The sequence below is a fragment of the Camellia sinensis genome, chromosome 13 (assembly GCF_055761805.1).
Source record: "Camellia sinensis isolate YWXY chromosome 13, ASM5576180v1, whole genome shotgun sequence".
Lineage (NCBI taxonomy): Eukaryota > Viridiplantae > Streptophyta > Magnoliopsida > Ericales > Theaceae > Camellia > Camellia sinensis.
In genome coordinates, this window is record NC_138973.1 from 76406929 (window position 1) to 76479017 (window position 72089).

At 35.0% G+C, this 72089-nt stretch overlaps 4 protein-coding genes and 1 pseudogene across 17 annotated transcripts; 2 read left to right on the forward strand and 3 right to left on the reverse strand.

The window, feature by feature from the left end:
- Positions 1-7193: 7193 nt before the first annotated feature.
- LOC114317630 (chorismate mutase 1, chloroplastic-like) lies at positions 7194-9501 on the forward strand (annotated as a pseudogene).
- A 1843-nt stretch (positions 9502-11344) lies between these two features.
- On the forward strand, positions 11345-11983 carry LOC114317634 (late embryogenesis abundant protein At1g64065). The gene has a single exon (XM_028264400.2). The coding sequence runs from the start codon at positions 11345-11347 to the stop codon at positions 11981-11983; it is 639 nt and encodes a 212-aa protein (XP_028120201.1).
- Positions 11984-16328: 4345 nt separating this feature from the next.
- On the reverse strand, positions 16329-21640 carry LOC114317851 (protein DGS1, mitochondrial-like). Of its 11 annotated transcripts, none has more exons than XR_014349066.1 (11): positions 21296-21640; positions 20975-21074; positions 19924-19989; positions 19158-19295; positions 18779-18940; positions 18614-18678; positions 18415-18500; positions 18239-18334; positions 16833-17117; positions 16687-16745; positions 16329-16506 (listed from the first exon to the last, which is right to left on the reverse strand). XR_014349066.1 is itself a non-coding variant. In XM_082902560.1 (11 exons), exons 4-6 carry the CDS (start codon positions 19525-19527, stop codon positions 18872-18874), a joined length of 234 nt encoding a protein of 77 aa, XP_082758686.1. In that variant the 5' UTR covers positions 19528-19583; positions 19924-19986; positions 20975-21074; positions 21296-21637; the 3' UTR covers positions 16329-16506; positions 16687-16745; positions 16833-17117; positions 18239-18334; positions 18415-18500; positions 18779-18871. The 11 variants fall into 11 exon arrangements, 7 of the variants coding, with proteins under 7 accessions (XP_082758686.1, XP_082758685.1, XP_082758684.1 ...); XR_014349064.1 differs by having other exon boundaries at positions 19924-19986; positions 21296-21637; XM_082902560.1 differs by lacking the exon at positions 18614-18678 and adding an exon at positions 19501-19583 and having other exon boundaries at positions 19924-19986; positions 21296-21637.
- A 5443-nt stretch (positions 21641-27083) lies between these two features.
- LOC145806226 (uncharacterized) lies at positions 27084-37363 on the reverse strand. Of its 4 annotated transcripts, none has more exons than XM_082902553.1 (9): positions 36979-37363; positions 34235-34324; positions 29466-29489; positions 29307-29384; positions 29128-29217; positions 28133-28311; positions 27945-28026; positions 27756-27845; positions 27084-27209 (listed from the first exon to the last, which is right to left on the reverse strand). In XM_082902553.1, exons 1-6 carry the CDS (start codon positions 37087-37089, stop codon positions 28192-28194), a joined length of 513 nt encoding a protein of 170 aa, XP_082758679.1. In that variant the 5' UTR covers positions 37090-37363; the 3' UTR covers positions 27084-27209; positions 27756-27845; positions 27945-28026; positions 28133-28191. The 4 variants fall into 4 exon arrangements, with proteins under 4 accessions (XP_082758679.1, XP_082758680.1, XP_082758681.1 ...); XM_082902554.1 differs by lacking the exon at positions 27084-27209 and adding an exon at positions 29611-29654 and having other exon boundaries at positions 27554-27845; positions 34235-34305; XM_082902555.1 differs by lacking the exon at positions 27084-27209 and adding an exon at positions 29611-29654 and having other exon boundaries at positions 27554-27845; positions 36979-37027.
- Positions 37364-55204: 17841 nt separating this feature from the next.
- On the reverse strand, positions 55205-57306 carry LOC114317872 (putative membrane-associated kinase regulator 2). Its single transcript, XM_028264663.2, has 2 exons — positions 55891-57306; positions 55205-55704 (listed from the first exon to the last, which is right to left on the reverse strand). Exons 1-2 carry the CDS (start codon positions 57122-57124, stop codon positions 55640-55642), a joined length of 1299 nt encoding a protein of 432 aa, XP_028120464.2. The 5' UTR covers positions 57125-57306; the 3' UTR covers positions 55205-55639.
- Between the last annotated feature and the right edge of the window lie 14783 nt (positions 57307-72089).

Genomic DNA, 72089 nt, shown 5'->3' on the forward strand with positions numbered 1-72089 from the left:
CAGGTGAAGGCAGGACCCCTGTAGCAGCTAACACTAAAGAAAAGATAAGGAAGTCTTATTAGGGGTAAGGAACAGTAAAGCCATTTGAGTAAAGATTTCTCACAGATAGAAGTACATGAAAAACTTCAGAAAAAAAGATTACCAAAGGGAGAATCATCATGCAAAGCCGGAGCAACTGAAGGGCTCCTAACATCAACAAAGTCACTTGGTCGTACAAGGAGCACCTGATCGATCTCAATGTCTAATAAGGCCTGAACAGTAGCAGTCATCCCTGAAGAAGGAAGGAAGACCGGAGGATGAGAATCACCATAAGTGCCAGAGCGAGTCTTAGAGATTTCTAGCAAATCCACCTCCATACCATTCCCAAAGGCGCACCTCATCTCTATATTGCTTCTAGAAGCATGGCATGCGGCCTCAATTTCTATGGCATCAATCCCTTCAACAATCTCAACATCAGAACGGTGAGCCCGATAACCTCGTCACCAAGATAGCACTCCTCCTCAGTTACGATAGGACGGTGACGACACATGCATGGGATAAGGTCACAAAAATGATCAAAGGACTCATCCTCATCATCATCATCATCATCTATAACTGCTATATGAGGGGTGGGCATCTTCATAAGTCTTGCAGACAAAGGGAGGGTGTCGTCCAAGTCTGAGTCCGGCCTAGTGGAGGCAACATGGCCAGTAGCCACGGTACTAAGAACGTCAACAACCGCAAGGTCCTATACAACAAGGGAAAATAAAAAGTGTTCATTTAAGAAGGTATAGTCGCAAGAAGGAAAGTAACTTCAAATCAAAAAAAAATTCGGGTACCCGATGGAGCCTTTTGGAAAGGCGAGGAGTGGAAAGACTGGCATCGGAAGCCCTCTTGTGAGCCATCTTCTTAAGGCGGGTCGTCCGAGGACCAGAGGCCTTATTCAAAGGAACTGGCTTTGGAGAACCAATTGCCAAGCTAGAAGTAGACGCCCAAGCAAGAGGGTTAGTTAGAGCAAATGAAATGAAGAAACTCTCGTACATGTGATCAGATTTCCGGCTCTCAGGCAGCTGAAGAGAAGAGTCCTTCTTATAAATCGACGGAGGCAAACATATGGTCGGTCTGCTCTGGACAAATTCAATAAATGCATCGATATTCTTCCGCCAATATCGCCTAAAAGAAGGGGTGAAACCGCCTACTCGACTCAAGCCTAGCATCGTCAAAGAGCCGGATATAGGAAACATGGTGTGTATGAGTCCGCGAGTAAAGTGCCTGTAGCTCTCCGAGAAAGATAATGAATGAGGTGCTGGCACCGGGGCACAGTGGTCAAACCCGAATTGGCATGCCACTCTGTCAGGTCTGTAGATAGCGCTATCAACGCCCTCCTCATGCCATACCGGTAATGAACTTGAACGAATCATTATCAGCATATTAACAAGGCATGTAGAGATACCCTTCGGCAAAGGAAATGACACTAGGCGGGAGGAACCATGATAGATAAGCGGTGTTGCCACACCCACCAGTGGGCATACATAAGGGCGTGCCACAAAGCGTCGGGGCTCATCTACCAAAGTATTCAAGGATAAGGTGGAAATGGTACGTGACCAGCGTGTGATCAACGGCTGGCAAGACTTTGCTTTCTCAAAAGTGCGAGACCCGTCAGTAACGAGCACGGGGATACCATCTTTATCCACTATCTCCCGAAGAACCTCTGCCTCAAATACAGTCGGAATAGGGGAAAACTTTGGGAACCTCTCAAAAAAAAAACAAAACAAGAACTGGCTGTGGATGAAGGAGACAGGATCATATCGACCCACGGAACGAACCATGTCTCGATGTAGTAGATCCAGCCGGTAATAAAGATTCCCAAGAAATAGCGGAGCCAAAGGAATCTGATCCCCTCTAAAGAGCCTAACTACTAAGGGGAAGACAAAATGATTGAGAGAATCTGGAGGTGTGCTCGGAAGAATGAAAAATGAAAGAAAGCAAGCTAGAAATCCCAAAAAATAGAGCCTAGAGTCATACATCGGACCGACCTCATACTCCCGAGAATTAGGGTCAACATCTCTAGCAAAGGGCTGAAGATCTCTAAAGAAGTGGCCGATCCATGTGGTATAGGAGGCATGGTCCGTCTTCACTCGATTAGTCCTCCTCACTGAACCATCAAATACAGAACTCCACCGACCACAAGCTTGAAGATTTAGCTTTAGAGATTAGATCAAAGAATCATCCTCGGAAGGTGTCCACTCAAGGTCGAAGGCATCAGGGCCGGTCACTTCCAGATGCAGCAACATGAACACATCCTCTAGAGTGGGCCCCATCTCATGTTGGCCAAGTATGAAAGTGTGTGTCTCAGTGTTCCACCGAAGAGCCATGGCTTCAAGGCTAGCATTGTTGCAACAGATGGATAGAGATCGAGATATTTTCACCGGGATTAATAGCCGGGCCGCTGACAGAGGGTCCTGTCCAAGAGGACGTCATCGACCCACTCCTGCCAACCAAAAGAAGGGTTTGAGAAGGCCTTGAACTGGGGATAGCAGTATGGAAAGTCCCCTCGCTCAACCCTAAAGCGTGCCACCAAAGAAGAAGAAATGAGGGCCTCATGTTTGGAGTCAGTGTCCTCAAAGAGACATAATGGAGCCCCCTTCGGAGATGGAAGAGAAGTGGTGGAGGTAGCCGCTCGCCAGAACGCGTCCTTTCGACCAAAATAAGGAGATTTCCTCCACTCGGACGCCAGAGGTACATCTCTCTCTTTCATGAGAGGCGGTTCTGATGACCCTGGGATAACAGATTTCTTTCGAGAAGACATATAGCTGAAATAACAAGTATAAATAACAAGGAGTTGACCGTATTAAAATTCAAAATGTTGGAATTGAAGCAACACATTCAAATGAAATTTCGGCATCAACTGTTCGTTTCTCAGAGAATCCATGAATTCAACAAATTCTACGAGGAATTTTTGCATCAAGAATTCAGGCTCGATGTCTACTATTCTAAGGGTTGCAACAATCAGTCATCTGATAATAAGATTTACATGCAACATGATGGGTTTATTAACAAATTCAACCTTGGACGTCATCAGCAATTCATTTTCTCAAGTATTCACAAGATCAACAAACAACAATATGTAGCTCTATTCTATGCTACGGCTTTTAATTCCCGCAAGGAAAGTGTTCATAAGGTTCAAAATGTCAAGAGTATTATTCGTCAAATATATATGGTTTGAGTATGGCATTATCTTCCTCAAAACCACAATGATTAATTGCTCGACAATAGAATTTATATTCAGCAATATGGGTTCAAAATTCACTCAACATGTTCAAGCTCAACAAATTGCAGTACCAATGCGTGTATCATCGACCTATAGATTTCAAGTTTCTATGTGCAATGTCATAGGCTGTTTTGTGATGAAATTCAAGCGGGTCATTGTTCTCAAAATTACTGTGTTTCATATTAAAGATCCAATTTATACGGGGCTCAAAATTTGGATAAAGTGAAGTTCAATAGCAAATTTCAGGCCCAAGATCTGAAGTATTTTACAGTTCTCATCAGAGCAAGATTCAATGGATTGCCATGCGAATTACAAGAATGTTCCTCCCAAGTCAATATTAATTGCTCAATTCAAGTGGCAAGTATTCTATTACAAGTGCAAAATTCAGCAATAATGGTTCAATTTATATAAGCAATAACCCAGAATTCCTTTAGCAAATATCAGTTCAGAAAAAAACTACTTAAATAAATCCAGAATCAGGGAGTCATTTTCTGAGGATAGCAAATTCAAGCTCTACAGTGCAATTTTAAGTCAGAAATATCAAGGCTCAGTGTATCAAAGTCTTTCAGCTAAAAAATTTGGAATTAGAAATTCTGAAAAAAAGCTTATTTTACAAAAAGCTTACATCAAGATTAAAATATATATTTATATATATACTTACCCACAAATCTGAGGGAGCAGGTTTAAGGCAGCAATGACCAAGAAAGAGATGAAGAATAATGCAAACTGAGGCTCAACGATGCTAAGCAAGACCACACACGTCGCGTTGAGTGGGCAAACGTGTATGGTCGGTGTTGGATGATCGAGTCCGGAAGTAGCGGTGGTGCCGCAGAGGAGTTGGTGACCACACACGACGCGTTGAATGGGCGACGTATGTGGTTGGCACTGGAACAACTGGGCAGACCAACATCACGTTGAATCGGTGATGTAGTCAGCGTTGGTTGGTCACAACAGGAACCAGCGGCGGTGAATTTCAATGGGTGTGCAAGCAGAACTGAGACCTGGATGGTCTGAACCCTAAAAGAATGTCATCGAGACCGCGCTAGGCAAGACCACACATGACGCGTTGAGTGGGTGACGTGTGTGAGCGGCGTTGGACAATCCAAAGTCGGCGGAGTTAGCAACCACGCACGTCACGTTGAATGGGCAACGGCGTGGTCAACACTGGATAGTTAAGGGCGAAAACAACGGGGGTGTCGTAGGGGAGTCGGTGTCGGCATTGGTCAGCAAGAATGGAGCTCTGGTGTGTCTGGGTCTTTGAGGAGCTGCTCGTTACACTGAAGAGAAGCACCGAAGGTGAGTGGCAGCTTGGGCCGCAGCGCCTACGGCTGTCGGAGCTGTGACAAGTTGATGGCTGGGTCTTCGGTGGCGTTGCTTGAAGCCGCGACAGAGGTTTGTGCAAACAGCTGTAGCTCTGGTTTGTCTAAGAAGAAGATTGGTCTCTCGATCTAGAGAGAGAGTAGGCTGAGAAATGGGTTTGGCGGCTGAGCAAAAGTTTGTGAGGTTTAGGGTTTTGGGCCCTTTCCTTAAATAGAAAAAAAAAAAGGGTATTATTCTTTGAATATTCATATTCCCTCAGATATTCTATGTACATGTACATACACGTAATAAGTGTGCTGGCTTGCCAAACAAGAAAAAAATGTGTGTGTTTAAGCCTCATCTTTTCATATTTGTTTAAGAACAAAAATGGGTGCTTTATTATTCTTTGGTTAGAATAAAAATATATATATATATATTCTCAGATGTTATAAAAATATATATCAGTGGGACGGGAAAAAAAAAAGTAAAAAAAAAGTAAAAAAAAAAAATTTTTTATTTTATCCGTAAATTACAGTGCATCATCAACTTTATCCATAGGCTCTGTTAAGACAACATATTTTTTTTGGGGCGTGATGCGAAGCAAGGCCGAAGAAATGACAATATGCGTGTCTGAGAAATTTAAAATTTCTCATACACGCAAGGGGCAAATGTAAGAGGAGCTAATTTGAGTCCGCTAAATTAATTAGGCCCAATAGCCCAAGGTTGGTGGGCCCGAATTTATCGCAAGTCCAAGAATGGTGGGCCCAGATTAATCACCATCAAACGGGCCAAATCGCTCTAAGCCTCGAAAGGGTTCGAATCCACGAACTTAGAGACTTACTCGGACTCGGACTCAGACTTGAAAGGGTTTGTATCCACGAACCTAGAGATCCAAAGCACTTGGCTTCAAACGGATTCAGACGCAATCTAGAAGCCGCTCCATTAATGAGTCCCAAAACACTTGCGGGCTCAGAGCTTTCTGGGATCTACGTACCAGAATCATGGATGTAATGGAGTTCGAACAAAGGACCCGATCCCGAGGATGGTGAGTGGAGATAAATTCACTCTTCGGTTAAACTAGCCTATACCCGGGTCGAGGTGGCACAACCCCGGGGGATCCATGATACTCGGCAATATTTAGTGGCGGGGGGTCCTCTAGGACTACCTTGGCTCATTAGGATGATTGGGGATCATTCGTTAGGTGTGACTAAGAAGAAGGGTTCGCCGAGAGGTTGATCTCCTCTTCGAGGTTTTCCTCATCCTCGGAGGGGTCACCTCATCGGACAAGGTGGTTAGAGAGAATATTCCCCATGTGCCTTGCACATAGGCTCCATCCTACATCATGAGGTGCCTATAAGTAGCACCCACCCATAGCTTTACAAGGGACGGATTTTGGAGAGTTAACTCTTGGGAAAGAACTAACTTCCCTTCTCCATTATAAACCTTGAGAGTGAAATTGGGAGATCTATGGGAGAGCCTTGCCTTTATTCTCTCTCTAGCTACTTTGCCTTCTTCTTCTCCCAATCTCTTATCTTCATCATCTCCTTTCTTTTGTATTCTTAGTTGAGACTATTGAAGAATCTAAGTTTCTCATTATCTTCTAGAGAATTCGAAGTTTTTTCTTCAAGGGTCTTCGAAGATCTTCGAATTTTCCAACACTACTAGAAAATTGGCTTTTTGCGACTAATGTTTTTGTGACTAATTATTTGACCGTCGCAAAAACTAATATTTCCAATAGCACCCTCCTTTTATTACACATATGCCCTAATAGAGACTGATTTCCCCTGGACTCTCATTTCCCTCAAATCTGATTTCGCTCGATCGTGTGTAAGAGAATCTGATTTCCCTCTCTCGATTTCCCTCTATAGATCACCATGGTCGTCTGAAGAAGAGATCTCCAATGATATGAACTCTCTCTCTCTCTCTCTCTCTCTCTCTCTCTCTCTCTCTCTCTCTCTCTCTCTCGTCTCAGTGAGTTTCTTCAAATCATTCATGCGTATTTCAACTTCTTCGCCTCTCTTCGATCACTTGTTTCTTATCATCTGAACTCACTGTAGTCACAATCGTAGATCACCTTTCGACGAAGCTTTGGTTTGAATCAACCATTCCTCATCTGTTATAGGTACAAGCTGAACCATTCAATTCTTAATTGTGTATTTTCTGTGCTACAAAAATGATGAACTTGCTCTGAACTTGCTTGATTTCAGTTCTGAATTCGAATTATTATTATTATTTTTTGTCATGTTAGATTGCAGCATATGTTACATCAGCTAATCTGGATTTGAAAGTCAGAGCAAGGAGATATAAATAATTATGTATTTTTGACGAAGCTTTTATAGATTCGGACCTTATAGCGTTCAATAAATAATTGTGTATTTTATGTCATTAATTGTGTATTTGATTTCAGTTCTGTACTGCGAAAATGATGAATGTGTATTTTCTATATCCAAATTTCTGTCATCTCTTATGTAATTTGCTTGACAATAGATTCGGACCTTTTAGCGTTCGATAAATAACAAAATTGAATAGATTATATAGCTGTTCAATCCAATCCTTTATTGTTTATGTAGCTGTTATATTCAGTGAGTCAATCTTTTTTTATGTTCGATGAGATGCTCATGATTGAATAGATTAGTGTTTTTGATCTTTTCATTTGCATTGTTCTATGGCACTTGGAGGCCATTGTTCATCTATGAATGTTTTACTTGGAAACCTGCAACAAGAATGGTTTCAAGAAATAAATATGCTAAACTACTGATGTATTGTTCTGTGGCACTTGGAGGCCATTGTTTATCTGTATATATGATATGATTTTACTTTCAATTGTTAATGCTCTGCTTATTGGTGAAATCCATATGCTGGAGCAGATGTGTATCGCTTGGTTATCATCCTTCTGAACAGTGGCTGCTCAAAATCATTCTCTCTTTTTATTTTTTTGGACTTTGCTGTTTAGTAGTTGATGTACTCAATCTGTTGGAAACATTTTAATGTTCATATTACTCTAGAGGGTATAAGACATTCTTTAATTCGACAAGAGGGCAGCATCATATTTAGCCTCCTGGAGAGAGCACAATATTGTTTCAATGTTGACACATATGACCCTAACGCTTTTTTCATGGATGGGTTCCACCGCTCGGTTGATTTCATGGTCAAAGAAACTAAAAAGCTTCATGCTCAGGTATGTTATGCCTTAATTTATGAAAGGAGGAAAATAGAATGATTTTATTGCTAGTTTCTGATTTATTTTTTAGTGCATATCAGGTTGGAAGATACAAGAGTCCCGATGAGCATCCTTTCTTCCCAGATGACTTACCAAATCCAATGCTGCCACCTCTGTAGTACCCTCAGATAAGACAATAGATACAATGGTTTTAGTTAATTTACTCTGAGCCAGAATTATCATTGGCATAGCTTGTAACATAATGCGTAACATGCAAATTTATGAAGTTTGGATTGGAACATGGCAAACTTGGAGGGTGCTTGTTCATGACTTCTTGAGCTCAATTTAATTTGATGAAGTCAACCACATAGATTTGCTACATGCATGAAACTTTATCAAATCCAAGTGTAGAATATAATCTTGATGTTAATTTAGTAAAATCTTGGGATCAACTATTACAATTGTTAAACTCTCTCTTTCTCACTATGCACTTGTTTGTGCTTGCAAATTTTTATGCCAACCATTGCTGACAGAGCCCCTTGTTTTATGTATTCAAATAGGTTCTTCATCCCATCGCTGATGCAATCAATATCAACAATAAAATATGGGATATGTATTTTAGGGATCTTCTTACAAGACTAGTCAGGGAAGGAGATGATGGTAGCTACAGTTCAGCTGCAGTCTGTGACACAATTTGCTTGCAGGTATACATTTTTAACATATAACTAATCTCGATTAGTTTGAACTATGAATTATTGGAACAGGAGATGATTTTACTGCAATAATGTACTGTGAACTGCATTTTAATGCTTCTGAGTGTGTGCTAGCTTTAACACACCTATTTGTAGATGATGATTTGTTTTTAATTTGATTTTGTCCATGAAACTCATCATGTTTAATTTTCTACAAATGATAAAGCAAGCAGTCTAAACTGAATATCCTATGCTGAATTATAAACAAGACATTTTCCCCGTTAAAAAACAGTGAATGATCCATTTGCCAAGTATTACTGACCGCCTACAGTGTTCACTAGTTACATTAATGATCCAACATTCTTTCTCATGATAGAAGTAAAGTAATTGATGGATTTGTTGCTTTTGCAGATATATGCTGACTAATTATATATATATATATATATATTAGCATAACGTTTTTCAATATGTTTTTTATATATCCCAAAGCATGGCATTTAACATAGTTTTGGGGATTAACCAATCATTCTAACTTGCAACTATTCGTTCTATGTATTGATGTACTTTGTTTGTAGGCTTTCTCAAAGAGAATTCATTATGGTAAATTTGTAGCAGAGGCTAAATTTAGAGCTTCACCAGATGCATATGAAGCTGCCATTAGAGCACAAGTTTATATTTTATTTTTCATATGCACCCAATGCATCCATTCCTTTAGTATAACTTTTTCAAAACCTTGTGTGCCGAAACAGGTCATGATCACTTTGATTTTGTTAAATTGTGGTGCTTGTGATTTTGCAGGACATGACTCGGCTGATGGATTTGCTGACGTATCCCACTGTGGAAGAGACGATAAAGAGGAGAGTAGAGATGAAAGCCAAAACTTATGGGAAAGAGGTGACTGATAATAATAATGTAGAGGAAGACGGAGCTGATCGGTATGCAAAATAAAACCAAGCTTGGTTGCTGACCTATATGGGGACTGGATCATGCCCTTGACAAAGGAAGTTCAAGTTGAATATTTATTGAGAAGGTTTGATTGAATTAAGGTCAATTTCTAAAAATAAAATCATATATGTATATTATACTACAATATGAAGAAATAGCGCAAGTTAGCATTAATATCAATACCTCATTCATCAATATATTTTAATATCTTCAGTTGTATTTGGATTTTTTTGAACTACAATTTTTCAAAGCTTAAATACGTTCCAGAGGGTAAGGAATACCCGGTTCTTTGTAGGAGGTTAGCGACTGAAAACAAAGGTTGGGTGGAGAATGTTGTCAATTACGTTAGAGGAGGATTTGGGAGGGAGGAAATTTTACTTGATTGGAATGAAATTGCAGAAGAATATGGTTAGTTTCTTTCTTACATTCTTATTTGCAAGAAGAATTATTTCTTGTTTACAGGTTTTGTATGTACATTGGCAGTCTTGCTTCATATCTATATTCTAGTACAGGAAGCTTAAATGTTATTTGCAAGAAGAATTATTTCTTGTTTGCAGGATATAATAGCTTCAAGTGGTTTGCTTTGCATAACATTTAAGCTTGAAGGTCTAAACTGTTTGACTGTTTAAAATGAACCTCATAGGTATTTATTGCTCAAGCAAAGATAATTTGAATGATGTCTAATATATTGATGTATAGTTTTGCAGGTAGTGTTGAGGGAGTAGTTGATATGATTGGGTGGGTGATATTGAGAGCTAAATTTGAGAATTTTTTATTTTATTTTATTTGAGTACTTGAATCTATTAGTATTTTGTATAAATACTTTTAAGGATGGTTGATGAATATTTGTTTTGCATGTATAGAAATTTATATTTTGTATGTACATTTTCTTTTTTCTTTTTTCTTTTTTTTTTGTGAAGAAAGATAATTTGTTGAGGGAAGTGATGGAAAATAATACATGAGTATTAGAGTTTTTGCAAATATCACTTTACATTTATTGTATATAATATTTGAATATATATATATATATGATAATATAGATTGTTAAAACATTGTAAGCATTTTTTTTTAATAATTTTTTTGCGATGGTGACAAGATGGTCGCTAATACATCATAGGCATTTTTTAAATTTTTTTGCGACGGCAAAACAATGGTCGCCATAAGTAGATTAAGTGGTCGCAAATAATTTGCGACTGTTGTTTTGCGGTCACAAAAAATATTTGCCACCCTCACATTCGCGACCCCCATTTGCCGTCGCATAGGCCGTCGCAAAAGGTCTTTTGCGACTTGTTTTGTTATTATTTGCGACGGCTTGTAGTGGTCGCAACAAGTATTTTTTTTAGTAGTGCAACAGTGTTCTTGAACCCTCTCATACAGAATATTTATCGAAATCTAATCTAAATAAATACTAAAATGTGAGTATTACAACTAATAATCTCAATTCTATGCTACAATCGAATAATCAAACAACCCCTAAGGTTCTCAAAACCACCCCAATGAACTATATTGCCGATCAAGGACCTTTTAAACTAAGATCCAAGTAGTGTTTTTGTCTCATAAATTTTTTAATCAAATCACCTAGACTACCAAGTGTATGTGTCAAATCCATTTAATATTAAAATACATAACATTATATATAAACAATACAAAAGAAGCTTCTATGTATTGTTTGGTTTTTTGAATCAGTCAAATGTATATTACTAGTAGATGTATCCATTGAGCAAACGGAAAAAATTTCTCAAAACAAAGTCACTAGTCAATATTCAAATGCTGGGCTAACGCGTTTGGAAGACAAGAAAACAAAAATACGAAGACTCCACGATTTTGATGGGTTTATAGTTGTAGTTTGTGCCGTCTCTGAAATACTAAAATGAAAAAGAATCAACCAAACACTCCATTATTATTTCTTGGTATTTCTCACCAACCAAAAACTCACCCCCTCCACCTCCACCACCACCACCACCACCACCTCCAATCCAACATCCACCCATGACCGAAATGGAACAGATCAAGCCCTTAGCTCCCTCATCTCACCGGATCATCTTCGAAGACGATCACGCCATCTCCACGGAGTTGAAGAAGCACCGCAGCCTCAAATTCATCAAGTGTTGTGGCTGCATCGTCGCCCTCGTGTTAATCCTATCTGTCACCCTCTTAGTGCTCATTTTTACCGTGTTAAAAGTCAAAGAACCCGAGATGAAAATGAACTCCATGATGGTGCAAGGTTTGGATCGTGTTAATCCTACCACAAACTTAACAGTCATAGTTGATGTGTCGGTAAAAAACCCAAATGTGGCCTCCTTCAAATTTACTAACTCCACCACGAGCATTTACTATGGCGGCATGGTCGTGGGGGAGGGAAGGAATCCTCCGGGCATTGCTAAGGCTAGGAGGACGCTTCGAATGAATGTCACGATTGATGTGATACTAGAAAAAGTGGTGGGTGTTGAGAGATTTAGCAGCGATTGGAGTTCGAGAACATTGCTTATGAGTAGCTACACCATGGTCGATGGAAGGGTGAAGATAATTGGAGTATTCAAGAAGCATGTTGTGGTGAAGATGAACTGTACCATGACTGTTAACATAACAAGCAGGGGGATTCAAGATCAAAATTGCAAGCATAGTGTTTTGCTCTAGGATTTTATTATTTTGCCATTCGTGTTTTCTCATGATCAATAAACATCCCATTTTGTCCATTTTTATCTTTTTTGTGGAGTTTTATTGGTCAGGAGCATTAATTGTATTACATATAGTCATATAGTCATGGTGATATTCTTATAATTATAATTCACATTTATAGGAGTTTTAATTTGAAATTAAAAAATTATAAAAAGTAGTCATTATGTAATTGTGGAGGACAAGAATTCTGTCAAAGAAACCCAAGCCCAGATAAACCCAGAAAATGATGGGCAAGCCCACAACCCGAAACCAAAACTTGTTCAGCTATAGAAAACCAAAAAGAGCTGATCACAATGGTCGGCCGAGATTAGTACAATCTGATAAATCTATACGAAGTGACAGTAAGAGAAAATATATGATTTCTCACAAGTAAATTAATTAATAGGAATAAAAATTAATGTAGAAAAATTAAATCAACAGCCACACAAAAATTTTACGTGGTTCTCTCAATGTGAAGTATGTCCACGAGATCAAAATTCGATTCCACTATCAACTAAAAAATTTTCAAACGATTACAAACAAGACACGAATGGTCTCACAAACCATCCTTACGTGAATTCCAATTAATTACAAATAAAAAAAAAAAAACCTCACCAAATAAATGAACAAAAATCTTCAAAATAGAATTATAGAAGACTCAAAATAATATACCCAAATCAACCGAACATGCTCACTGACAATACTTTAACCAAGCCACCGAACTAATTTGTCAATCGAATTTGTATAGCAGTTGCCAAATCCAAAAACAATCACAGCACGATTTGATTTTCTGATACAAAGAACAAAGGCACTATCTCACCAAATTGATAATCACGGATGCAACGCTCAAGAAAGATAAAATCAGCAACTACACCTTCGGAAGAAACAATATATATAAATATGTGGTTGATTCTTGAGGTTTTTATCAAAACCTAATTGTTATTATTGAACTTCTAAAAGGTAGATATAATATATTAAAATATATTATAACTAACACCAAATTAAACTAAATTCTTTTAATAAATAAATTGGGCTCCAAACTCTATTAGAGAGATATACCGAACAGTGACTTCTGACAAAGAGGTTACCTATTCGATGGAAGAACAGGTATCTAACAACTATCAATGGAATGACCTCTGACAGAATGCCCAGCATCGATGAGTCCAAATTCTCGGCCGCCCTACCTGGCAGCCGTTCCCAACAGCCCCCAAAACGACGTCGTTTTGGGGGTTTTTTTGGGTTTTTTTTCTTTCTTCTTCCTCGTTCGAACAGAACCAAAGGGGAGGGGAGGTGAAGAAGAGAGAGAGGGGGAGGGGAGGTGAAGAAGAGAGAGAGGAAGGGAGAAGAAGAGGGAGCCGCCGGTGGGCCGGACTGGAGGGGGCCATAATCACCGGGGGAGGAGGAGGAGGAGGAGGCGGAGGCGGAGGCGACAGCGGTGCAGCTGCTGTGACGAGCTGGATCGGGCGATGATCGAACGGCTGGCGAGCTCGATGACCTGCGACGGCGAGTCTTCGGCGAATCCGGACCCCCTCCCCTCCCCTTCCTCTCTCTCTTCTTCCCCTCCCCTCCCCTCCCCTCCCCTCTGGTTCTGCGGAGAAGAAGAAAAGAAAAAAACAAAAAAAAAATGAAAAAACCCCCAAAACGACGTCGTTTTGGGGGGCTGCTGGGAACGGCCGCCGAGAAGGGCGGCCGAGGATCCGGATTCAGCATCAATAACTAGGTATTGAACTGTTGACTATCAACTCAAGCTATAAGAGAAAGGGATAACTTATATTAACATTGTAATTAATTTTTAATTTTTTGTAAAAAAAATTTAAAAAAATAATTCAATGACTGAGTTATCTATGATTAAACTTTTAAATTTTTCTATCTTTTTCTTATAAAATTTTCATCTTAATCAAACGCTTATAAGAAAATATATTTTATTTTCTATTTCTTTTCTTTCACCTCATTTTCTTTCAGTTTCACTTCTATCAAATTTTCTTTCTAATTAAACAAAACCCCTATAGAGAATTTGGCCTAATGGATGTATAAAACTTTTGTAGTGTGAGATTATAAATTCAACTCCTATAGAGAAGAGTTTGATATCTTTTGTAATGGTTTATTTCTCCCCAATTATGGGGGTTTGGGCTAAGTGTGTTTCATTTATTGGTTGTGTTATTGGGCTGGTAAACCTTTTAGCTATTGTGGATTAGTAGTATGTTTGATGATATAATATTTTTCATACTTATAAATAATGTTCTATTGATTAATAAAAAAAAAATTAAAAAAACTCATAAATGTAGTTTTTCTTTTCATGTTCCCTTTTCTTCTCTTTGGAAAAAAAAAATTATTATTAAAAAAAATAAAAAATTTAAACCTTGGCAATAATCTTAAGTGTTATATATATATATATATATGTTGGGGGGGGGGGAGGGTTGTTTTCATCTGAAGTTAGAAGAGTAAAAAGCAGTTAGAAGAGAAAAAAATTCAAATGGTATGAACTTAATTATTACTTAATCAAAGTTTTAATCTTATTATAGTGTAGCACTATTTTGTGGTTGTTGGGAGATTGCGAGTTCAACTCTTATAGAGAAGAATGGGTGTTGAACCAGTAAACGTGACATACATCTAACTTATGACGTGTAGTGGTTATTTTTCATATACTCCTGAAGACAAGCAGGACCATAAATTAGCTCCAAATACCAATTAGTCAATCCAAATAGCCAAACCAGGTCAACCCATGTTCTACTAAACAGAGACTAACCCACTCTTAGAAATTCGTGAACATAGGATATGACCTTATACAAAGTAGAATAATAAGAGTGATTGTTACAATATCTAAAAGAGAGAGAAAGAGAAATTTGTGTCATATTGAATATTGTAACAATGTATACAAGACTCCTTTATATAAGAGGAGAGAAACATAAGTATGATAATAAATATAATATAGTATGTATGATAGATAGAATATACAGTTACTATATTTAACACTCCCCTCAAACTTAAGTAGGGATACCAACTTGAGTTTGGAGAGAGAAATTAAGACTAAAAATAAAATAAAATATGAATAGATCCAAGGCAAATGAATTGCAAAGTCCGAATGAGAGCGCAAGGGCGCTTGAGATAGATCAAAGGCCGGAGCTAATGTTGGAAAATAGTTTATGATCATATCGAACCATTGTAAGAACAGGGTCGGAGCTAACAAAGCTAACACCGAGAAATAGTTTATGGTCGTGCCAAACCATTATAGAAGAAGAATGGGTGTTGAACCAGTAAACGTGGCATATATGTAACTTATGACGTGGTGTTGAACGGTAATAGCAATAGATGAAGAAGTGCGCCAGGGAGTGGCTTGGGAAGGAACCATGTGCGCCAAAAGGCAGCTTCGAAAGAAACCATGTGCGCCAAAGGGCGGCTTGGAAAGGAACAAAATGAGCCAAGGAGGCAGCTTAAGTAGTGCGCCAAGGGGACGACTCCGGGTAGTGCGCCAAGGGGCGGCTTAGAGAGTACACCAAGGGGGCGACTTAGGTAGTGCGCTAAGGAGAAACTTAGGTGGTTTGCCTGGTGTATAACCATGCTCACTATGATATAGGTATAATACCCTCTCCTCCGCCTCAAATTCAAATAGGTTTAAAGATAGAAACCTATTTGAGGTTAAAGCAAAGGGAAAGACAGAGTAGAAAAAAAAAAAAAAAAAAAAAAAAAAAGATTGTGTCACACCCCAAATTTTATTACCCGGATATATTACCAAAATCTTTAATTTAAGTCCAGTTACATAACATGTCATTACTACAAAAACAGATAAAGATCACACTTTTTTTGTGTGATGTATGTTATTTAATCACACCTTTTAAGTTTTATTAAAGTGTGATCTTTGGGAGTGTGATTAAAAGTGGTCATTTTTAATCACACTTTTTAAGTGTGCTTAATAACATTTAGATCACACATTTTAAGTGTGATTAAAAATCTTTTAAGTGTGATTAAAAATATTTAGATCGCATCTTTTAAGTGTGATTAAAAATCTTTTAAGTGATTAAAAATATTTAGATCACACCTTTTAAGTGAGATCTTTGGAAGTGTGATTAAAAATGGTCATTTTTAATCACGATTAATAACATTTAGATCACACATTTTAAGTGTGATTAATAACATTTAGATTACGTCTTGTAAGTGTGATTAAAAATATTTACATCACATCTTTTAAGTGTGATTAATAACTAATAAAATCTGTGATAAAAAAAAGGGGTTCGACATATTTGAAAAATAGTCATTATTATTTTTATATGCACATTTGAAGAATGTAATACACACTATATACTATATTTTGAATCATAATCACATATTAAATAGAATAATGTCATATATTTCATAAATGAAAATTAAATATTCAAAAGTATATACAAAGGAATTAAATAAAAAAAATTAATTGTGCTTACATATATTAAAAAATGAAAAAACCTAAAAATCTAAGTTCTTTAATTCTTGGACCATATTTTGCATCACTCTAAAAAATTTCTGACCTGAAAAATGAAAACATAAATTAATCCAGAAACCGCTGATGAATATGAATAAACATGTGAATTGCATGTTTGTGCCCAAGAATGGATAGCACTGCAACAAAAATAAATTTTACAAGTGGATAACAGTGAAGAAGAGCCACGTGCAAGAAATCATCAATGTGAATTTCCAATGATACGTACCAAGACCAATAAGAGATAGAACAAGCATCAACACAGCAATAATGATCAGTGTCGATCGCCTGCAATTAAGGTTTTTTGCCAGTCAACATTTTGAGGTCAATACAAAATCTAAATTTGATGATAATACCAAGGTTGTGAACTCATACACTGTATTGAAGACTCTCTGTATTGTTTCAGAATTTTCACTTGTTTTCTAGCTCAATGTATCTACTGCAGTATATAAATCTGCATTCAACTTGTCAATTTCATCTTTGTCATTTGAAGGAAGAAAAACCTGGACCATATTAATGGTTTTCGCAAGTAATAGATACTCTGTGACATTTCTTAATGTATGCACAGTGTAGTCTGACTAGTTCACAACAAACTTCAGAGTATGCATCACGTCACCATGGAATTCACCCTGTCCAACAGAAAGAAGTATACATCCAATCCTGGATGATGAAAGAGCAGGTTCGTTAGGAAGAGACCAAAAAGATAAGATGGCAAAAAATAACATGATAGAAGTTGAAAAAAAAATCTATTTGACAAATGGAACACTAAGGAACAAAGGCACAGGAAATAAGCAACAAAAGTTCGACTAAAGAAAATAACAATTAAACTCCCAATTAGTGTGCAAATTCAAATTTTGATGGACATTGTAAGTTACAGTTTTATAAGTCCAGAGTTCCCAGTAGACTACCAGCAAATATATGTACAACATCTTATATTAGACTACCAGTGTTTTGATGAAATTTAAAAAGAACGTTGAAGAAAATTTTGACCTGCCTTAATTAGATTTGAAGATGATTTAAAGAAATTGACATCTCAATCAATAATTTAAACAAGAAATATTTGTACAACATCTTATATAAATTCTTTAAAAATAAAAAGAACCAAACATGTAATTTCTTAATCTAGCAACTAGAATCAAGGGACCATTTATTCAAAGACAAAGTATTCATTTCTTCATTCATGAAACTGTCTATGGCTGGACGTAAAATGATTAATTGGAAAGTTGAGATTGAAAATGAGTAATTAGGAAAAGTCCCACCTATAAGATGAATTGGTTTTACCCCCACAAACATACAAGCCATAAATTTGAAGGAACGGTTTCAACAATAAATAGTCTTTATTAGCAGAAAATTGCATAGGGTCATTGATGTGTTGCTGGTGTCACAAATCAAAACCAAATAAAAAGAAACCAAGCAAAAGTTGGGTAGTACATGGAGGTTGCACTTTTCAGGGTACTCATAATGTGTGTGTTTTTTAGGACTATGTGTTAGACTGTTCCTTTCCAGCTAAGGAAGTGGGATATGCGAACGAGATGCTTTCTCTAGATCTAACGTCTCCAACTGTTTAGATATTAATCTTGTAACAAAAGTGTTGCAACTTTTGCTAACTTATTATACACATCTAAGTTCTAACTAAAGCTTCTTGGCTGCTTAAATATAGTTAGCATGATTCTAAAGACATAATTTGAAGAAATTCACTTTTAAAGCAGAAAATGGCACATCATAACAAGTAAACCAGACATTCATTATATTTAGATCAAAAAGAAGGTTGATATGTGCACCTGTGACCAAAACATAACACCGGCCAAAAATGCAAGGGTGTGCACTATTTCATTCTTTGCGTTAAGACCCATGTACACAAGGAAGTCTCCTGATGTCTAGAGTAAAGAGGAAAAATTAGATACAGAGAATAGTGTTTTAGCACAACCAATCCATAATCTAACAACAAACCACTCACCTTCCACAACCAAGGCAATACCCCCAGAAAACAAAATTGCAAAGTCCATCAGTATAGTTACAAACTCATGAACAAAATGGAAGTGGCTGAAAGTTAAGAAAGGCAAATCAGAGCACAACCAAAATAGCTATATTAGTGAGTAGCACAGGTAAAAAAATATAAATGAGGAAACTTGTGACCAAATAAAAAACAACAAAACCTTTTATCAAGACTATAGGCTCGAGATTTTTCAAACTTTTATTGGCTAATAAGTCCTTCCAAAGTCTTACAATGACACAACCACAAACAATTCTTAGTAATAAAACACAACCACAAACTTTGAAGAAAAATCAGAAAGCATAAGTAAGAATGTTTAGACTCTTACAATGACATTTAAGTAAGAATCCAGCTTGTGTAGATTTTCATAAATTAAGTTGATAGCATCTCTAATCTCACAATCTGTCCATTGAGAGCCTTCCTAGTTCACTTCTGGAAATTTCTCAAACATTAGAGGGAATGAATAGCTCCCATCAACAGAAGAGTCACTCTGCACAGTAATTACACAAACAAAAAATGGTATAAAAGTACATCAAAATTAATGGTAAGTAGTTCTACCTTCTTTTGATGCTTTATGTTTATCAATAAAATTAGAAGTTAAAAGAGAAAAACAAAAGAAAAGAGAGGAAAATAATACAAAGGTAAATTGCAACTACAACAGGGAAAGCCAGAGGAAAACAAAGTAGGTCATTAGTGAGAGAAGTGACCTGACACACTGTATGAAAATGGCCAATTGACGCCTCCAATTTTGAAAATAAACCATTAATAGTGACCAATAATAAGGGCAATGACTTCTCAGAATGCTTTACTAATTCCTCACCGAATTTGTCAACCTCTATATAAATCTGTATCAACCAACAAGAAATTAGTCCAGAAGAAACTTTTGTATCTCAAAAACAGAATCATAGTCAAATAGAGCAAAAGGCTTTGATCAAAATATACAAATCTATATATGTTAAATCACCAAATATCAATTAAAACAATAACAAATCAAATGCGAGAAGTAAAATAATTAAATGAAATTTATGAGACAGAGATAAGAATTCGTACTGGATTAGAGTACAAAGTTGACGCCATTAACTTCCTCTAGTTCGGAACAATTTTGAGGACCAATTCGGTTCCGATCAAATCATCTACATGCTTTGTAGATTCAGCCCCGTGAATAGATTATTCGAATCACAAGAAGAAAGAATTCCATAGATTCAATCTATATTTTAAGTGGATTCCACTCTCACCCTATGTGAGAGATTAAGGTCCGGTTCTATGATTAAATACGTTATCTCCAAAATTGAACTGTAGGATCAATGACTTCCAATAGAGAAAGAAAACTACTCTTAAAACCATCTTTTCAATTAAACCAGTCGTCCATCTAGACATAACTATAAAAATTATTTGATGCACAATTGAAACATAATTCATTAAACAATTATGTTAGTCTATAAGGATAATAAGATCAAAACACAAAGGACTAACCTTCTCAAATCAAGCAACCTTGGGTGGCCATATGACCCATTCCATTGATTCTTGCTTCAAGCTCTGCTGCAAACAAACAAACAATAATTAGGTGCATGTGTTTCTCAGTATATTTTGTCACAATGGACGAGTATTTTCACGAGTTCATCTTGTATGCAGATGAACAAATGGTAATGATAATGAAAAGCACAAGGGCAAGGTCAGAAAAAATGTATTCATGTTTTGGCTCATAACTGCATACACAATAGCTAGTGATTAAAGAAATACTATGTAGTCAGATAAAAAAATGAAAAGTATTAAACAAATTCATTGACTTATGCCTTCTTCTAAGCAGCCAACTAAGTATTTTGAAAAGCACCCTAAACATGAGAAAAATATTACCAGGTCAATACTGAGACATTCTCAAGAGTTCAATGAAGTCACTTCTTGCTGTGATTTCTACTAGATGTAAGAATTCACTCAACTGTTATACTTTCTGAAATCAACCCACCTTGGAATTTGTATAGATTTTGCAACTCTCAAAGTCACAAATTCACAATGCTGGCCTGATTGAAAACAATCCACCTCTGTTTTTTTTATATGGGCTTTGCATCACCCTACCTCACAAATCTTGAAATCTTCTTGACTATATAAGATTTTAATTACAACGCATCTCTAATTTTTATGTGGTTTTGTTCCCTCAATCTCACACTTGTTAATTTCTTACCCTAAACCACAAATTTTCACTTCCCAGATCTTCTAATGACAAAATACTCAAAATCTTTATTGGTAGAATTTCACCAACACCAAATATGTTTTTTGATTTTTCACTCATATTTGCTGACCCACCAATCTCAGATTTTCAGTTTCTTGTTGTAAACTCAAAGTCAGGAAAGGATGAATAGATAGTCTTTGGGCACATTGAACACAAATAATACAATAAAAAGTCAGGAAATGATGAATAGATAGTCTTTGGGCACATTGAACACAAATAATACAATAAAAAAATTCAAAAAGTAGTCTTTAACTTTGAAGTTCGAAGAAACATACAAAGCAAATTCAAAGTACCAACCTTTACTTGTCAAGTTCGTATGAGACAAAACTCAATGAAACCCACTGAAGATGTTGATTTTTAGAGCCGGCATTGATGGTTGGAAAGTATCATTTGAAAGCTAGTGAGAGAGAATAATGAGAAATACATGCAGGTGAGAAAGAGAGTGAAACAAAAATCTGGTGAACGGAAATCATAGAAAGAGTTCACATATGAAATTGATGAGTGTTTTTTAGTGTTAAATTGGAAATTCTAGAAAAACAGAGAGATTGATGGATAATGGATTATAGATGAAATTGAGTTGGGTACCAAAGCATTTAACTCAAATTCCAATGCTAATACCTATATCTACATTCACATGTACAAAAAATGAGTACAGTGAGAATCGATTGAATTATCCGTAGCTCTCTAGGGTTTGGTCGTCCTTCAAGATCTGTCATCGTCGGCACTAAGGTGGTGGTTCTGCGACAGAAGGAGGTGCTACGCGACGGGTAACGGCGGATCGGTGATGGCAAATCCAACGCTGATGGTGATTGTTGTTGTTGGGGATGAGAGTTTCAAAGCTAGGGTTTCTAATACAGGGGAGAGAAAGATAATAAAACCCTAGTTATTGCTAAGTGAGTGGAGAGAGGGGGAGAGGAGAAGACGGGAGGAGAGGATTTTATTTGTTTGTGTTTCCACTGTGATACTATATATATACTAGCGTATGACCGTGCCTAAAGGCACGGTGTAAATAATTTTAAAATTAAAATACAGTTATAATTTATACGTATTATGTTGAAATTTATACAGTTTATGTCATTTTTTAATAAAGATACTGAAAAAATATATTGAAATATTTTGCTTGTATTACACGCTCTACAAAAATCAAATAAAATGACAACTCTCCCTAATCTTAATGCAAATTAAGAAACAAACATTTAAGATTTAAAGTTATATTGCATATCAAAATATAAAAGGCAGTAAAAAAAAGTGTAAACACTGAACAAAAAATAGAAATAAAGTTATACTGTCATACACCAAAAGAGTAGGTTAAAACTTTACAAAAAGTGAGTTAAAGCTTTACAAAAGATGTGTCACTAACATGTCATACACAAAAAATTATATTGTCATACACCAAAAATATGTATGCTTTACAAAAGATGTGTCAATAACATGTCTTCAAATATGCGTTTGCCCAAACTTCCTCCTCATTACTTTCCAAAAAGTCTTTGTATCAACTTTTATGTATCCCCAATGAGGAATATGCACAACAATCTGGTAATTTGTGGAAACAAAAAAAATATAGATTAGTACATGTGTTGGAAATATACATGTCAAAATATTTTCAGATTGAAATTACCTTATTACATCCCCATCAAAGCAAGGTAGTCGTATTTCTCCTTTTAAGCTCCATAGATTTTTCGGTCCAATCCTACAAAAGTCCAAATTTCAAATTATTATTAAATTGAAATTTTTTAAAAAGTTATATAATCAACAGAAATAAATCTACGTGGTTACCTTCTAATAAAACGTCATTTAATCTGCATAGAGTACTACAGCAACACTTCAGGATAAACAATATTTGTAGTAGAATCCAAATTATCTTTAGGAGGGAGAATACTTATACGATCAAATGATGTACATCTAGACAATGCCACATATAATTGCCCATGGCTAAATACTGGTATACGCAAATCAACCCCAACAAATTTCACAGATTGTCCTTGAGATTTATTAATGGTCAAGGCATATGCCAATCAGACTGGAAATTGACGTCTTGTCATTTGGAAAGGCATTTCTGAAGAAGATGGTGTCAAAGATATCCTTGGTATGAATGCCAAATTGCCAAACTTTTCTCCAGTTAAAATTTGAGCTTCAATTATGCGAGTGCCGCACCTAGTAACCATCAATCTTGTACCATTACATAGTCCATCTTTCGGTGCAATGTTTCTCAACAATATTATAGGACAACCCACTTTCAACTCTAACTTAAAAGTTGGCAACCCAGGAGGATCCAATGAATTTAAATATTCATTAGGATATCTATTTGTAATGGTAGGATCAATTTCATTATCTTCAGACATTTTATCTGCTGCAAGATAAGTATATAATCTCCCTGGAAAGATATTCAACGCAGTAGTATTAATGTCACTGACATCATCGTTACGCGCAGATAGAATTGTGCGTTCAGTTAAAAATGTTGGGGTTGACGTCTCTATCATATTCAATTGTGGATAAACTGTAGAGAGTAATTCATTCAAATCTTGACATTTGTGTATTGTTGATGGAAGGTTAACGATTTCTTGAGGATTGGTCCCAATCTAAAAAAAAGTGAAATCAATAAAAGAGTAAGTGTAAACACAATTTATTAATTTAAAATCTATATAATACAGGTTAAAGTAGTGTTACCTCCATTAAGAAATTTGCAAAATTAGCATTTTCATGGCCTTCATGATTCAAGCGCATATTCAAATCCAAAGTCAAGATATATATATGCTTCCATAGAACAGAGTGTCTTAATGATGCATTCACAATTTGCTCACGAACTCCTTTGGGTATAACTGGTAAGATTTGTCGAAAGTCTCCTCCAAGAACAACAGTAATACCCCCAAATGGCTTTTCACTATCACAAATGTCCCTCAATGTACGATCAACTGCCTCAACACAATGTCTATGTTGCATAGGAACTTCATCCCAAATTATGAGTTTTGTTTCTCTAAATAACTCAGCTTGTAATGATTGTTTGCTAAACCCACAAAGTGAATTTTCCAAGACATCTAACGGAATGGAAAATGTTGAATGTGCAGTGCGACCTCCTACCAGTAACAGTGATGCAATTCCAGACGAAGCCACAGTAACAACGATATGCCCAAGGCTACGACATTTTAATGCAATCGTATTGTATAGAAATGTTTTCCCTGTTCCTGCACCCCCATTCAGAAAGAAAACAGTTCCTTTATTTTGAAAAACTGAAGAAGTGATTATATTATAAGCATTCCGCTGTCCATTATTGAGACAATCAATAGTAATTTGTGGATCTGCATGTTCTGCCTCACTCTGCAGTTGTTGATGTTCAACTATTAATCGATTACCAACTACTGCACTCCAATTTGCAGTAGGTTGTGGCATGGGTGGGAAGTCAATTAAACTTTTGTCTGATTCATGAAGCATTTGATTCAAAAGATGGAGACCATAATCTTCAATTTGAGCCTCAGTTGGTTTAGAAATGACAAACAATGTACAAATCTTATGTGCAAGATCATCACATATATGCGTTGAAAATTGATTCCATAATGCATATGGATTTAGTGGAGAGCACTGGGTGAGAATAATACTAAACAATCTTCTCAATTGATACCCAATTTTTATGACTACAGCCTCTTTCAAGCATTGTATCCATTCTTCATCATCTTCTAAAAGCCCCCTTGCAATACATGCTAATTTAAATGTATCATGCACAACATTATCGACTGTGCGTAAAGACTGAAACGACTTTGGTCCTTTGACAACGGTTAGTAACAAACGTAGATAAAATCTTTCACCACAATTAGGGCTAGCAAAGTACATTCTACCAATTGCATATCCCCTTTCTCTTGATTTCCATCTCTTTTCTGACTTGAGCCAGACAAAATGTTGTGGAAATTCTTGATAAGTAAATGGACATTCATCTTCACTGGCAGCACAATATGCAAAGAAGCCAGTAAGAGTTGACATTTGTTGACCAGCTCTAGATTGAATCGTTTGTAATGACTCTTCTGGGTTAAAAACAACACGATGCATTCCAGGTAAATGAAGTGCCAATCGTACAACTGTTGGCATCTCTGCATGCAAAGGATGACCAAATATTCGCCAAGCAGCTTCTGGAGGTCCAATATACCTTGCATCGAGATATTGTTGAATCTCATTTATCATTCCTAACACCATCGTTGTACGATCATAACCCTTATAAATGTACTTATGTATATACTTGACACATCTCATTCCGGCACAAACTTCCACATTTATATGACAGTTGAAAAGTTTTGAAAGATATGCATTGTATGGTACGACATCCCTGTTATCAACTTCTTGCCCTCTTACAGTATGTACTTGACCATTATTGCGACGACGATAGATAGGGTATCCATCTTGATCCATAGTTGTTGTTTCTGTGAAAGCTCGAGGGTATCTCTTAGTGCATCTACCATTTTCCATACATGGTGCTTGCGGATTTCGAGCACCACATGGTCCATGTACCATACAACATTTGATAGTTTCAAAAAGCATTGGGTCCTCTTTTGGGTCTGGAAATTCTGCACACACCAATTTGTCTACTTGAGCACATGTCCGAATTTTGTCTGGGCCCTTGAGAAATAAAAGTGCATGCATATGAGGGAGGCCTCGTTTTTGAAATTCAATTGTAAAAACATGTGCAACTTTATTTCCAAACACTTTATTTGTTTCTATCTCCTTCATCAAACATTTTCTCTTCAACTCAAAAACACGGGCAATTAAATCAGGACGATCAATAGGTTTTTGATATGGTAATAATGCTGAAGTAATTTCTGGCCAATTGGGATTTGCAGTCATGGTAAGAAAAATATCTGGGTGTTGGTTGTATCGTGTGATAGCCATTGAATCTTGAAAGATTTCAAACATATGTCTAGGACTACCAGTAAATGAAGATGGCAAAACAAACCTTTGACCAATTTGTCCAGGTCGCACATAATTTGGATCCATATCTGACAACTCTTGGTAAAGCTCAGCCCGAAGTTTCCCTTGATTAAGCTTGTAGTATGTCAATCGATTTTGCTCAGTTGCAGCCCAAGCATCTACCAAAAACTCTTGAAATAGTTTCCCACCTCTCAAAATTGTTGAATACTCTGTGGGTCGTTCAAACAAACGATAACTATAAAAATTCATTTGAGTAAGTCGATCAATTGAAGGTCGATCATACTGAACATTCCACAATTTCAACTCAGGTTCCCATCCAAGCTCACCATATGGAAATAATAGAACATAATGTAATGGCAAGTATGCTGGGTGACATTCATTAATTTGCATCAACTCATTATTTCCTCGGAAATGTAAAATAATATCTCTCATTCCATTTACCTCTGTTCCATCACCTGGTATTACAATTGCAATCTCATCTGTAGTTGGTAGGTTATACCGACGTCGATCAGTTGTTGAACTGTAATGAAGATGAGCAGGTAGATTGTGTCCTGCCGAGTCTAATTGATGTAAAATGGCATGAGCCTGGCGATATTTATCTACAAATGCATTAACTTGCAACAAACTATCCTGAATAGTTTTGAGAACATCCCTTCTCAAGTTAGGATTTCTACGATTACGAATTTCTAAAGCTGAATAAGGGTCATAGATATACAGCTGAGCATAACTCGCATCCTGCCCTGGTTGTGGTTGTAGTGATCCTGTTCGATGTCGCAATTCCCCATGAATTGTGAATGATGTGGGGCCCCTTCCACTGAGTACTCTAGGATCCAATGTAGCACCAAGACTCGTAAAAGCATTGGCTGCATTGTACACTCGAGTATAACTTCGAAAGGATTTTGATTGATCATTATTCCCATCATACAATGCCTGAAGTGGTGGAGGGGGTGTAATAAGTAAAGGTAGCCTAATCTTCCCTTCCAAACAGCAAGTTCCGAATAAGGGACGCTTTATAGATGATTTTGTCAATTTTTCATCCATCCAATGTAAGGCTGAACAATAAGGACATAATACATCCATCTTGCCAAGATAATGGCGGCAAGAATCTTTGTGTGCCCGGGTGCCAATTGATATACTCGTAGGTAGATCTTCTAATTCATCATCAGTACATAGATCTTGTTGAAGAAATCGATTTATAGGAGTAGACCTACAAATATTTGTGTATAAATAAAATTCTGTAAAACAAAACGATATGAGTAAAAGTATGTATTGAAGATGTGAGGATGTGAAGATGTGCTTGAAGAAATCGATTTATAGGAGTAGACACAGTAATTTACCGATTCCTTTGTGAATTTGAAGATGTGCTTGGCATAGAAAACGAACATGTCTGATGATAGGTAACCATTGTTCGTTTTTGTGCCGACTGAGAATCTTCAGTTATTGTTTCCCACTCCAAGTGAGTGCGATCGCGACGAATTGGTGTTAAAGAACGTTATCTTATTTGAACACATTCTTCTAATCCCTCTTGCTCTCGTTGCAAGCATTGAAATTCAATTTTTTCACGCTCTCGCCGTGCCCGTTGGGCCAATGCAGCTTTTGATATTATATTATCATTTTGTGCCTAAAAAGAAAATATTTTATCATTGAAGCAAACAATGTGAATATTTTGTGTTTAAAATGAAACTATCTTCTTATTTCTTCCCTTTCTCTTAATTTTGTTTTATATTTTATTTGTTTTATACCTTTAATAGTGTTATCTTTATTTCTTTTTTTCTTATTTCTTCCCTTTCTATCTTCTTATTTCTTCACTTTCCCTTTCCCTTTCTTTGTTTTCTATTTTATATATTAAATAAGAATTAAAAACCTATCTTATTTAGTTTCTCCTTTCCTTATATATTTTTTCTTTATTTCTTCGTTTCTTTTTTCCTATTCTCTTTATATAAGTAGCAACTTATGGATGGTACATTATAAATGCACATGTATCCATGCAAAATAAGAATAAATAAATTTGAAAAATACATACAAATAATAGCAAGTTACAGGAAAAAATATTACAATCATTCTACAAAAACAACATAAAACAATAAATTCATTTTACACACTCATATATTTTAACTATCAAAATTTTGATTAGTTTTGCATCATATTTTTAAAAAAGAATATATACCACTTGACATGCATTTGTCATTCTCTTGCCGGAAGGAGCCATCTTTTCTTTTCCTTTAGACATTGGGTTGACCTTTTCTTTATCTTTTGCCTAACAAATATAAATAAAATATTGAAAAGATTAAAAAAAATCTTATATAATCTTATATAAATAAAATACATACAATGTTTGACTTGATTTTGTACTTACCGCACGAACACGGATAACATTAAGGTCGTGCTCATCACGGATGACCACACCAACATTTCTACATGGAGTTGTAGGAGGAGGCCTACAGAAATAGATTGTGAACAAATTAAAATCTATATAATAAAGTGGTAATAGTAAGAGTAAAAAATTCAAAATTGTCTTGGGTAAAAGATTCTTTTTCTTTTTACCAATTTGGTGTTAAAGAAGGTTGTCTTGGGTTAATACATTCGTTCGATCTTTCTCTTTCTCATTCTCGTCGCAAGCGTTGTCCCAATTGGTATGCAGAACATGGCTTTTGATTTTTTTCACGTTCTCGCCGTGCACGTTGGGCCAATGTAGCTTTTGATAACACATTCTCATTGTGTGCCTAAAATGAGAATATTATATAAGAATGTGCATAAAATGTGAAGATTAACTAACTTGCTTCCCTTTCATCATGTAATTTTTCTTCCTTTTAACTAACTTTTCCTCTTCACTCGGTTAAGTTGTTAGTCATATAAGAACCAATGCATGTATTTATGAAATTTAAAAAGGAAGGGAAAAATAATTTGAAAACACAAAACTGCAAACTCACTATGCACGCACTTATTGATTTTAAGACACTACCCATCTCTTTACAAAATGTACGTTGAAAAGGTAAATATTAAATTATTGGGTACGTAAAATGTGAATATTAGCATGTAATGTCTTGTACTTTCCTTTTCTCTCTTTTTGTTGTTTCTGTTGTATTAAAATGCATTTTTGTCTTTTTCTTCTTTCCTTAAGAACTTCTTATAAGAAAAATAAAAATTAAAAAAAATTATATTATGTAGTTTCCTTTTCATCACATAATTGTTCTTTCTTCTTATTTTCCTTTTTCGTTTTCTTGTATTTTATTTTTATTATGCTATGTTGTAGATGCAACATATTGTCTCAATGCAACATATTTTTATCATACAAATAGACAAACATATTAAAAATTCAAATTAATGTTTATACAAATGCATTAGCATGTTGTACAAATGCTTACTTTAACATGCTTCAGAAAAACATTTCATATTCAATAAAAAGAATTGAATAAATTTTTGAAAAAGAAACTTTTGAAAAATGTACATAAAAAATAGTATATGACACTATGCAATTCCTAAAAAAATTTATATAATATTCGAAAAAGAAACTTTTAAAAATTGTTGAGAAACCATACCATGGGAATAGCATTTTCCTTTCCTTTGCCATAAGGAATAGCTTTTTTTGTTTCCTTTGATATTGCCTTATCTTTTTCCTTTGCCTTTGCCTGTAAAAAATAAGTAGAATATATTTATAAATTATTTTTAAAATGATAAGAAAATACATGTCCAATGTTGAAGCGACTTTTAGGCTTACCTCATGAATGCGAATAGTATTAAGGTCACGCTCATCGCGAATAACAACATTAACATTTCTTTCTTGAAGAAATCGAACCTATACATACAAAAATTTTAGAATGATAAATAAAACTTTATACACATAAATAAGAAAATTAGTAAGGGGAGGTGATATTACGGTTCGGTGTAAGTCCCCATCCACCTATAAAGTATGAGGAAAAAAAATAATTAGAATAGTGATATTGTCCATAACTGTTGTACTTAAATTTATAAGAGAGGTACTTAAATTTATATGAAGAGAAAAAAGAAGAAAAAAAACTTACTTGACCAAAAATAGTGATATTGTTCATAACTGTTGTACTTCAGCCTAAAAATGTTTGGTTATATAATTTTAGACACAAAGAAACAAAAAAATAGCAATAATAAAATTAGCAATTAGCAAAAAATTGGAAATGAAATGTTATTTAAATAAAATTCAAATAACATTTAAAATGAAATGTTATTTAAAATTCGAATAATAAAATTCAAAATTTTATTTAAATAAATAACTACCAGGAATAGAAAATACTTAACGGGTTACAATCAAGAGGAAAAGAAATAAATAAAAATATAAACTTCTAAGAAAAAGAAAAAGGTCAACAGATATCAGAGGCACGTGCCTTCTCTGTTTAGAATGGTACAATTTTTTTTTTTAATTTTTTATAACAAAATGTTAAATACATTTTATTGGATTAAGTTAAATACTCGGTGAATTTGATTAAAAACAAAACGGATTATGTTAAATACTTGCGTTAAGTTAAATACTTGTAAGTTTAATACATTTTTTTTCATGAAGACAACTAAAGTAATACGCACACATATAAGGATTGACCAGAATTTTTAAAATACAACATAGAATATTATATTCCCTTTAAAAATAAAAATAAATAAACTCTCTTCCCATATTACGCATAAATGTTAAAATGCCAAGTCTTTCATATTTTTCTTTTAATTAGGAACTCTTGATATTCACAAAATAATTAAATGAAAAATATTTATCATCTGTACATTAGAATCACACAGCAAATAAATATTACATTTGAATGTTAAATAAATTTTTCTGAGTGTTAGTTTAATTTTTTTGTTGCAGGAAGATCAACTAAATAAATCACCCTTACTTTCTTTTTAAATAGCTCCAAACAAACAGTCCCTTCCCTCTCCCACTCTGTCTCTCTACATTCTTTGCGAAACCCATAATCAAACTCACATTTTCTGAGTCAACCCAGCATTTAGAATAGATGTTTTTTAACAATCACATTAAAATTAAAATGATAAATTAAAACTCGAGCACAATAATTGTCCGAATTTGAACTTTTCTCTTTCTTAACTGACTTCAATTTTATAGAGATGAAATTAAAACCAAAATTAAAACCCATTATAATCATAAATATTTTGAAGTTCACCATTTATGATTTGGAAAGTCCAAACATAAATTTATGCCAAAAAAAAAATTCACCACATAAGAAAGCCATTTTATAAGCAATAATGAATAATTATTTCATCAAGCAACTAAAGTAATACACACATATGCATTGACCTGAATTTTTGAAATGCAACATATAATATTATACTCCCTTAAAAATGTGAAAAAAAAGGAACATAAATCTCTTGCCATATTACACATAAATGTTAAAATGCCAAGTCTTTCAAAAAAAAAAAATTAAATGAAAAAAAAACAATCACTTTCTTTTTAGAATCACACAACAAATATATTATATTTGAATGGTACAATTTTTATTTTTATTTTTTTATAATAAAATGTTGAATACATTTTTGTGGGTTAAGTTAAATACTTGGTGAATTTGATTCAAAGCAAAACAAATAATGTTAAATACTTGTGTTAAGTTAAATACTTGTAAGTTTAATACATTTTTTTTCATAAAGACAACTAAAGTAATATACACATATATACATTCAACAGATTTTTTTGAAATACAACATAGAATACTATACTCCTTTAAAAAGGTGCCAAAAAAAGAAAAAAGAAAACATAAACTCTCTTGCCATATTACACATAAATGTTAAAATGCCAAGTCTTTGAAATTTTTCTTTTAATTAGGAGCTCTAGATATTAAAAAAAATTATGAAAAATATTTATCATCCTTTAAAAAGGTGCCAATATTTATTATCTTGCATACATGTGTGACCCACTAAATCATGGTTGATTGCATCTATTTTTGAAAAATAAAATTGAGCATGTAGAGTTCTTCAACTGAGCATTCCAGTGATTAGTGATGTGCTTGATGGTTTAGTAAGTTAAATAGAAATGAATAATGCCTTTTTGTCAAACAATCCTATGGGCGCCTAAGCCTAGGTTTTTATTTTGGAAGGAATAAATAAATAAAAGGGAGAATAGAAGCCCATATTACATCAAAAGATATCATCACATAACTAAGTAAAGGAGTCAGGACAACCAAACCATGATGGTTACGATTAGTAAATTACTTAACTTACTCTCTCTCTCTCTCTCTCTCTCTCTCTCTCTCTATGTTCATCAAATTTGAGTAAAAATTTGATTAAAAGTTTGATCTGATACGAATACTCCAATCGTTGCTCTCATGGTCTTCTTCAAATCTTTTCAAAAAAATTCCAAACTTATCCTAAAAACCATCTCCTATCTATACTATTTTTTATGAAAGAAAACCATCTCCTATCCATACTCTATTTTAAAATTTTATCAGAAAAGATTAAAAGTATTATTATTGGAGATTTGGATCTATTACGTTTTTCTTGTGTATAATAGCCAAATAATTTTGAGACCAACCTTATGTGTAAGGACCAAATTTGTGCTTAATAGTTCAAATAATTGACAGTAATTCTTTGATGAAAAAATAATTTCTGCTTAATGTTTTTTTTTATTAAAAAAATTGGCAATAATTCTAATTAAAAATGTTTAATAGTTCTGAGAGAAATTTGGTGATGAGAGACATTTCCTCAATGTTTAATAGTTCTGAGAGAAATTTGGTTCACAATAATTCTGGTTAATGTTTAATCAAAATTGATAGAAATTTGGTTGACATGATGTTTTTTAAATAATTGACAAACCAACTATTATACACAGTTGACAGTAAACACAATGTGTATAACCTTATTTTTTTTTTTTAATAGCAAACCAATTTCTGTTTAATGTTTTTTTTTATTAAAAAAATTGACAATAATTCTGATTAAAAATTGACAGAAATTTGGTGATGAGAGACACATTTCCTCAATGTTTAATAGTTATGACAGAAGGCACTATGTTTAATCAAAATCGACAGAAGGCACGATGTAAATAATTTTAAGATTAAAAATATATTATTTTTTTTTTCTTAAATAACTTGTAACATTTTTGCTTGTATTACATGATCTACAAAACTCAAATAAATAACAACTCTCCCTAATGTTAATGCAAATTAAGAAATAAACATATAAGATTTTTAATGTTCACCAATACTGCAAATCAAAATATAAGAGCAAGTAAAAAAAAAATTGTAAACCCTGACAGAATAATTTCTTAGTCGATGATTAAGTAAACCCTAAAAAAAATTGTAAACACCTAATAATTTCTTTGTTGATGATTAAGTAAACAAACAAACCAAATTTTTTAAAATTGAATTTATGCACAATTTGTATATACAGAATCTTTTTATATAATTTACCTAATATTAAAAAATCCAAGACACTTAGATTCACAGATTCACATGATTTGTGAAGATCATCTATTTTTTTTGAGAGCACCGAATTTCATTTTAAATAACAAACATAGAAAAATCAAAGCACTCAGTAAAATATATCATCAAGTTTCTTTTGAATATGATATCTCAAACCAATAATTTTGAGTCATAAAAAAATCATCTCTAAAGCCAAAAGGGGGCTTGGATTCTCCACAACTTTTTTTTTTTTTTTTTCTTTTTGGAGTGTTGAACACATTCAAGAGGCTGAACTAAACCAAGCAAAAGGTCAAACCACTGAACTGAAGTATGCTCTCTCGTGCTGCACATTTTCATTAATTTCCTACCTAATTTTATATACAATTTTTTTAATTTTTTTGTGTAATAAATATAGATATATGAGTGGCATGGTTGTCACAAAAGTTTCATTCAATTTTATTGTTGTGGGATCTTTAGTGTCCAACATTGCAGTGGTGATTTAAAGGGGTAGGCAACTTTTGTACTTATTTAGGATATCAAGTTAAAAAGAATCCCATATAGTGTATGTGTATATATAAGTATTTTGTTTTAGAAAATAAAATAGCAAATTGTATGATTGAATTCAAAATATAAAACTTAAAATAAATTTTAAAAAATAATAAAGTTAATATATTTTCCAAAAAAAGAAATAATAAATCATAATTATTATGTCTTCAAATATGAAAGTTAGTAAATCATAAAATTATGTCTTCAAATAATAAAGTTATGTCTTCAAATAATAAAGTTATGTCTTCAAATAATAAAGTTAATAAATCATAAAATTTAAAAAATGTCTTCAAATATGAAGTAGTTCAATAATTAGAAAAATGTCTTCAATAACATCAAGTAGTTCAATAACATGTCTTCAAATATGTGTCAATAACCTTTTTTGAAACCAATTTTCAAGTGTATAACACCAAGCTAATTTAAAAAATCCATTGAGCAGAATTTTTGGCGGAACCAAAATTTATGATTTTGGTGATAAACAGTTGACAATAAACACATTGAGCAGAATTTGGTGATTTTGGTGATAAGAAATTCTGCTTTGAAAACACATTGTGCAGAATTCTTCTAATTGAGCAGAATTCTTTGAAAACAGAATTCTTTGAAAACAGTGGACAATTAAAATTCTTCTCAGTAAACACATTGAGTAGAATTCTTTGAAAACACAGTTGGCTCAATATCAAAGCAAAACAATAACAGAAGCTGTACCCAAACGTTACCAAAGCAATAAACTAACCGAGCAGCCGAGCTTTTTATTTTTTATGGCTCCAAGTTCCTGATTAACTAACCGAGCAGCCGAGCAAAGTCCTGTTTCAAGTTGAAGTTCCTGATTTCAATTAAAAAATAAGTGATATTGTTGGGTGCAAGGAGATACATGGAGCCATGTGAAACTAAGTGAATAAAATAAATGAACATTCATACTTAAATAAATGAACATTCATACTTATATATATAAATGAACTTTCGCAACCATGTGAAACTAAGTAAATAAAATAAATGAACATTCATACTTAAAATAACATACATTTTTACTCATTAAAAATATTTTATAAGAATTTAATATATTTCTATCATAAATATATTTTACTGAGTAGTCATTAAGTATAAATATTTTACTGAGTAGTCATTGGGTGCAAGGGGAACTTCACTCTGGATGATATATGCTGGTAGTCATTAAGTATAAATATTTTACATTGATGATATATGCTGTTAATGTGAATATTTTACATTGATGATAAGAAAATATATGTGAATATTTTCTTAATCATCAACTAAGAAAATATATGCTGGTATAAATATTTTCTTAATCATATTTTCTTAAAATGCTATTCTTAATCATCAACTATGTGCCAAATATGTTTTTCAACTCACATTTTTCCAGATGTCATTGTGCCAAATATGTCACATTTTTCAACCTCTAACACCATTCTGCGAGGGAACCATTTTCAAAATAGAAAGTCACAGCGGTAAACATCATCATGTTTTTCAAAATATGTTTTTCAACCTCTAACACCTCTGTTTGAAGTTCTTAATCAACTAAGAAAATATTCTTAATCAATATTTTCTTAATCATAAACTAAAGCATCAGATTAACCAATCTACTATAATCTCAAGTCTGGAGTAAATGAAACGAAATGGTGGAGTCCTATCTTTTAATGATCAAAATATAAAAGTATTTAAATATATTATTGTATCCTATTTTGTATCCTATAATGATCAAAATCTCACCTCTGTTTGTAGAAAATTTTAAAATCTGAAGTATAAATTTTATGATAGGACTGTGCCTGAAGGAGGTTTTCAGGAGGTTCACATGGTTATGGGATACAATTTATAGGATACAATTTTCTATCATACAAAATTCAGAAAATTTTCTATCATACAATTTCACATATCACTTGTGAATTTTACAGGATTGTGCATTGTTGACTGATGGGAGGTTTTCAGGAGGTTCACATGGTTATGTTGTTGGCCACAGGTATGTTAGCTTTTAAGTACCTAGTTTCGCATCTTTTTTAGATCGTAAGATTTTTATTGTTTGTGCTTCTGTGTTTAGATTTTTCTCTCTTATTTTTTGAGTTCTTAAGAATAGTGAATTGTGAAATATTTTCAGGAAGGTGGACCAATCGGTCTCATTGAAAATGGAGATGCCATCACCATAGATATTCGGGAGAGAAGAATGGATGTTACTATTTTTTATCATATTGGGCAGATGTGACCAATCGGTCTCATTGAAAATTCAGAAAATTTTCTATCATACAAAATTCAGAAAATTTTCTATCATACAAAATTCAGAAAATTCTATTCTATTAATGATCATAAATATATTTTATGATAGAAAATTGTATCCTATAAATTTTAAATTGTATCCTAAAAGTATTTAAATACTTTAATGATCAAATTTACTCCAGACTTGAGATTATAGTAGATTGGAGAATTGCAAAAATTGAAGAATTGCTTCTGGAAGAGAAATGAATTAAAATGAATTAAAATACTCCAGCAGTTAAGAACCCATTAAAGAAATTCATGGAAGAGAAATTCAGCAGATTCCTCATAAATTTAAGAACCCATTCAGCAGATTCCTCATAAATTTAAGAACCCATTAAATTTAAGAACCCATTAAAATATTGCAGCAGTTAAGAACCCATTAAAATACTCCAGCAGATTCCTCATAAATTTAACATTGATATTTCTAGAGAAATTCATGGAAGAGAAGCTACCATGAAAATGCACAGGAATACATTTATGATCATTAATAGAATAGAATACTCCAGCAGTTATATCAATATAGACAAATATTAAAATTAAAATACTCCAGCAGTTAAGAAATTTTAGATTTCAAGCTCCCTTGAAATCTAGCATATACGCTAGAAATTTTTCCCTTTAAGCTCCCTCAGAACAGAGCTGGAGAATATATCAATATCATCCAGCATATATCAATATCGATATCCCAGACATTATTGCACGTCAGAGGAGCATAAAAAGGCCCTACTAATGTTATTTTTTAAAATATTTTCAGACAATAAAAGGCCCAGAAAAGAGTTACATGGAAACACATTCTGCAGAATTTTCAAAAAAGCAGTGTGGGCCTGACCCATTCTGCAGAATTTTCATAGAAAAAGACTACATCATCCAGTGGATCATCTATATCATTCAAAAGCTGATGAAGGCACACATCTATATCATTCAAAGGCTGATGAAGGCACACATCTATATCATTCAAATCATACAAACCCACCCGTGATCATCTATATCATACAAACCCATTTTCTGAACACAAACTTCTATTATTTCCATTTGTATCACAACACAAACTTCTATTATTTCCTTCTTTTTTTTTCCCCCCGAAGGCAAATGAAACTTCTATTATGAAATGCTATCATCAAATTATGACATAGAATATATACAATATATACAATTTATCATCAAATGCTATCATCAAATGCTATCATCAAATGCTATAACAATATATACAATACACACCTCACTATCTGCAGCAGTATTGATGACAGAGGGTATGGGAAAAAAATGGTATGGGAAGATCAACTCTGCAGCAGTATTTGATGACTGATGATCGACATACATCTGCTTCATTCACATTATATAAAAAAGTGTAGGAATGGGAAGATCAACTCTGCAGCAGCCAAGCCAAGCTTCACATCTCATCAGAGAGTAGGAATGGGAAGAAGACAGAGGGTATGGGGGAGACAGAGGGTATGGGGGAGACAGAAATGTGTTGGGCGGGAAATGCTTCTCTCCAACCATTGATCTCAACCATTGATATATATTTAGAATTGATCTCAACCATTGGATCAAAATGTATCTCACATACATTTTGATACATTTTTCAAAAAGCTTTGTGCCTTATTATATAGATATATATATAATCACATTTAATTAAAAAAATAAATATAATCACACTTAATTAAAAATATATATATAATCACATTTAGAAAGTATGATTAAAAAACATATATATAATAACATTTAATTAAAAAGTGACATAAAAAATAAATATTATCACACTTAATGATTAAAATATTAATTTAATTTTTTTTTATCACATTTCTAATAAAAGTGAGATATTTTCATTTGTCAAAGTGTGATCTTTAAATGTTTTTGTAATAGTGAGTTTTTTTTTTTTTTAATTCGAAGAGAAGTCTGAAAGCTTAGGGATGAGCGAGACAAGGAAGGGGGTGGGAGAGGGAGCGAAGGTAATTATGGATTAAGTTTTTGCGACGAGTTTAAGGGCCATCATTAATGAGCAAAATAAAATATTTTGCGACGGATTAAAAAAAAAAAAAAAAAAAGTAGAAGAAGAAGAAGATAGGTAATGTACCATTGCGTATAATATTACTTTTTGTCACGACCTTAGATTTTCGGTCTCTAATAATGGTATTTAGTTGATGCCTTTTTTGCGATTGCGACAGTCAAATGCCATCGCAAAAAAATTAATTTCGCGATGATTTTTTTTGCCATCACAAAATCATGCTTTTTGCGACGATTTTCAAACCATTGCAAAAAGCTCCGTGTCTAAAGCCTCATTTTCTAGTAGTTAGTCGTCTCTATCATTCATGGGTAGAATAGAGGCGCGGATTTGGAAATTGTATATTTCATATAAAAATCAAATTGAAATATTTTATACAATCATACCTATTTAGGGAGTGTGATTAAATATATGTATATATATATATATAATTACACTTATTTAAAAAGTAGTAATATATATATAATCACACTTTAATTAAAATGTGTGATTAAAATATATATATATATAATCACACTTATTTAAAAAGTGTGATTAAAAAGTAGTAGTGTATATATAATCACACTTTAATTAGAATGTGTGATTAAAAAATATATAATACACTTATTTAAAAAGTGTGATTAAAAAGTAGTAGTGTATATATAATCACACTTTAATTAGAAGGTATGATTAAAAAATATATAAATAATCACACTTTAATTAGAATGTGTAATTAAAAAATATATATATAATCACACTTGTTTAAAAAGTGTGATTAAAAAGTAGTAGTGTATATATAATCACACTTTAATTAGAATGTGTGATTAAAAAATATATAAATAATCACACTTTAATTAGAATGTGTGATTAAATATATATATATATATATATATATAATCATACTTGTTTAAAAAGTGTGATTAAAAAGTAGTAGTGTATATATAATCACACTTTAATTAGAATGTGTGATTAAAAAATATATATATAATCACACTTAATTGAAAAGTGACATAAAAAATAAATATTATCACACTCAATCAAATTAAGTGTGATTAAAATATCAATCTAATTTTTTTTATCACACTTCCAATAAAAGTGAGATCTTTTTTTTTTTGGTCAAAGTGTGATCTTTAACTATTTTTGTAGTAGTGTGTATTCGAATAAGAATTACACTTGAATAAATAGAAAGTGTTCCCTCTCAAATAAATTCAACAATTATACATGCGCAAGGTTTACATTGAAATATTCCAAAATAAATAATTACATGAGAAGACACTCATTAATCTCAAATCACAACATATCTCTCATCTATACTTTATATAACAAATACACACAAAGGACAATAGACTTCTTGAATCTTCAAATCGGTGTTTCCGACCCTATTCCTGAAAATGGTAAAAATAACATAGGATGAACAAATATGTCCAGTAGGGATCTACAATGATTCTTAACAATAGAATCGATAAATATATGCGATCATGAATGCTAAAGAGCAATACATAGGTAAATAATGCGCCTTTTATACTCAAAATAAAGTATACGTAAATAATACCTTTCTCATACGAATCCGCTAACTTTTTCTAAGAAAACTCATTCTTTTATCTTCTTATCCTTCTTGTTTGAATTCAACAATTTTCTTAAGAACTCCTATTTAACAATACAAAAGGATCGTAGGTCTATTAACCATGAATTCCAAATGATCAAACATCCTACTCTTTAATTCACAATTAACCACCACCTTACCATAATCTGTATAGCTCCAATATATATATATATATATGTTACAACACATATCACATAACTAATCTATATAAGAATAATTCAACACAATTTCATCTTTCCAAACTTATACAGTTCAATTCTCTGTTTCTAATTATCACATTTACACATACAAATCCCATTATAATTATCCCGCAAAAGTTCACAATCAACCACTGGCTCCATTACCAAGTTATATCAACAAATCACACGCTTTTCCAGGCGTTACTCTGGAAGGAAGGTGAAACCTCTATCAATCGCCATGCTTTACCGATCACAAGCTAGAAGGAATGCAGAACCTCCACATATCTCAACAGACCACATGCTTTTCTGAGTGCTATTCCGAAAGAATTGCAGAACCTCTATTAAGCGCTACACTTTACCGATCACAAGCTGGAAGGAAACGGACCCTTATTCCAATACCACATTACACCAATTCATCATGTTATTCATTATTACAATTCACAGATTAAACTAACTACATCATTCATTGTTTCCATTATACATTAATTCAACAACACATCCCATAATAAGCATAAAGATTTATCTTTAGAAATAATCACGATTTGTATTCCACCATATTCTTTACTTCTCAACATTAACACCAACTCTTTATATTCAATTTCCATTATCAATTTCTCTAACATAACCCTCATATACCCCAATCATTTTCACAACAATTAATTATCATCATTTGTACTCGTCTTAAGCTTAATTTCAAGAATTTAAGGCCAATTGAAATAATTCATCCTTTAAATATATATCTATATATATATATATATAGATATATATATCCATAACTAAGGTTAGACAAAATTTAGGACTTTTTACTTTAAAACACAAAACCACATTCTAACTACCCAAAGCTTCCTTAATCCACATTAATCTTACATCTTATTTTGAAAACCCTAACTCCCTTATTATGCTTTCAAGAAAATTTCCTCAACATGAGGTTTTTATGCAATACAAATATACCACCAATCTATCTATAAGAAAATATTGAAAAGAAACAAGGAAATCCCTACCAGAAGTAAGAAAATCCCTGCCTCAAGCTAGAAGAGGAAGAAACCCAAAAATTCAGTTATAATGAAAACATAATCCACTTGGATAGATAGAAAGCTCTCGCCATGCTCTTCATTTTTATATAAGGAACATGGGGTAGTAAATTAGTAGAAGGAGATGAAAATCAAGCTTTTGTGGGCTTTGAACTCAAAAATGGTTAAAGAGAGAGAGATGAGAGAGAAAGAATCAGAAATAATGAAGAAGAGTAGACCAAAATTGGTTTTTAAATATGCTGATCCCGAACAGACCGCTTGAGCAACCACTCCTGTGCTCGAGCGTCAGAAACACCACACCGCTTGAGTGACCAACCCTGTGCTCGAACGAACATCAACATCTGCTAGAATCTCAAACTCGCAAAAGTAGTGGAAGTTTCACGAGACCACTCGAGCGATGAATTCGTCACTCAAGCAATGAGAAAAAAAGAAATTTTTTGGAGTGCTACAAATTGTGAGTAAAAAAAAAATATGATAGAGATATATGAGGTAAGAATAAACCAACGAACAAAGAAAGAGCTCACCACGAAACGATACTGAAAAGAAAATATAGCAGCGGAATGGGTTGAGATCCATCGAGCAGGTGAAGCAAAATTACTAGATACTTAACCTAACTCTAATACCATATTAAGATATCTAAGAGAGAGGAAGAGAAATTTGTGTTATATTAAATGTTGTAATAATATATACAAGACTCCTTTATATAGGAAGCGAGAAATTTAAGTATATGATAATGAATATAATATGGTATTATGATAGACAAAATATATAGCTACTATATTTAACAGTAAGAGTGATCTCTCAACTACTTAAAAAAGGTCATATGCATATATAGCCTATAAAAGTATAGAGGATCATTCCAGAAAAAGTATATAACATTTTACACTCAATCTCATACTTTTAGCGCTTATTCTCATATTGACTTAGGTATCGGAGAGTTTCTTAGCCAAAATTCTTCTTTTTGAGTGTTTTAAGCAAACCAACCTTCTATGTTGTTGCAAACACAATATGTAATAATTAATAATTTTTTCTCAAGTTTGAATTAATAGTGATTTTTGAATTTGATAATTATAGTTTTTCTAACTATTGTAGGACTAGTGATCAATTTAATATAATATTTTTTACATTTATAATTACTCTTTTAATAGTTGACCTCAAAAATAAAAACGTATCTGATTAGTTGATCACAACCGGTTAAATTCTCATTGCAACTCCAAAAACACTCACACAACAATCATCATTCTAGTGGGATTGAGATTGGAATGTAAAACAAGTTGAGATTCTAGTGGAAGACTTTTTTCAATGCCGAACCCTCATGTCTCTTTCTTTCCTTGGAAATTTATCCTTAATTTCGTGTGCCATGTTGCCTCGATGAGGTCAATTTGCCCCCAATTCTCATCATTTTGATTTATTTTTTTTAAAATTTTCTTTTTTAAACAATTGTGGTAACTGAAATAAAAGTAATATTAGAGATCCAAAAATCCTATTAAAATTTTTACCAAATATTGGTATGAGACTCGTACAATGTGCGTTTCATGTGGGTCATATATCCATGTGAAACATTTGATAAAATTTTCAGTAGAATTTTTAAGAATTCTGACATTTTTGTTGAAATAATCTCAATGGTTATCATTTTGACTGTTGACTGCAACTGGAGATTATTGCTTAATCTGACTTTGCCACTATGATTTCATATTCATAATAACCACTTTTGAATTTAATTTCTCGTTCACACTATTAATCGTGCGGCTGTTACCAAATTCCAATTGTGTTTATGTTTACATTGGGGGTAAAAAAAAATGAGAAACCAACCCTAATCAGTACTTAAAAATTATATATTTTTGTTTTAAAATTTTTAAATTCAATTTTCACAAATTAAAAATATTTGATGAGATCTTTCAATTAGTAAAAGAAAAATCGTAGAAATTACATTTTTTAAAAGTTTTTATTTTTGATACCAGACATTATTTGAGACGAAGAAAGTATAATTCATGAGATGAATGTGTGATATAAGCTTGATGAAGGTTCATCTTGTCTTTGTGAGATAATTTATAAAACCAATTAAATTGGATATTTGCCTATTTAAGAAAGTACAATAATAATTGCAAGCATTAGAGTCTTCAAAAATAGTTTTGAATTTTGAATTTTTATTTTTTAGTTTTTGATGAAAAAATTTAATATTTTAATCAATTTTTTAAATTCACTTAATTTAGATCATTTTAAAAATATAAAATTTGTAAAGAAATCTTTAAAAAATATTCACTAAATACAAAAAATTAAAAATAAAAATTCAATATATTTTTGCATTTATTGAAAAAAAATTTATATTTCTTCAAATATATTTTACTTTTTAATTATATTTAGATTAGATACATTTAAAAATATGACTAAATTATGAAAAAAAATCACTAACCAAAACACAACACAAAAAACAAAAATTGTCTTTAAAAACTTAAAACCAAACAGAATTTCATATCATTTCCTTGAAAGAGTGGAACTCAATATCTCAATGACCGAGATAATAATAGTGTCACCATGATGGTTATTGAAACATCAAGACTATATTTAGATCATAAATTTGAGCAGAGATTTGAAAATGAAAGAAAAATATTGATAAAATGTAATTATATTTTATTTAAATTTCACCCCTTTTTTTTTTTAAACTTCTATTTAAATTTGTGATCTAAACGCAACTTAAGTATTGAACCTTTCGAGTTTCCTTGAGCCCCAAAACTCAAAAAAAGGTGACAAAAAGAGTCCTGCGCAATTTTCGTAGGAGGAGAGATGCAAATATTTTGAATGTTTCCGAACAGTGGATCAATGATCATTTTGGTGGCACAATGAGAGCCATACGAAAGAGCAATTCAAGCCTAGTATCATCTCTTTTGCCCACAACTTGCATGTTTGACATTTGCCTTGTGTTTCACAGCCCCAGTGGCAGTGTCAAGTGCCAGTGTGTACTAAATCCATTTGCTCTGAAAATTAGGCAACTTTTTACACCCCTCTCTATACATTCATGGTGGTTATCATTGGTAGCATTTTGGAATTGAGGAAGCCACTTTGGGAGTTGACTCACCTTTGCTTCTCTTGAATTTTGCTTCTTACCCTCAAAAGAACTATTGGCTTGCTCTCTGCACCCAAAACTCATTGCAATTTGCATATGTAGGATTCAAGGTTTAAATTCTACCACTTCTTGTGAAGTTCAACAATCGTTATAACTGTTGGAAAATTTGAATTTAATTTACTTCATTGGCTGTGTCTCTTGAGATCAAAGAGTGTGTCCTTTTGAAGGATCACAACCTTTCTGAAGAGTCACATAGAAGTCTTTACATTCCATGTCCCTCACTTCATTTTTGGATAGAGAATTGCAATACTTCTTCACTTTGTATTTATTCTTCATATTTCTTGAGTCTAATTTTCCTATAAAGAGAGTTCATGCACAGCAAAGTTCGCTAGGCTTGCAATAGTAGTGCTGCTAGTGCAAGACATTGATCGTTGTATCCTGGGAGATAGACGTCCATTGAATCCTAAGCACCGGTGGGAGGACGAATTTGTCTTAAGGAAAGAGTGTCACACACTCGACTCGATCAGGTTTTATCTGTTTACGTACTATAAGTTTTATCACGTTATTATGTTGATATATTTGAGTTTTTGGATTTGCCCAAAAATCGTTTGCATATTTTTAAATTATATTTTCCATATAGTTTGGTACTATTTTTTCTAACAATCTTAAGACAGATTCGACCATGTTTATGGTTTTTGGAAAAATATAGTTTTGTGTATAAGGAACTGTTATTAAACAGATTTATCTTTGTTAAAACAGTTTCGGTTATAACTTATAAATAGTTTGCATCTATCAGAAATCAATTTACATCTTTTCTATTATAATATGTTTGAATTTATATTGGGAGTCAATTGGTTTGTTATGAAACTTCACTCATTAATTCAAAATTGGTATTTTTGTTTGAGTAATCATGTTCGTTCAGAATGCATATCTGTTTATTATTATTTGTGTGTTATAGAAAATATTATGATAAGACAGATCTAAGTTCTATAAATACTGGTAAGAGAGTTTGAATTGATTTTCATAGTTGGTATTGGATGATTGTTTTCAGAGTTTTACAGAAAATTGACTTATCAATTTTTATATGTATTTATTATTTATTGATGTGTTCAATTGTTTTTATCATGCTTTGATTTTCACACAAAGGCATTTAGTGGTGTATCATGTATGTCCTGATGATGATGATAATGTAGTATGAAGAACATATATTTTGATTAAACAATATTGGGATTTCGTAAATCAATCTTCTTTTATTTTATAAATATTAGATTTGGATCGGTGCTTTTTTGACATTAGAAGGATTCAGTTATTTTCTTTCTTGGATCACATAAACCATGTAAAGCATAAACATTTGCTTGTTTTTAAAAGAATTGTTGTGAATCAGTTTTATATAATCTTCTTGGTTTACATATTCAGAAACTGTTTGTTTCTTTTTTGGTATTTATATATTTATTTCGAATTACTGTTAATTTTAATTGTACACAGAATTTTCTTTTGCCGTTTCATAAATGGATGTCTCTAACTTCGTGGATAAAGAGTGCTCATTATATATATATATATATATATATATTTATGATCTTTGTATAAGATTTGGTTTGCCTATATAAAAACAGTTTTTTGTCTTTACTTGCAGACATAACCGGGATGAAAAGTTACAACTTTTCGAATTATATTTATGGAGAAACTCAGATTCTTTTGATTTTTGGTTTGTCTTTTGACAAATATTTGGTCTCTTTTCTGACTTTAATCCATTGGAATGGCTTTACCTTTAATGAGATCTTTAACTGTTTTAAGTCAGATTAATAATTTTATTTGATTAACTTAAGACATGTTTAGTTTTTCTTGTTTTTTAAAACCAAGCATATGGTATATATGGTGCCTGATCCATTATACAAATGTAGAGATGTCATTTACATGTGCATATTAATTTGTAGTAATTCTAATTAATTTGCAATGAGTTTTATGGTGTCATATGTTGCCTTGAAATCTTTTATGGAAAAAGAAAAATGTGATGTGTTAGTTTTTGACTAATTTATTTCCAGTACTTTGTCAGGGATTTAAATTAAATTTTATTTGAAAGTTTGTGAAATTTTTAATTAATTTGTGATTGTGATGATGACATACCAATGGATCTCTTGTGGGGTGTTATTTCGAAAAGTATAATTAATCCTTTTGTTTGATTGTGATAGTAGTATTAACAATCGTTAACACCAGAAAAGTTTAAACATGATGATTTAACTAGTAGTGTTGTTCCATTTAATTGGAAATAATTTGAGAAATCTTTTGGGTTGATTATTATTTTTGTTAATAATCAATTAAAAGTTATTTTTAAAGTAACTTCGAATTTTCTGAGATAAGATGTCATCAATCTTTGTTTCACTTGTGTGGTAGAATTGGTTTAACCATGAACCATAATATTAATGTGGGAATTTATCTCTTGAATTAAAAGAGATAATTTAATTTCTTTTGTTACAAATATTCTTGAATGAATAATGTATGAATTTATCAAAAAATGTGAAGTTATTATTTGTGACAGTGACACTTGTTTCGGCAATGAATCATGTTGTTTGTGCTAATTTATGTATTATCACAAATGTGGGGGAGAGAGATTAATTGGACAATTATGATTATCTTTGATTTGTTAATCTTGTCCATGTCTACATATGTTGTAGAGTTGACAATTTATGATGTCATTAATATCAATTTGATATGTGGTGTATTATAAATGGCTGTCAATTATTTATTGAAGTATTGATATATTATAAATGGATGTTAATTATTTATCAAAGTATTGATAAAAATATGAACTTATGTGTTTTTACATAAGAGGAATTCTAATTATTCTTTGGAATAAAGACTAAAATTGGTGAGGTGACTGATAACTCCGTAATGAAATATTATAAGTCAAAATATTTCATGGGTGAAAGACACTTTGGTATTTGTCGACGTAGTCACCAATACAGGATAAGACAAATAAGATGTAAATGTATTTATTCAGTGATATTTATATTCCATGTTGAGATTGGAATTAAGGGTTGCAGTAAACAAAAAGAAATTAATCATGGCTAAAGAAATGTTATTTGACAAAGTGTTGTGGCCACAACCGGTTTTAGTCATTTCTTCTTTGTACTGCAAAAGCAAGTTATGAAGTCTAATTGTTTTTAGACAAATTAGTATTGTGATTATATTCACAAAACAGTTTACATCTTGTTATTTAGTTCAAGCACACCAATTAATGATATATTCTGATTTATCTCAGAATTGTGGGGGTGTATTAATATTTTGTATACTTATACATCAACAAGAGGAATTAAGTTTCCTTGGAATGCTTAAAATGTGGGGTTGCTTGGAGGATTTAACCAAAGTAACGGTTCCGATAATAGGTCCACAAAGAATCTCAATTCTTTATATAGGACAAAGTTGGAGTAGAAACAACAATGGTTTCATTAACTCCTAAGGAACAACTCTATGTTTATTATTTAAATGGGAGTGACATAGAGTAATGATAAAGTCTCGATGTAATCAAAGACTTGACACCGTATGACATTTGTTTTTAGTTGTGAATATTGTCTAATGATAATATAATGGATTCACTAACTACTCAATGATATCTAATTGAGAAGGTCAAACGGAAAAATAGCGGCCGCTAAACAAAAAAGTTTGACCAAAAAGCAAATGAGTTTATCGAGGGGAATGTGATTAAAGCCTAATATATCAGAGTCATCATAATGGTAACCCTACTTAGATGACTGGAGATCCCAAGAACTAAGTTCAAAGGGACAACTAAGTTATGTGTGGCTCGCCAGAAATCACTAAAGGAGTCTAACTCCTATCCATTCCTATGATGAGAGTGATATCTGCAACATGTGTTGAATGCAGGGAACTTAGGGTAAGCTATGCTTTTAATGATTACTTATATCTTGGAAATCCTAGAGGGGTATCTTTCAAGAGGAGTATTTAAGAGACTCGAAATAAGGATCACCTATATGAGTGTGAAGGGGCCGCTTCTATGAGAATTGATAAGGCTAAATTCTCTAAAGCACTCAAGAAACACCAGGACTTGCCCAAGGCCAAAACGGGCACAACTGTGAGAACTAAGCTGTGTTTGAAGATATTTTGTGTGAATTCTATTGTCTTGGCTTACACAAACGGCTGAACAGTTCAAGGCATCACGTCCACTGATTAGCTAGTAAGTCCGATAGGCTTTCACTAGGGAAGGTTCAAAGCCGAAAGCTATCTATCCCGATGCAGGATATTTCCATAATGTACTCTCTCTTTGTCTGCATGTTGTTGCATGTCCTTTCCGTAAATTTCATTCATGTGGGGGATTGTTGGAAAATTTGAATTTAATTTACTTCATTGGTTGTGTCTCTTGAGATCAAAGAGTGTGTCCTTTTGAAGGATCACAACCTTTCTGAAGAGTCACATAGAAGTCTTTACATTCCATGTCCCTCACTTCATTTTTGGATAGAGAATTGCCATACTTCTTCACTTTGTATTTATTCTTCATATTTCTTGAGTCTAATTTTCCTATAAAGAGAGTTCATGCACAGCAAAGTTCGCTAGGCTTGCAATAGTAGTGCTGCTAGTGCAAGACATTGATCGTTGTATCCTGGGAGATAGACGTCCATTGAATCCTAAGCACCGGTGGGAGGACGAATCTGTCTTAAGGAAAGAGTGTCACACACTCGACTCGATCAGGTTTTATCTGTTTACGTACTGTAAGTTTTATCACGTTATTATGTTGATATATTTGAGTTTTTGGATTTGCCCAAAAATCGTTTGCATATTTTTAAATTATATTTTCCATATAGTTTGGTACTATTTTTTCTAATAATAACTGTTGGGATTTTAAACAACGTTGAATTTCTAAACCTTATGAATCTTGAAAATTATAAATTGCAAAAAAATAAAATTGACAAAACACATAAATAAATGAGATTCAATAACGTGTCTACATTTTTAGAAGTCACACCAATTCACTATATTGATTATACCATTACAGACACTCTTTTTCACCTTTTCACTTTCTAAAAACTATAGTAATCTTTCTTTTTTCTCTAATCCTAAAACGTGAACAATGATACATTATATAGAGTAACCTATAGGGCCAAAACTAACATTACAAGTCCGAAAATATCATTACAAATAAAAAAGGGTTTCAATCCAAAACAATGGACTCATCAAATAAATATTGGATGTTCTACATTAACAAAATTTGAATCGTGTCTCAAAGTCTTACTTTTCGCTTTCACTTGATTCAAATGAATCAAACCTATTTAGAACTTGGGACATCAGGAAGAGCATAGAGCAATCAATGAGTAGATCGTGTTTCCTCTCCTTCTACTTTGCTAATTTCTATTTAATTTTTGTTGTGTAACTCAATACTTATGTTAGTATGTCTTGATTTTGTTTTTCTTAAATTAGATTGTCATCAACTGTTCATTAATTCTTGTGGGTTGAATTTTCTGTTGAATTGTGGATTGAATTTTGGTTAATTATGCTTATATTAGTTTGTTGTGATTTGTTCAATTTTAATTTGGTCTAATAGTGGTACATTGTTTTGTATTTTTTTTTTCCTTAATTGTAAATTGAATTTTGCTATCTAAAGAAATAAATTTGAAGATGTAATTTTAATAGATATTATATATAAAAGTAGACTCTTTTTTCTTCTTTTTTTTTTTGGAACATCTAAAAGGGCCCATGTTAAGGCCCTGATCCATTAGCATATGGCATCCATAAAGATATCACCTATATGGATCCAATAAGTAAGGTGCATGAACCAGCAAAGTCAATGGCACACATTACCCATACCAAGATATATGGAGGTGTCTTTTAAGAATAATTTTTTAGCAATATGTGAATTTGAAGAGGCAATAGCATAGATCCCTCTTATTACTAAACATCCATAAAAATATTAGATATGCTTTTTGCCCTATAAATAAACCAATATTAGGGGCATTCTCATAATATGAGTAATGAAATATGTCAAAATGTGTGGCAACTACTGCCTCCAACAATGTAAAAGGATCAATCATGAAAACAGAGCTTGTCTTCCTTGGAGATAAAATGGGTGAATATTGATGTGGTTTTGGTGCATGAATGTGTTAATTGCTTATTTTATTTATATGTATATAATTTATTTATTTTTTAATATAATAAGATTAAAGTATTAAAATATAAGCACTCAGGTCAAGAGTCTATTTTTTAAACAGTTGGACCAATGAGTCCAAACTTATTAAATCTTTCTAGGCTAAAATGACATTAACTATCAGTTCAAAAACTTATTAGTTTGTCCATTTGTTCAAATGTCACCTATCTATACATGTGTCACATATCTATCTAACTATTTGTTCAAATGTTCAACTAGCTGTTCAAATGTGTACATATATCACTTATATGTTCAACATCACATATTTATCCACTTCATTGCCACCAATTGTCACCACTAGCAACTTTTTAGATAACTTTTCAATGTGTCCTTATCTCTCACACGTTCTGGCACACACACCAAAAAGTAAAAAATAAAAAATAAATAAAAATAAAAATTACACCTTATATGAATCCATAAGAATGGACTTTTTATCAATTAAACCTTAAAACATTAAATTTAATATTTATTTTTACATATTTATTTATCATCTTATATTTTTTTAATTCCCATTATATAAATTATTATTCTTAACATGCTATATGATATTTAATTTTTATTAATTTTTTTATTTTTAAAATTATAAAATTAACTTGTTCCCTACCTCACTTTACACTCTTCTAATTTGTCGAGCCACTAATATGATATGAGATTGGACTCAAAGGGGTGGGCACAACTTGAAGCATGGGAGTACGCTCTTTTCAGATTTCTTGTTTAATATTTACTAGCTGCAATAAGTATATTGGGATCAATTCATACAAGGCGTTTGCTCTTATTTTAAATGAGACTCCTGCAAATAAACGATGGATTAGACCTTAAGTTTGGCTCAATGGTTTTATAGTCACACCATAAGGTGCGGTGAGAGAAAGGTCAGGAGTTCAAACTGATGGAGTATCAATGACCCCGTTAGTTATAATTTAACTTTATTAACAAATTAATATCGTACAATTTTGGCATAAAATAAAAATTAAAAATTAAAAAAAAATGTGGACGGTGAAATTAGTTTTTCAAAATTAGTTGAGATGCGCATAAATTAATTCAGACAACAAATTACTAAAATAAAAATAAAAATAAAAAAGTTATCCATCCGAACCTTCCAGTTTGCGTCGACAAAGCACTAAACTTGAGTTCATACATTGCAATCGACAGAGCATTTAGAGGCCACTGTGCCAGGCAAGCCTTATGTACTAGGCTAACATTTACTTTTTAAATTTTTTAGTTATTTATTTATTTTAACAAGTTATTTTAATTTGTGTGTTTAGAAAGGTAAATTGAATTTTTTTTTTTTTTGACTAATTTTATTAAGAAAGTATTTAAAATGATATTTTTATATGAAATGATCAAACTGCCCTTACATGTAAGGCGTCATGTTCCAAAGAATTTATTGTTTGTGTTCTGACGCGGTCCGGAAGGGAAATTGGAGGTAGCTTTATTTTATTTTATTTTGTTGGTAATTTTTTAACAGAAATTGGGTGTATCTTCCGACGGCTGAAATGAGGTAATTTGGCAACCCAAAAAAAAAAAAAAAAAAAAAAAAACTCAATTTCTGAATTATAGGTAAATTTTAACGCTTTAAGAAAAAAAAAAAAATACAGATTTTAAAATTTGTAAACAATTATTAATTATTGTATCAACAAACCTTCTGACATTATTTTAAACTTTACCCATTATATAAATTATAAATTTTTTAAAATTCAACAATTATTACTAATTATTTGTTAGTACACTAAAATATACCAATTAGTACATATACCGTTATTTATTTGTTTCATAGTTAACTTGTAATCATAAATAAGAATGAAAAAAAAAATTGACAAACTTCTTACAAATTTAACTTTTAATTCTATCAATTCCAAAATCGAGATTCTTACAAATTTGGGCAACATTTGAATTGTAATTAAAAAAAGTAAAATATCCACACAATTACAAAATTTTCCTAAATTTGAATTGTGCTTGCACACATTACAAATACAACTATAATTATTAGTCAATTTGCCTAAAACTGTTACATTTAATTATAGCAATTACGAATTGAAATTAATTTCTAGTTTGTACGAAATGACCCTGTTAATGTTTAAAAATTAGAAAATATAAGATTTTGCAACTTTGTCACAAATGCAAATGGTACTGTTTAAAATTTACAATTTCAAAAAAATTACAAGTAGCCCAAAGAACCTATCTTCGCATTATACAAATGACAAACTACAACAAAAAAGTGCAATTTGTTTTTGTAAGAAATTTGACTTTGCATCAAATTTCGAAGTTTCCATTAAGTTCAAAATTGAAAGCAATTAGCCTTTTAATTATACAAATAACGAAAGAAAAAAATAGCAAAACTTTTCAGTATAGCTCACGTTTAAATCTTAAATTTACGAGTACCTTACAAATGTCTACGAGTCTTCAGTTACGAATATTATGCATTACGAACATTTCCATAAGTCCAAGTCATGCCACGAGGGTCACATTGCACAACAAATTTCCAAATCGAAAACAACATATTATCACTATAGTCCCTGACGACGTATATAAAATAAATGGTTCCGGATGCGAACGTGAACTCTTCTCTTATCCACACCCGTATCCCCAACCATGAGGTCATCGTCGAGATTTTCTTCGCCGTCTTCAGCGTCGGGCATGTCATCCGGCACTGATGAAACACCATAATGTTCGTCGTGGCCGTTGGTAGCTAGCTCATGTCTACAAATGAAATTGTGTAACGCGATTGATGCACCAACCAATAGCACCTGCACCGTCACAAAATCATAGTCCGGCATGTTTTGCAGGAACTTCAACCGCGATTTCCATACTCCAAAAGTCCTTTCCACCACACTTTTCAGTGACACATGCGCTTCATTAAACATTTCTCTTGGGTTATCGGGTCATCCATGTTCTCGGAATTGTGCTTGGTGATACCGAGACTCTTTAAATGGTGCCAGGTACCCCTTCTTGTTTGGATATCCCGCATCCACAAGATAATATTTACCTATATTTTTTCAACAAAACAATGACATACACATGACATAAACCCCAACTAGTACTGAATTTAAAATTTGTTACCTTCCCATAGGTGCAGGAACGGTGCATGCTCGTTTTCAATTATTTCCTTAAAGATGTGACTATCATGTATGCTTCCATCCCAGCCGAATGATATAAAAATGGAGCATATGTCGAAGTCGCATACTACTAGAATGTTTTGTATTGGATACCCTTTGTGGTCATAATATGTGCCCGCATCATGGGCAGGCAACATGGATTGTACATGAGTAATTCACTGTTTAAACTTGGTTTGAAATTTTTAATGAACTCGAAAATGTATTCATATTTGGTTTGTTTACTTAAGGAACTAAGCTTAACCGAACACGAGTTGAGCTCAAGTTGTTTGGTTTGTTTATCACCCCTAGTTGCAATTCAAATAATTTACTTTTTAGGTCTCGTTGAATAGAATAGTTATATAAAAAATCATAATAATTGGATATCAACAACTATATGTTTGAATTGTATTTTTTTTATTTTTTTTTTTAAATAAATGCGATTCAAATATATAAATATTAATATTCAATCATATAAAATTTTTACATATTTTAATTTATAAATTTTAAAACGAGTGAACCAAACTCAAAAACAGTTTCAAATTCAAATTGTCATAATTTCTCATGCAAAGGCTTTATTATTATTATTATATGTAAGGCGGGTCTTCAGTTTGATATGAGATTGGATCGTACTATTGGATCTCTATGGACTCACAATAGAGTTCATATCGATAATTCGAACCGTTAATATATAGGACTCGTCAAATATTACATCCCTATAAAAAATTACATTGATAGAAATATAATCTTATCAAATAATTATCGATATTCAATCAATATAATTTTTACAATAATAAAATATTTGACAAATCTTACGGATTGAACGTTTTAAATTATTAATAAGGGCCGTTTTGAATCCACGAGACCCAAGAGTATAATTCAGTCCAATAAGGAACGGGATACAAGCCACACCCTATTATTATTTGTTTATTGGTCATACGGAACAGTGGTTAACAATTATTTCTTAATTCTTGTCAATAATAAAAAAATAAAAAAATAAAAAACAGTCGAAACGAATCAAATGCAAAATGGTCAACGAGATAAGATAAAAACTTTTTGCGACTGCTTAAGAGTGCAGAAGGCAGAGAAAATAATAATGATTGAGATCGTTAATTTTAGTATTTTAATGAAATATTAATAATATGATAATGAATAAAAAAATAAATTAAAAATAAAACATCACATCAACATAAATAAAATCTACTGTCAACTCATTAAAATACTTTTTAGAAGTCAAAAATTAAGGATATGTTTGGTTTGTGTTTGAGAGATGTGTTTTAGAGATAAAAAGTACGAAAAGTTATTTGGTTTGGTTTTTTTTAAAAAATGTTTTGGAAAATTATTTTGAGAGAGAGTTTTGAAAAAAGTGATTGATTTGATGTGTGTGAGAGAGAGATTTGTTTGAAAAACTTGTTTGGTTTACAAGTTTTGAGAAATTTTTTAAAAAAATTTATTTGATTTGATTACTTTTAAAAACTTATTTGTAGAAAAAATTTCCTAAAAATTTTTCACAAATACAAACGAAACGAACCCTAAAATTTTAAAACATTTTTCGAGAAAATAATATGGCCCTGGAGCCCTGAGCAGCAAAGCTTTTTACAGCCCAAACACTGCCACAAAGACACAGATTGAATACCCAATGCTTCAATCAGGAGTCTCTACCATCAACATCAATGAATTCACGATTCCCCATAACCATTACACCTTACATACATGCATACCCATATTATATATATATATATATATATATAGAATTTCCCAGAGATTTATAAAAAGTAAGTGGAGCTTTGCCTTGAAAAAGATACAGATTCTTTTCTCTCTCTGTTATTGGCTTTGAGAGTGAAAAAGAAATAAAAAAGAACGTTTTTTACACTGTTCAAGTCTTTGTCGTTACTTTTACTCACCCGCCGCTGACTGCTAAAAAACACTTCTCAACAGTCTTTCTTAGCGAAAAAGTAAAAGCCAAAGTCCCCCGTTGCAAAAAAAAAAAAAAAAAAAAAAAAAATTCTCAAGAAAATAATTGAAGATTAATATTATCGATTATTAAACAAAAAAAAAATTTAATGGGTGGTCAAGACTTTCAAGCATGCTTTCCCAAACTCGATGATTAACAGTTGCTCAAAGAAAAATATTTGGTGATCTCAATTTATGTAGTTCAAATGGTCTAAAACTGCTAAATCGACGTCATTTTGATTTATTTTGCACTTAAAACGACATCGTTTTGACAATTTCGAATCATTCGAGTCACAGAATTTGTGACTACCTAACATTGCTGGTTGATCAAATTTGGGAATACTAAAAATTATATTTACATAAAATAACCACATACATGTAAAAAAAAAAAAAAAAAAGAAAAGACAAGTGTATTATTGGTGAAAGAAAAACACGTTCTGATTATCTAAATACAACAGAGATATGATATGATAAAAAGCTTTACACAGACCAACTGACTACTTTCCTCTACTTCATTTTTTTTCTTTTTTTTTTTTTGGGTTGAAATCTCACCTAAACAACATTTACAGACAACTAGGCTTAAAAGTGAGAACTCATTTTCTAGGTGATAGACGACTGTTTGGTAGTCACTCACTTTGCTGGATCAAAACAAAAATCGAAAAAGATGATTCCACTACCCTACCCTACCCTACCCTACCCTTACCCTCTTTGAACATAATTTTTTTCCCGCTTTTTAGCTCAATCTTCAAACTTCAACCTCTCAGATCAGACCCACCTCCTCCAAATACCAGTCCATTCGGGCTCTTCTTCAAAGAAATTCTGACCATTTCATGGATTTGATTTCTCGTGCGATGGATCGCTCACCGACCGCGACAGAAGAGAGGACTCCGAATCTAATATACCCAAAAAAAAATTAAATTAGTTATAATGTTCAATTATCCTTTTACACTAAGAAGAATTTAAAAAGACAAATAAATACATATAATATAATGATATTTTATTCTCATCTTACTTATTTTTCATTTTCTTTCCAAATTAGCATTAACATATAAACATAATCAAAAGAGAGATTCATTTACCTCTAGACGAGTTGAAAGATTTCTTGCAGTGTAGAATGGCGCTTTGAATCCCATCCTGTTGCTGCAACAGCGAATCGTCTCTCCGTCTCGTCTGAACCGGCCCAGAAGTCGGCGCCGCCGCCACTACCGCCGACGCCGACCTGCTCTTCCCCAAATGCTTACACACCACTCTCAGCCCCGCCGGAAAACTTCCCTGTTTCTGACCCTTCACGTTGCTCGCCGCCGGAGCCAGTTGTGGGTCCCCCTTTGTTGGTTCTAACTCACCCTTCGCCGCCGATGCCTTCGGCGGTGGCGATTTTTGCTCCGCCGTAGCCGGCGGTGATGGTGATGGTGATGGTCCTGACTTCGATCCCCCCAAGCTCAACTGTCCTGAAAAACCCAATTTCTCGCCGTAACGCTTCGAGACCCGGACGTACAAAGGCTTAACCATCTTCAAATACTTGTTCATCACATCCTTGGAGAATCGCTTCTCATCGGAAACCACCGGTTCGTCTAAGCTCTGTTGCTTCTGACACTTCTTGTTGGTTCCCGAAGAAGCTCGAGAACTATTGTCTCTGGTGAACAGAGACACAATAGGCACTTCCTCAACCTTAAACTTCACTGTAAAATGCTTGCTCTCTGATTGATTTTGATTCTGATTCTGATTCTGTTGTTGTTGTTGCTTCTGCTTCTCAGGCTCTTCCTGTTTTTGCTCAGGCTCTGTTTTCTCACCCACATTCGACTTCGGTTTCTTGAATTTCAGCATCAGAACTCGAAACTTGGTAGCCGATTTCAACAGAGAGAATTGGGATTTCGAGTTTGATTCAGAGTCAGACCCATTGAAGACAATCGAAGAGGGTTCGACCGGAACTAGTCTTCCCTTGAAGAACAGATCGTCAGAGGGAGAGAGCGAGACGTTTGGGTCAGTACGCTCACCGCTCGAACCGGACGAGAGAGTGAACTTGAACTCACTCTCCATTCCATCAGACTCGATATCATCGTCTTCTCTCTCTTCATCCCCATCGTTGACCTCGTGCTTCTCTTGCTCGTCTTCTTCGTCCGGTACGGTGAACTCCAAGTCGAAGAATGGTCCGTCATCTTCTTCTTCTTCGTTGTCGTCGTCGTCTGTTGACTCTGCAGAGTGGTGACTCACGGCGGTGACAATGGTTGTAGTGGTGGAGGAGCGGACATTAGCGACGCCGTCTGCGGTGGCGCCGCCGCCTCTCCAGTACTTGAGCAAGCTAAACGCTTCCATGGTTGGGAGAGCCAGTATATAAGATATTAGTGAAGTAAAAAAAACTTGATAGGTCTTTTATAGAGAAAAGAAAGGAAAGTTTGAGGAGAGAGATAGAGAGGGGAAGGAAGAGTGGTGGAGTGTGTAGTGTAATGGAGAGAGAGAGAGAGAGAGAGAGAGAGAGTAGTAGTCGTACTGGAAATGGAGTGTGGAGAGAGAGAAAGACCAAGAAAAAATAATCAATTTTTTTTTTTTTAGTTTTTTGAATTAAATTTTTTAGAAATTAATTTTTTTTATTTTCGTATTTTTTTATTTTTAATAAATATTTTTAAAATTTTAAATATTTTTTTATTTTTTTAGATACATCTTATTAAGGGTCCGTTTGGGAAGAACTAAAGTGGCCTTTTTTGACTATTTTAGCCACAAAAGACAAAATAGGCTATTTTAGCCACAAAAAACAAAACATCACATCCAACTCATAATTATTACACTCTTCTCTCACAAAAAAAAGTCAAAAAAAGCCAAAAAGTCAAAAAGCCCTTTCCAAACCAAACTTTTTAACCCAGGTTAAAATAGCCAAAAAAACCAACTCACTTCCCAAACGGAGGCTAAGATATATCTAAAAAGTAAAAAAATTGTGAAAAAATATTATAAAAAAATAATAAATACATAAAAATGTACTGAATTCTTATATTTTTTTATATTTTTTATATTTAGTGAATTTTTAAAAGATTTTTTTTACAATTTTTTTAGTTTTTAGGTGTAGTTATGTTAAGTGTGTTTAAAAAGTAAAAAAATTGCTCAAAATATTAAAAAAATTTAATAAAAACAAAAAAAATACGAAAAATAAGAAAGTAGAATTTTTTTTTTTTTTTTTTTTGGGTAAGTTTCACGGGTTTCGTTTGGGATTGGGTTAATTTTTTAGTTTGGGATTAAAATAGTTTTGTTTAAGATGAATTTTTGATTTTTTTAATTTGTATGAGAGAAAAAATATAATAATTATGATTCGTATATGATAATTTTTAGCTTGATATTAAAAATTAATTTTGTCTTTTTGTGGTTTAAATAGCTCCAACCCAGGCCAAACTGCTGATACTTTTGAGATTTAGATTTAGAGAAATGTTTGGAATTCCTTTTTTTGGGGGTTTCATGATCCTAATTTAATATTGGCCCTTAACGTGTCATATATGTGTGAATTCTATATTATGAGTGGTTGAGATGAGAATGGGGGTTGTAGGGGTCATGTATGTGTGGGGATCTCTATCACTACATACATTAACATTTGGAAAATTAGGGCCTTGTTTGGTTTAACTCTCAAAGCATAATTTTTGAAAAAAAAAAAAATTTGGTTGGAAAAAAAATTTCAGATTCACTTTTTCTCTCTTACACATCAATCAATTATTTTTTCTCTCTCCTCTCTTATTCTCAATTACTTTTTCTCTCACACACATCTATTCAACTATAACAAAATATCAAATCATCCCATATTCCAAAACAATTTCTAAAATATACAACCAAATAAATCAAAAAAAATTCCAAACTCTATTTCCAATTTTTTTTTTTGAAAATTTATTTCCCAAAACTAAACCAAACACACCCTACATTCTTACTCCTATAGTTAATAGTCTCATTTTACAAATTTCTTCCTTAAATAAAAGATAACAATTCTTGGTGAAAAAATAAAAAAAAATTATGCTGAAAAAGAAAGTAAAATAAAAGAATGAAAAAAATAGAAAAAGTAAAGTAAAGTAAAGTAAAATAAAATTAAAACAAAAAGAGTATATGAATTTAATGTATTTTTTATACTAATGTTAATTTTTTTTAAATAATTATAATAACAGAAGAGTCTGTATAATTTTCTAAATGTTAATCTGCCTCCGTTTGGAAAGTGGGTTGGCTTTTTGGCTTTTTGACTTTTTGGCTATTTTAGCCTGGTTTGGGAAAGATTTTTTGACTTTTTAATTTTTTTGACTTTTTTTGTGAGAGATGATTATAATGATTATAAGTTGAATTTAATATTTTATTTTTTATAGTTAAAATAACTTATTTTATTTTTTATGATTATTTTAACCAAAAAAATCTGACTTTTTTTTTTTCCAAACGGATGAAAAATATGATATGTATTAAACCAAAATTTGAGAAGTGTGAGTGTAATTTACCTTTTTTTTTAATTTCCCTTTTATTTTGTGGTATACGTGGTTGCAGAATAAGCATGTGAGACCAGTCTGCGTGTCAGATGTATATATGTGTGTGAAATTGTACTCAATCAGACTGACATTTGTGGATTTTTTTAGATGTGGTGAACCTTGAGCAAACTAGTAAAATTATTTTAGGTTCCGTTTGGGCGAGAGATAAATTAATTAAATAAATAAATAAGATAAAATATTATATTTGTACGGGGAAGAAATAATTCTCCTCGTATAATCCTGTTGACCAAGTCCACGCTCCTCCGTACGACGTCGCTTTGTCACCTGAAAACACAAACGTGAGCTAGCCGGCGGGTGTGTGCCGGAAACCTCTCCGATGCCTAAGTCAGAAAACTTGACAAATAGACAAAGCTCTAAGTTCTCAGAAAGATTGTGTTCAATTACCTCCTCCAAGGTGATGCTTGTAGGCTTTTATAAGTTTCATATGGCACAATCCTAGTAGGACTTGTATTTCTCCATACAGAGTCCTCCTAGGATTCATTCTCCTAAGGATAATGCTTATCCTTTTACACCCTCCCCCACTGCTCAAACCAAGTGGGATGGTTTTCTTTACGGCCGAACTTCCTTTTGACCGAAGTAAACTTGGCTATACCGAGCCACAGAAGGCCGAACTATCCTTAGCTCGGTCTTTTCCTCCAACTCTTTACTTCGGCTGCCCTGTTCGACCTTGATGCGCTTAGATCAAACTTCCAAGTAACAAGTTCGGACCGACCTAACCAATATAAGTCACGACCGGACTAATTCCGACACCGGCCTTCTTAGAACATACTGCGACTGGACTAACTCTGAGACCGGCCTAACTGTGAATTGCCTCCAGACCGGAGTAATTTTACTCTTCCTCGGGCTGAAGTAACGGTCTCTTCTTGAACCGGAGTAATTTCGTCTTCTTGGGCCGAAGTAGCTTTGTCTTCCCAAGGCCGGAGTAATTTTGCCCTTCTGGGCCGGAGTATTCTGTATGGCCTTTTTACCTAGTCCACTGCGTTTTGGGCCTCAAAACCAAACCCGAAGTTCGGCCCAATTTTCCCAAAAATTACCCTCTCAATTGCCCCTTAATTCCATCTGTGCAACATGATTGGGATTACCAGCCTTCTGGCCGAACTAGAGTTTGTCATGCTTTTCCAGTCGAGCTCGGGTATCACTATGTCCGGTCAAAACGTCTCTTCAATCACAGCGACTGTAACGCTTCCAATTCCAGTGACACGTGGCTAGCTCTGATAAGCTGTGGCCAGCTGTCACGTCGTCCTTCAGAATTTTTGTACTGTTCCCGCTCCTTTTTGCCGCCTTTTTCTCTCTCCCCTTTACACAAAACAACCCTTTCGATTCTGGAATCATTTACTCTGTTGTTTTCATCTTCTTCTCTCTCTGTGCCTCTGCTTCTCCAGCCTCTGAGCCTCCAGAATCCGTGTTCTTCGTTGGTTCCGTTGCTCCTGTCCTCTGTTTCATCTTTTCCTGGTAAGCGATCCTTTTTCCTTTCCTTTGTTTTGCTTTCATATTTCGTTTTCCATGCTCTGCTTGCTTTTGCAAAACATTTTTCTTCTATCTCTAATTCGCTTTAGTACTTTCTATGAAGAAACCAGTAGAACTTGTATGTGTATGTCATATACCTTAGAGAAAAAATTTCGATTTTGATCCAGAATCACGTCCCGACCGAACTTGGATACTGTTTGTGTCATGTATGTGAATAGATTCAGAACATAACCGGGCTAGAACTTGTAGGAATATCAGTAGTTTCTTTTGTCCCACTCTAGCCAAGATAGGATCACCGAACAAGCTTGCTCATACCGAACTAGGTACTTCGGTTTATAACCGAGCTTGGATTTTGGGGCCAAGCCGGCTTTCTCAGTTCTTAAACCGAACTCAGAAAGCCGCCCCTAAAAGCTCAACCGAAGTAATTTTCCTCATACTGTAACCGTTTTAGGCCTTGGGACTAGACCAGCTTTCTTAGTTTTTTAGACCGAACTTAGAAAGCTGCCCCTAGACGTTAAACCGGTCTAATGTGCTCAAAACCGTGCTAACAAACATTCTGAAGAGCCGAGGTAGAACCAGCCCACTAAGCCGAAGTAGGATTTGTATATCTTGCTTATAATTTGTAGCGCGGTCCAATCGATCTGTGCTTAACCCCTTTGTTTTCTACCTTGCAGACTTAGGTTGCCCAGACACTCCTGCGTGTGCTCAACCGAGCTACTGAGCCAAATTTTTGTACCGAAATAATTTATTCGTAATTTATACAACAAATGGGTAAGTATAGATATTTAGTCGAAACCCCTGGTGGCCTGGCCGAATTTAGGCAGGACTACCAGATTCCTGATGATGTCCAACTGGTATTGGCCAAAAAAGATGCTACCCCCTGGAACAATGAAGGCTTTGTGCCTTTTACCCTTCAATCCATAATAGAGACCGGACTACGGTTTCCTGTCCAACCGCTAATCTGCGAATTTCTTAGACAGACTAGGTTATGTCCCACCCAACTATCCACCAATACATACCGTATTATAATGGGGATAGCCGCATTAAACCACCAAACCGGACTGAATCTTGGTCTAGCCGAGATCTTTCATCAATACTCTATCGGCTCAAAGAACGCTGGGTGGGTCTACTACCTTAGAATTCGCCGCCGCCGAGAGAAGATAATCAAGCACACTCCGGACAAAGATCTTAACGATGACGATTTCTTTTGGGTCTCTGGGAACTTTGAGGATTTTCGAGCTCAAATTCCTGGCCGACCCATAAATTGGAAAATGGGAGAGCCTGGTAATTTTACTTCGGTCTTCTACTTTGTAAGTTATCTCGGTTGTTTAGTCTGTTAGCTGAACTAACACTTCTCTCTTTTTTGCAGATTTTGCCCATCTCCATTCCCTGTACAGCTATCCTAACCTCGGAGTCTTGCGAGCCGCTTTTCGGGTTAAAGAAAGGGATTGGGCCAAGCTTCTAAATTTCGAACCGACCTACCGTTACAGCGGTCGACGGAAAGCAAAGGTGACTGACTTCCTTCTTGAAGAGGCACCGGAACCGGACCCAACTTTGCCCGAGATAAGACTTGTCCCTCTAACCGCAGAAGAAGAGATGGCGAAAAGGAGCAGGGTCAGGGCCCTTCTAACCGAAACAGCTAGGCCCGAAGTGGCGCCTCCCAGCCAACCGCAACCTGCTGTTGTCGCCCTTCCTTCCCAACAGCCATCCTCTTCCCGCCGAACCAAACGCGCCCGAACTTCCGAACCCGAACGAGTTCTGATTGATGAAGAAACTCCTACTCAGCCGAGCCTGGCACCGAGCCCCCAACCGGAGTCTTCCGACCGAACTATCGGCTGTTGGGCACCGAAACTAACTTTCAACGACCGAGTCATTCTAGACACAGACTCGGTCGTTGCTGAGAAAGACCACCTGTTGGCCATCAACCTGGCCAAGAGCGTGTGTCTGCCCAAAGACATGGAACACCACCAGAAACAGTTAACCACCGAGCTGAAGTCCATCCGGTCAGCCACTAAATCAATGATTCTGGTAAGTAACTTCGGTCGCATTTCTGTTTTTCTACTCAACTTTTTCTTCGGCTAAATTGAGGTTGTTGCTCTGTCAGGCCATCCAGAAAAACCAAATCACCCACAGGAAAGTATTGGAGCTGAGGAAAGTGACTAGGCAAGCAGCGGCCGAGGCAGAGGCGAAATCGGCCAAACTAGAAGAAGCTCGCAAGGAACTGGCCGAACTCCGGGGTGAGGTCGGCCGACTGACCGGAATGGTTAGTTCGGCCGAAGCTGAAAAACAAAAGACTGCCATAGTTCTGAAGGACAAGTACTTGCGCGAGTTGCTAAAACTTGAACGAAAGAAGGATGCCGAAATAAAGGAGAAGGTAAAAGAGGCTGACAAGCAGGGTTTCAAGAGGGCAGAGGATGCTTACGCCCTACAATGCAATGCTGCCAAGGATCTCTTCTTTAAGTGCGGCTGGAGGGGAGCCGTTGAGAAGCTCGGTCATGATCCTCAGACCGAGGTTTTCAACCCTCCAGCCTACTTCATACCGAACTCCTTGATGGAATATGCCACGGCCATGCAACAGCAGTTCCTTGAGGGTTCAGATGATGAAGATTCTGATGAAGACTCTGCCCCTGAGGATACTTCGGTTGTGAATGCAGATCAGGTAGTTCGGTCGGAGCCCATGGTGGAAGATCTAACTCTTGATCAACCAAGTGAAGCCGTGGCTCCAGCCGAACCCGTTCTTCCTTCTGAAAGTGTTGCAGCGCCCGAAACCGGTCTTCGGGTTGACGCCGATGCTGCGTTCGACGCCGAAATAGATGAACTTTTCTCTTAATTTTGTAATCTTTTCTTTGTAACCGAACTAAGCAGCCTTGTAATGACTTCTTTTTGAATGAAAATTTTACTTCTCTTATTCCGGTTATTGTGTGTATGCTTGCATTTGTAATGTCTTCTATTACTCCATGTGTTATTTCGGTTTTTGGTTGGTTAAACTATACTTACCAGCCAACCACTCCTTAGCCGACATAATTACTTCGGCTGAGGAGTACTAAGTGTTGGTTTAATCCAGCCAACCACTCTTCAGCCATACACTTACTTCGGCTGAAGAGAAACAAGTGTTGGTTTATTCCAGCCAACCATTCTTCAGCCATACGCTTACTTCGGCTGAAGAATAACAAGTGTTGGTTTATTCCTGCCAACCATTCTTCAGCCATACGCTTACTTCGGCTGAAGAGTAACAAGTGTTGGTTTATTCTAGCCAACCACTCTTCAGCCATACACTTACTTCGGCTGAAGAGTAACAAGAGTTGGTTTATTCCAGCCAACCACTCTTCAGCCATACACTTACTTCGGCTGAAGAGTAACAAGTGTTGGTTTATTCCAGCCAACTACTCTTCAGTCTTACACTTACTTCGGCTGAAGAGTAACAAGTGTTGGTTTATTCCAGCCAACCACTCTTCAGCCATACACTTACTTCGGCTGAAGAGTAACAAGTGTTGGTTTATTCCAGCCAACCACTCTTCAGCCATACACTTACTTTGGCTGAAGAGTAACAAGTGTTGGTTTATTCCAGCCAACTATTTGAAGTTAGTTTTTCCAGCTAACTTACAGTATTTGGTTATTCCGACCAAATGTCCTGCAGCCTGGATCCTTATCCTGGGCTTAGGAAGGATGTTGGTTTATTCCAGCCAACCTTTTAGTTTTTCCAGCTAACTTGGAATAGAATGCTTGCAAAAAACTTAGTCTCTAAAGCTAACCTTTACAAAGAATAATTTGTGCTAAAAAGAATTGCTCATTTTATTGAAGGAAGAAAAAATTACACATGTTTGAAAAAGAAAAGTTAAAAGTAAAATAACTTGAGATTGGCCGTATTCCATGGCCTAGGGATTGCCTTGCTATCCTTGTCTTCTAGGTGGTATGCCCCTTTGCCTGCTAACCCAATCACCTTATAAGGACCTTCCCAATTTGGGCCTAACTTGCCGTCTCCTGGGACCAAGGTGTTTCCCATTACTTTGCGCAGTACCCAATCGCCAATTTTGAATTGTCTTGGATGAACCTTTTTACTGTATTTTTTGATTAACTCTCGTTGGTATGAGGCGATGTGGACCAATGTTTTTTCTCTTCTTTCTTCTGCAAGGTTGAGTTCTAAGGCTATGGCTTCTCCATTTAAGTCTGGATCAAAATTTTCGCTTCGAATTGTGGGGAGGCCAACTTCTAGTGGGATCACTGCTTCCATTCCATATGCTAAGGAGAATGGTGTTTCTCCTGTTGATCGCCGAGGTGTGGTGCGGTAGGCCCATAAAACATGAGGAAGTTCATCTGCCCATTTGCCTTTTGCCTTCTCTAGCCTTTTCTTTAGTCCATCCAAGACGACTTTATTTGATGCTTCTGCTTGCCCATTTGCTTGGGGATATGCCGGTGTGGAATTGTAGAACTCTATCTTGTACTCTTCACAAAAGCTTCTAAAGATCCTGCCGTCGAACTGAGTTCCATTGTCTGAGATCAGTGCTTTTGGTATGCCAAACCGAGTGATAATATTTTGCCAAACAAACTTCTTCACATCCTTCTCTTTGATTGATGCCAATGCTTCTGCTTCCACCCACTTTGTGAAGTAGTCTGTTGCTGCGAGAAAGAATTTTCTGCCTCCGGGTGCTGTTGGAAGTGGTCCTACTATGTCTAAGCCCCATATTGCGAAAGGCCATGGGCTAGTTAAGGGTAGGAGTTCTCTTGCTGGTTGATGTATTTGGTGCGCGAATTTCTGGCATTTTTCACACTTCTTCACATATTTTTCTGAGTCTGCTTGCATATATGGCCACCAATATCCTTGCGAAATAGCCCTGTAGGCGAGCGACCTTCCCCCTTGATGACTTCCACATACCCCTTCATGTATTTCGAACAGGAAGGCTTCTACTTTGCTGGGATGAACGCACTTGAGGTAAGGCCCAGAGAATGACTTCTTGTATAATGCCAAGGATGGAGATAGCCAAAATCGCTGCGACTTTGCCCTTATTTTGTTGGCTTCTTTTTTCTCTGCTGGTAGGATGCCGTCTTTTAGGAACAGGATGATGGGATCCATCCATGAAGGGCCTAATTCAGTGCAATATACTTCTTCTGCTTCGGGGTCTTCTATACTTGGTCTTGGTAAGAAGTCGATGAGTAATGGATGAGGGATCGATGTATCTGCCATTGAAGCCAGGCCTGCTAGCTCGTCCGCTCGGCTGTTTTCCTCCCTGCCAATTTGTTCTATCCTTACCACATCAAACTTCTTGATCTCTGTTCTGACTAACTCTTGGTACTTGGCCATTCTGTCGTCCTTTGCTTCGTATTCGCCCGAAATTTGGTTTACCACCAGCAGAGAGTCACTGTATACCATTAGTTTGGCTGCTTTCATGAAGTGTGCTGACTTGAGTCCTGCGATAAGCGCCTCATACTCTGCTTCATTGTTGGATGCTGGGAAGCCAAGGTTGATTGCTTGCTCTATAACCAGGCCGTCTGGAGAGATGAGGACTATGCCAAGCCCTGCACCATGTCGGTTGGATGCTCCATCCACAAAGAGCTTCCACATCTCTCCAACAAATAGTTTCCAGCATGTGGAAGGGTCAGACGATGCCGTGGGGTCAAGGATAGTGTTTTCTTCAAAGTCCATATTGGCTGTCTGCCCTTCGTCGTCTGTTTGAACTGCTGGTGAGCCTTCGTTTGGCTCCTCCTTGTCGTCCTTAATGTGGTCTGCCTTTGTGCTTGATGGACTACTTTCCACTAGGGGTTGCGCTATTCCGGCGTCAACTTCCGTCCTTAGTTCGGTTGATGGACTATCTTTCACTAGGGGTTGTGCTATTCCGGCGTCAACTTCCGTCCCTAGTTCGGTTGAGTCAGTCAGGTCGACTGGGCAGATATGATGACTTCCAGGAGTAAACTCTGCGACGAAGTCTGCCAAAGATTGAGCTTTTATTGCGGTCTTCGGTTGGAACTTGATATCGAATTGTCCCAACTCTACTGCCCATTTCAAAATTCGCCCACTGAAGTTCGCCCTTTCAAACAGAGCTTTTAATGGAAAGGCCGTGAGGACGACTATGGTGTGGGCATGAAAGTAGTGCGCCAATTTCCTGGATGCCATCATTAATGCTAATGCTAGTTTTTCCAATGGTAAGTACCTTGTTTCGGCTCCCAATAATGTCTTGCTGACATAAAAGATGGGCAAGTGTTGTATTCCTTCTGCACGAACCAACACTGCGCTGACTGCGTGTTGAGAGACTGCTAGGTACAAAAAGAGTTCTTCACCAGGTACTGGAGTAACAAGAAGTGGTGGGGAAGACATGTATTCCTTTAAGCTTTCCAGAGCTCGGTCGCATTCTTCATCCCACTCAAACTTGGCCTTTAAAGCTTGGAAGAACGGTCGTAGTCTGTCCGACGATCTGCTTATGAACCGGTTGAGTGCAGCCGCCATACCAGTAAGATGCTGCACTTCTTTGACTGAGTTTGGTCTCTCCAACTCCTGGATCGCTTTGATCTGAGAGGGGTCGGCTTCTATACCTCGGTTGGTCACCAGGAAGCCCAAGAATTTGCCAGATCCAACTCCGAATGCGCATTTGGACGCATTGAGGCGTAGCTTGTGTTTCTTCAGGATCTGGAACATCTCGCCTAAGTCTTTCAGATGGTCATTCTCATCCTTGCTTTTGACCACCATGTCGTCGATGTATGCCTCCATTGTTCTGCCTAACAATGGTTCAAACATCTTGGTGACCATCCTTTGGAATGTCGCCCCTGCGTTCTTTAGGCCAAAGGGCATGACCTTGTAGCAATATAACCCCCTTGGTGTTGTGAAGGAAGTGACCTCTTGGTCTGGTTCGTGCATGGCGATCTGGTGGTAGCCTCTGTATGCATCCAAAAAGCTAAGTCGGTTATGTCCTGCTGTTAAGTCCACCAGTTGATCTATCCTTGGTAGAGGGAAGCTATCTTTTGGGCACGCTTTGTTGACTGTTTTGTAGTCGACGCAGACACGCCATTTACCATTCTTTTTTGGCACTACGACGGTGTTGGAGATCCATTTTGGGTAGTGCACTTCTCTTATCGCTCCTGCCTCCAACAAGTTGCCTACCTCTTCTGCCACTATTTCGGCGTGGTGGAGCGCCGATCTGCGTGTGCGTTGAATGACTGGTCTGGCGGATGGGTGGACATTGAGTTGGTGACTGATGAAGTTTGGATCAATGCCTGGCATGTCGTACGGTGTCCAGGCAAACACTTCGATATTAGAGGTCAAGAATTCCATGACCTCTAATCTCTCAGCGCTGGACAATGATGAGCCAAGCAAGAAGAACTTATCCGGGTTCTTCTCATCTATTTTTACCTCCACCAAGTCTTCCACCGCTTTCTGATCAGCCTCTTTGCCGACGTCCGCGAATAGTTCATTACTCTCTGGTTCTTCCACCGAATGAACATATCCTTTGGCAGCTCGGCTTCCATTTGCTGTGGCGAAGCACTGTTTTGACATGATCTGATCGCCATAGACTTCTTCAATTATACCGGCGTCATTGGGGAACCGCATTACCTGATGGTATGATGACGCTACTGAACGCATGGCATGCAGCCATGTTCTGCCCAGGATGATGTTGTAGGTGGAGGGGACCTTCAATACCCAGAACTCCACCTGTTTTGATACACTTCCTGCTCTGACTGGAAGGATTATTTTGCCGACAGGCCACTCAGGCATGGAGTTGAATCCAATCAGGGGAGAAACTGCGGGTGCCAAGTCTTTGTCTTGCAGCTTTAGTTGTTTGAATGTGTCGTAATACATGATCTCACATGAACTACCCTGGTCAATCAGAATCCGCTTGACGTCAAAATCCTTGACTCGGAGAGTGACAACCAGGGCATCATTATGGGGGCAGTAAATTCGTTCTAAGTCCTTATCTGAAAAGGTCATGACGTTTGTTGCCTCTGTCCTCCCCTTCTTGATGGCAGGTTGGGCACTCAATATTTCCCTAAAGTGCTCAGCCTTCTTGATCGAACCTCTAAGCTCGCATACGCGCTCAGGTTCAAAAACTCCATGAATTACATTGATAATGCCTTGAGGTGGTGCATCGTTTGGCATTCCATTGGGATGGTCATTATGATCTTGGGGGGCCGGCTGTACTCCTCCTTCAATGTATTCATCCAAGTGGCCTGCTGCCACCAATTCTTCCAAGTGCTGTCTTAGTGGCGTGCAATTCTCAGTTCGGTGCCCCTTTTCTTTGTGGAAGGTACACCGTGATCTATCGTCGTAATTCTTCTGACCTTCCCCTAGCTTGGCTGGCCACTTGACAAAAGGCTTGTCTTTGATTTCGCTCAGAATCCGATATATTGGTTTTTTGAACACCGTTGTTATGGCAGTGCGAATTCTTAGCCATCTTTTGTCTGGGTCTTCTCCGTTATCTCGTCTGCCACGTCCATTTTTGTTACTTCGGTCCACCGTATTAACCTTTGCTGAGGTTTTCTTTTCTGGTACCGTGGCCGCACTTGTTTTGGCTTTGGAACGTGCGCCATCTTCTTCTACCCTGATGTGCTGATGCACTCTCTCCATCAGGGCTTCCATGGTGAGGGGTGGCGTCATGGTAATTGAATCCCTTAGTCGGTTCCCTACTGGTAGGCCTCTTTTATATTGCGCAATGGCTAGATTGGTGGGGCAGTCTCCAATCTGGTTGAATGTCTCCCAGTAGCAACTGTTGTAAGATCTGAGGGTTTCTTTCTCACCCATGTCGATGGAGAGTAGCTGGTCTATCTCCACCGGTGTTTTAGTATTTGTCCGAAACCTTGTTACGAACGCTTCTGCCAATTGGGCCCAGGAGGCTATGCTGCCCTCTGGGAGTTTTTCGAACCAAGTCAAGCCTAAGTCGCCCAGACTTGATGGGAAGAGTATGCACATTAGGGCCTCGTTTCGCCTGTACACAGCCATGACTTGGCGAAAGTGGCTCAGGTGAGAATACGGATCCGTCTTCCCTTCATATGTATTGAACTTCGGCTGAAGGAAGCCTGATGGTAGGGGTGCGTTTTCGATCGCTGGGACAAACGGCGAAGTCTGTAGTCTTGCCAATGCTTTGTCCGCTGGTTCGTAGGCCGGTCGCGGTATTGGCATTCCAACCTCGACGCTTCCATGCGTTCGAGGAGCCAACCGTTGTAGGGCCGAAATTCGGTGTGGATCCTTTGCCCTGGCATCTTCCTTGCATCGTGCTTTTTCTTCTAGCACGGATCGTAAGTCGGATGACCTGGGTAGCTCGGTTTGTCTGGATCTGGTTTGGTGTGAATGTGAAGGCCAATACGTGCTTCCTTCAGTGTATGATCTTTCGGATCTCGTCCTTTCAGACCTGGAGTGACGAGCTCTTGAAGATAAGGAGTGAGTGTCGCCTGTCCTGAGGCTTCTGCTCTCTCTTTGGGAAGGTGTAGTATTCCTACTACGACTCTCTGAGTGGCGAGGGGGCGTTTTGTGCCTGCGCCCCTCTCCTGTCGCCACATTTTTGGTCTTCATCTGGCGTTTCAAGGCCTCCATGTCCGCCACCATTCTCCGAATCAGTTCATCCTGTTCCTTTACGCGATCTTCCAGGACTTGAGGGTCAATCCTCCTCCTTTGCCTGTCGGGACTTTGAGAGTGACGAGGGCTGCCATTCCGCCTTCCCCTGCCGCTCCTCCTGGAATTATGTTGTTGGGGCTCCAAGTCCGCCATGGGAGGGACAGCAGGTAATCCCTCACGCCTTGCGCCCCCTTCTGGAGTTAGTCCGTCGACGGCGGACTGCGGCAAGTCTTCAATGTGTGCCATTGAATGAGAAAAGGAGAAGCTTAGTCAAGAGGTTTTTGTTTTTGTCTGTTCTTCCCACAGACGGCGCCAATTGTACGGGGAAGAAATAATTCTCCTCGTATAATCCTGTTGACCAAGTCCACGCTCCTCCGTACGACGTCGCTTTGTCACCTGAAAACACAAACGTGAGCTAGCCGGCGGGTGTGTGCCGGAAACCTCTCCGATGCCTAAGTCAGAAAACTTGACAAATAGACAAAGCTCTAAGTTCTCAGAAAGATTGTGTTCAATTACCTCCTCCAAGGTGATGCTTGTAGGCTTTTATAAGTTTCATATGGCACAATCCTAGTAGGACTTGTATTTCTCCATACAGAGTCCTCCTAGGATTCATTCTCCTAAGGATAATGCTTATCCTTTTACACCCTCCCCCACTGCTCAAACCAAGTGGGATGGTTTTCTTTACGGCCGAACTTCCTTTTGACCGAAGTAAACTTGGCTATACCGAGCCACAGAAGGCCGAACTATCCTTAGCTCGGTCTTTTCCTCCAACTCTTTACTTCGGCTGCCCTGTTCGACCTTGATGCGCTTAGATCAAACTTCCAAGTAACAAGTTCGGACCGACCTAACCAATATAAGTCACGACCGGACTAATTCCGACACCGGCCTTCTTAGAACATACTGCGACTGGACTAACTCTGAGACCGGCCTAACTGTGAATTGCCTCCAGACCGGAGTAATTTTACTCTTCCTCGGGCTGAAGTAACGGTCTCTTCTTGAGCCGGAGTAATTTCGTCTTCTTGGGCCGAAGTAGCTTTGTCTTCCCAAGGCCGGAGTAATTTTGCCCTTCTGGGCCGGAGTATTCTGTATGGCCTTTTTACCTAGTCCACTGCGTTTTGGGCCTCAAAACCAAACCCGAAGTTCGGCCCAATTTTCCCAAAAATTACCCTCTCAATATTATATTTAAATTATAATTATTCATTTTTTATTTTTTGTTTCACAATTATCATATTCAAATCAAAAAATAAATAAATAAAGTCAATTTAGTTAGATTAAATAAATTCTTCTCAAACAAAGGTATAGAAGAGTTGAAGATAATTTTTTCTTCTTTTTTATTTTCTAAATACTCAAAGTTATATGAGTTTTTTTGTGAATATTTTTAAAAAATAAATTATTTTTGTAAATAACTAACTTTTCAAATTATTTATCAAACTAATCCACTTTTTAAAATCATAAATTTAAAATACAATTTCGTGGTGAAATCGTATCTTAAACATGTAATTTCATATTAAAATAGTCCACATATATGCATCAGTAAGTTACGTTAATATAAAATCGTATTTTGAATTTGAAATTTCATTATGAACTTATATTTTGAACTTGTGTTTTTAAAAAAGTATGCTACTTTGATAAATAGTTTGAAAAGTGAATTATTTTGATAAATAGTTTAATTTTTTAAAATATTTATATATAAATAAAATATAAAATATAAAATAAAAAAACCTCAATGTGATATAGGGTTAATAAGGTTTTTGTAATGTTCAAAAAGGCAAACGAA

What these genes read in the sequence shown, in the direction of transcription:
- LOC114317634 (XM_028264400.2), top strand. Translation starts at nt 11,345, where the DNA reads ATGGAACAGATCAAGCCCTTAGCTCCCTCATCTCACCGGATCATCTTC.
- LOC114317851 (XM_082902560.1), bottom strand. Translation starts at nt 19,527, where the DNA reads ATGGCGTCAACTTTGTACTCTAATCCA. An exon ending in CAACTTTGTACTCTAATCCA is followed by an intron (nt 19,296 to 19,500) that starts GTACGAATTCTT and finishes TGGTTGATACAG; the next exon opens with ATTTATATAGAGGTTGACAA. An exon ending in ATTTTCATACAGTGTGTCAG is followed by an intron (nt 18,941 to 19,157) that starts GTCACTTCTCTC and finishes ATTACTGTGCAG; the next exon opens with AGTGACTCTTCTGTTGATGG.
- LOC145806226 (XM_082902553.1), bottom strand. Translation starts at nt 37,089, where the DNA reads ATGAAGCAGATGTATGTCGATCATCAGTCATCAAATACTGCTGCAGAG. An exon ending in ATACTGCTGCAGATAGTGAG is followed by an intron (nt 34,325 to 36,978) that starts GTGTGTATTGTA and finishes AATTGAAATCAG; the next exon opens with GAACTTCAACTTGAAACAGG. An exon ending in ATAAAAAGCTCGGCTGCTCG is followed by an intron (nt 29,490 to 34,234) that starts GTTAGTTTATTG and finishes CATACTTTATAG; the next exon opens with GTGGATGGGGACTTACACCG.
- LOC114317872 (XM_028264663.2), bottom strand. Translation starts at nt 57,124, where the DNA reads ATGGAAGCGTTTAGCTTGCTCAAGTACTGGAGAGGCGGCGGCGCCACC. An exon ending in ATCTTTCAACTCGTCTAGAG is followed by an intron (nt 55,705 to 55,890) that starts GTAAATGAATCT and finishes TGGGTATATTAG; the next exon opens with ATTCGGAGTCCTCTCTTCTG.